This window comes from Humulus lupulus, chromosome X, assembly GCF_963169125.1.
Source record: "Humulus lupulus chromosome X, drHumLupu1.1, whole genome shotgun sequence".
Lineage (NCBI taxonomy): Eukaryota > Viridiplantae > Streptophyta > Magnoliopsida > Rosales > Cannabaceae > Humulus > Humulus lupulus.
In genome coordinates this window covers 30266853-30338941 of record NC_084802.1, presented here as the reverse complement: position 1 = coordinate 30338941, position 72089 = coordinate 30266853, and the positions used below count along the sequence as shown (strand labels likewise).

Genomic DNA, 72089 nt, shown 5'->3' with positions numbered 1-72089 from the left:
ATCCCAATGTATATAGTAAACGTTTTAGTGAAACGTTATATCTTAACCAAAAATTTTAATCCTAAACCGCTAATCATACTTAGTTACACGATTATGGAAAAATGACTCGATTAGCGAGTTTAGCACTGTTCAAATTGCACACCATAACGGTCCCTGGAGTTTAGGGTGTTACAACTTGGAATCAGAGCGAGCCAAGGTTAAGGGTTCCCGAAGACAAGCTGGGCATGTACACTCATCACAGAAGATAGCTTCACTCAGGGAATGGTAACTATTTCTGTAGTTATGTGCTTAACTACTTAAATAGAATGTAAATGCTTTACCTGCACATTGTATCAGGGAGCATGAGATTCTGATAGAGCCTGGCTCTTGACTATATGATTACCTACTCCATGAATTTATATAATTGTGATATTTGCATGCTGGAGTTGGAGGCATGGTGTGAATGTTGGAAGAGCAGGGATTATGATTGATGTATGAATGTCATTGGCATGTTTATAGCACTGCAGTGGTTTGTGATTGTAGTGTGGTAAGATTGTTCCCGTGGGAAAAGATCTTGATATGCTCATCATGTTTAATGGGTCAAGTTATTGACTGCAGATTCAATCAGCAGGTTTGTATCCAAGACGGATAATGAGGCCTGGTGGTGGTTATACAGAGGCTGGGAGTTTCAGTCAGGGGTTGAGTTCTTCATCTGCCCCTCAAAATTGCCATCTACCATAGGGGAAGAGATTAGGTGTTTGAAGCAATAGCGGAACCTGTCAGGAAACATCTCTTCCTTTGTTTTGCTAGGAGTGGCACCAGCTTTGGCTCAGCCTAGGGTTGAGAGCAGGTGGGAATTTCTCTGTGGAAAATTCCAAGAGTATTACCCTCCAATCTTTGAGGGAGGCTAGATCCATTCAGAGCTGAGCAATGGATGGGCATGATCAGTTCCATTTTGGACAGTATGGGGCTGGTAGCTCACGATAGGGTGATTTGTGCAACATATGTATTGCGGAATGATGCTCTGACGTGGTGGGAAGTAGTATCCCAGACACGAGATACAGCTGTGATGGACTGAAAGGAGTTTAGGTAGTTGTTCAATGAAAGATATTATTGTGATGCAGCCAAGACTGCTAAGATGAATGAGTTTTTGAATCTCGTTCAGGGAAATGCAACAGTAACCGAGTTCGCTTTTGACATGGTACCCACAGATGTAGCTCGAAAGAAAAAGTTTATTCAGGGATTGAATCCCGGAATAGCTCAGGGCATTAGAGTTTCCCCAGTGCATCAAATCTCTACCTACAGTCAGGTGGCAGGGAAGGCTCTTACTGTTGAGAACACAGGAAATCAGATTGGACAGGAGAGTGCTGGAGATCATGGAGCTCAAGCAGTGATGCCTCCATTTATTGGACTAAGCAAGAAGGAGGAGTGGAGGACTCGTCCAGTATGTGCTCGGTGCACGAGGCGTCATCTGGGAGAATGCCGAGCAAAGTCATGTTTCTTATGTGACATGATTGGGCATTTCAAGAAGGATTGCCCAAGCCTAAGAAATTATAAGCAATAGGGGATGGACAGCTCGACTCCAACTCGAGTGTTCGTTCCAATGCAGTCAGAGACTGAGACTAGTTCCTCAGGGGTGGCAGGTCAGCTTTCTAGTTCTGATTTTTGTGTTGTGCTGACTGGTTTTGGTATCATGTTGTTTCTTTGTTTGATGCATCTTGAGAGGGATAGAGTTGTTATGCAGATTACATGGTCATGTTATGATGGGAATGTGATACTGTATTGGTGATCTAAGAGATGAGTTGGGTTATGATAAAAAGGACTCATCAATGATTTTGATAAAGCTGGTTATGACTGGCTTTGGTATGATTCAGGATATGGATTGGTTAAGTAAGTATGGGGCAATGCTAAATTGCAAGGAAAGGATAGTAACTCTTGGGCTTAAGAGTGGGAAGCCTTGGACAGTTGACAATGTGCATGGATTTTGTAGGCCAGAGATCTACTGCAGGGGGATGCATAGAACTCTTATCTAGTGTGGTGGATACCACTTAGATTGCGCCAGTGGGATCAGGATGGACTGGATTAGTCTATGAGTTTCTGGATGTGCTTCCAGCGGACTTTCCAGGGTTTCCTTTATATGAAGAGATAGAATGGTGAGTGGATTGGTGTTAGGGATAGAATCAGGTCTAGGGCACTATTTTAAACGGCTTCAACAAAGTTGTAAGATTTAAAGGACTCAATTATTGGATAAGGTGGATCTTTGATCTGGTTAGTACCAGCTAGAGATCAGGGAGAAGAATATGCAGAAGACTATTTTTATTTTAGATAAGAGCACTTGGAGTATTGGATGATGTTCTGAGAATCTGGTTAATGCCAAGTTGTTTTATGAATTAGATGAACAGAGTATTCAAGGATTATTTGAATTGGATTTGTGATCATCTTGGACACTGGTGTTGTGATATATTCTTTGCAAAGATTTGCCAAAGTCAAGGAACACCTTAGAGGGCAAGAGTTTCCTTGGACGGGCAGGATATTATATGTGCCTTGGGAAAGAGTTCCGAGTCTTCTTGCAAATCAGGATCAATTTGCAGATTGTTATGACATCTCAGTGATAGGGAGAAGTGATTTCTTACGCAACATGTTGGTTAAAGGATCTGACCAGAACTGGAGTAGAGTTTTTGGTGGGCCAAGTGGCCAGCTGTATACTTGAGTTTACTCTTTCAGAGAGGATCAAAAGAAAAACAATTAAGTGAACCACAGATAGGAAGATTAAGTGGAAAGTCTTAGCTGAATTAGCTAAGGGCGTTGTAGTGTCAGGTATGGGCTTATTACAGTATGAGGATCGAATTTGGAATCCGATGGACACTAGATAATTGGGAGATTTTGGATGAATCTCATGCTACTCTCTTATTCTCTTCATCCAGGCATCATGGAAATGTAGCAGGATATGAAAGTTTTATAGTGGTGTCCTGGGATGGAGAGGGGTGCCTCGCGCTTGGAGGGGCCTCGCGTCAGGAGGAGCTTCGCACCAAGGGCACCTCGCGCCCAGAGGGGCTCGCACCAGAAGGAGCCTCGTGCCAAGGGCGTCTTGCTCATGTGGCGCGCCTTGTGCTTGGAATGGTCTCGCGTCAGAAGAAGCTTCACACCAAGGGTGCCTCGCGCTTGGAGGGTTCTCGCGTCAGGAGGAACTTCGCACCGAGGGCACCTCATCCCGAGAGGGGCTCGCCCCAGAAGGAGCCTCGCGCCAAGGGCGTCTCGCGCAGCAAGGGTGCCTCGCGCTTGGAGGGGCCTCACGTCAGGAGGTGCTTCGTCCAAAGGGCACCTCGTGCTTAGAGGGGCTCGCGCCAGAAGGAGCCTCGCACCAAGGGCGTCTCGCACACCAAGGGTTCCTCGCGCTTGGAGGGGCCTCGCGTCAGGAGGAGCTTCGCACCTAGAGGGGCTCGCACCAGAAGAAGCCTCGCGCCAATGGCGTCTCGCTCATGGGGACCACGAGGCAACGGTCTAGTGAAGTGAGATCCTCACCTCACGCAGGGGTATCATGTCTTAGAGCATACGCCGCATGCCTCGTTGAAAAGGCCTTATCTCCCTCCCTAAAATAAGCGCCACCAACAAGGCACCTCCTTCCATGTGGGTCTAACAAGATGCAGAGTCAAAGACCTCTTGAACATGCATTCGAGGAAGGTTAGAGAAGACCTCACAATGATTTAGTATTAATTCAAAAGAGGTGGGGACAACGAAGCATGTCATCTTTAGTACATACTAAGGACTGTCCAAGCACGCCTATGAGGTTCATGCCCGACAAGTAGTGGAGGTACGACATGGTACCATGGCAGGAGTACTTTTGCAGACCCCTAACACATACTACATCTGACCACCACTCCTCCAACACCACTACCACCTACAGCCTGGCTATGCAGCTCCTTGTCTTTTCGGGACCACAATGTACCAAGAGCCATTAGAGCTCACCTATAAATAGGACCTCACTTCATCATTGAAGGGGGTGGGAAAATTCATTGTATACTCAGGCTATTAAGCAATATACGAGTTTTTACTCCATTGTTGATCTGCATTTATCTTTCCTCAAGTCTATTCTAAATTCTTATTTAGTTATTCTCTTACTAAACTTTGAGTATTCCGACCTAACATAGTTGACGAGTTCTCACCGTCAACATTAGGTTTCTATGTTTAATGCGTGCTGTATGTTGAAACTTATCATAAAGATGTAGAAAGTTTGCATATATGTTAAGATTTATATATCCTAATAAGAATATAGATTGCTTTAGTAAAACTGCTATCACAAGGAGTGGAAGAATAATAAAAATTGTATTGATGATATAATAGAGTGGATAAATGATGAAATTAAATACCTAGATTTTTCATCTATTCAGTTATTTGTTTCTTTTGATTTTCAATTGTTAATTTAGTTATTTTGTTCTTTTTCTTTTTATTCTTGAAATCCAATTTTTAGTAACCAGATAGAACTAAGAAATTAATTCATTGGTAATTAATATTCAATCCTCGTGGGAACAATACTCTATTTATCACATTATTACTTTATTAACATTGCATGCACTTGCGTACATAATTTTCGCAACAAGTTTTTGGCGCCGTTGCCGAGGACTGTATTATTAATATCAACATAGTTAATTTTTATTCTAACTTGGTTTTTTTTTTTTATTATTATTTAACTTAAGTTTCTTTACTTTGTTTGATTTGCGAGGTAAAAAAAATGTTCCATCAAGATTACATTGCGGGTTTTTCTCAAGAACACATGGAGCCATTTTACTCCGCTTGGAGGGGATTTAATGAAACAGTGGAGGGATGCCATCACAATTTCTCAAGGGGGTGTCTTACACTTTTCTTTTACAATGAATTAGATGATACAACAAGATGTTGGGTAAACTTTGGAGCAGAGGTAACTGGTGAACCTTTATTAAGAAGATGTCATGAAGATATAATGGATTTGTTGAATGATATGGAAGATTTTGATTACCATTGGCATTGGGATCCTTCACTGCAAGGTTGGAGTCACCAATATCCTCAATCATTCCAAGATCCTAATATCATACCCCAACCATCCGATCATGAAGAGCATAAACCAGAAATTGAAGAAGTAATGGCTCAATTGAAGAACACTTTAGATTTAATGGTGCAGAATATGGAGTGGTTTAAGGACAATTACTCAAACAATCAAGGTTGTGAGAGTTATTCGAATACTGTAGAAGTACCAATGGTTGAGCCATTAGAAGAGATTGAGTGTAAAGTTGATGAACAAGAGACCCTCGAAGTTATATTCACTCAAAATTTTGCTAAGTTGGATTCTTGCTTGGTAAATAATGATTATGGTGTGGTGAATGAAGTAAATTTCATCCATGATCATGAAGTTGTTGAAGATCAAATTACAAGCATGTTTATGGATGGTCGTGTGGAGAGTGAAAAACAATCAGAAGAGTTATATGAGGAATTCACAAATGAAGATGAGAAAAATAGGACTTTGGAGGATGAGGAAGCACCTACAATAATTTATTTGAGTTCATCAATGCTTCAATCATATACATAGCCAGTGGATCCATATTTTAAATTGATGACTCCTTCACTATTCTACATCCTTTATGAGCTACCAAATTTTTCTTCCCAAGCTCATCACTCAAGGTCTTGTGTTGTTTGTGTGACGTGCCGAATATTTTCATATCTAGCCAAGCTTCAACCTTCAAGTTGTCTTGTATGGTGCTTATTATGGGCGTCGACACTCATTGATGTGTTTAGACATATAAAACACTGAGGAGGACATAGATGAGAGTTAATACAATGGAGCAATGCATTGGATTACAGAGAAGTTTTATTTTCCTTTTCTTTTATTTATATAGTGGAGACAATGTTTAGACTAAGTTTGGGGGAAGAGATTTGATTTTTATTGCTTTGCTCATTGTAGATATCTTAGTTTGTTTAAGTTTTGTTAGTTTTATATTTATTTTATGTTTCGATTAGTTTTTGTTTAGGGTGTTAGTGTGAATCAAGTTGATAATAATTTGCCAATGATAATATGTTGAATGATATATTGTATAAATTTAATGAGGGAATGAAACTATAAAAATCAGTGTGCTTGGTTCAATAGTTCTTTCCATTTTTACGTTGTCCACTTAAATAATTGAGAGCTTAATCATGATTTTTAATAAATTTTATGTGATTGAATATTATTTATGCTTGCTGAATTTTAAAATAATAATAAAATACGAAAATGTTGTTATTCTAGAACTTGTTTGCTTGTTTTTTGAGACGAAATCATCGATGATACATGCTTAGGAAGATGATTTGGGCAATTCTATGGAACTTTTAAGCATTTCAAGCTAACATTGATGTATTAAATCCTTTGTTACCCATTTTTGAGCTTAATGTAAATCTTTTTGTTATTTGACACCTATTTTGTGCCTAACTTTGTTATTTTTTCTTCCCTTTGATTTATACTATGACATGTGAAAAGTGATTGAGAAATGATTTGTAATTGGGTTTATATTTAGAAATTTGTGTCAATAGAAGAAGAAAAATTGAGAGAGGAAGAAAGAAAAAATATTGAAAATGAACTACACTCCAATACGAAGAAATAAGTTGTGGGAGTGTAGTATCATTAGAGAAAAAAAAAGAAGAAAAAATCAAGGTTTATGAATTCTCTCTCAAAGCAAGAAAAATTGAGAAATTTGGGATTGTTTTGGGTTTGCAAGTTGATACAAGATTGATTTGTTTGGTTTGTGTGCTTATGGTATATTTGAGCCTAAATGATTTTTTCATCAACCTTTACCTAAGCCCTTCAATTATAAGCTGTGAAAGTCCTATTGATTTTTGAGCATGTGTTGTCTACATTAGTGGAGATTTGTAAGTATAGCAAGCTTATGGGATAATGATTGATTATTGATTCTAATGAAATAATTTGGTGAGCATGAATTAATTCAAATGCATTTTATTTATTAATCATGATTATGAGAGCTTTTATTTTGTTTGGACCTAAGTAAGTTGGAATAATGTTTGACTGAAATTCTGGATTAGTGGTTGATTTTCCTGAAGATTATATAAGCATGTTATTCATAATATTTTGAGGCTTAAATTGTTATTGTTGGCTTGTGTTGACGCGGTTTTTTGCCAACAGTGAATTATATGAATAACTAGGATGGATTAGTGCTTAATGATAAACTGTAATAAGAAAATGATAATACTCAAGGATATTGGAAACCAACTACGAAGAGAAAAATGATCACTCCTTTTTACATGGTTCGGAGGTTAAAATCCCTCTAGTCCACAAGTCAATATTATTACTGTTTCTCTCTCTTGCTATTTTTACAGAGTATTTGCTTTACAGAAAGAATCCAACCCCTTGCACTACCCAGGATCCTGGTATTTATAGGAGAATGATCTCTGGGTAAGTATTGGGGCCATCCTATGATCTCTTGATCCTTCACATCATTTCTGCAACATTGATGATTAACATCTAAATTTTACACTGAGGTGTGGTCTAATCAATCAGATAAAAAAGGTAATGGGCCGCATGGCCTTAATCAGGCGTGTGATGTCTGATCTCGCACATTTAAATTGCGTATCTGGGAATTCGGGAATTAAACAGACACGTGATGTCTGTTATAGGCACGTTTATATTGCGTGATCAACTTTACAAAGATCCTGGGGTATGTCAGGCCTCTGATGTACCACGAGCTTAATTTAAAGCTAGCTCGTGTCTTTTGGTGCCATGTTTATACAATGGTTCCAGGTGATAAGCTGCTAAATGATTCATCAACTCAAGCTATTTGTTTAGGGGATCGTACCAAATTTCCCCAGATGAATGGTGAACACGGGGCGCATTGGTTATGGCTTTTTGTTAGTTCGCTTTCCCCGAGCTGCCTCAACAAAGTACGTGCTGATATTCAGGGGGTACATTTGCCCCCCAAGCCCCTGCTCGTGATCTATGACGTCACTTTTGACTTTCACGGTGGGGGCTTTTAAACTCCCTTTTCGATTATCCATCCCCTGCCCACCATTTGAGTACTGGACACGTGGAACGTCGTGATTGGCGCCTGCTTGGGCTTCGAGGATTGTAATAAATGGCCTGGCCACCTTTTTGTCGCTATCTCATCTTCTGAATCATGACCCTTGTATCTCGTATTTGTTTGATCGGACGGTCCTCGTTTCCTAATGTCTTTTACATATAAATAGGGTTGGCCATTTTCAGTACTCATTTCCTTTTATTTGAAATTTTTCTTCATTTCCTCTCTTCCAAGTCTCAAAAACTCTTTTTCTTCTTCTGCTTAAAATCCCAGAAATCCCTATATTCTTGTCACAAAAACCCTTCAGATGCCCAGTCTTGAGGATTTCTCCAGAACTTCTACCTCTACGCTGCTTGCAACCTTCGCTTGGAAAATATATTGTAAGTTTCCTGTTTTTCGTGTGTTTCAATTTCCTTTTTCTTTGCCATGCAAATTTACACTTCGTAGTCATAAACAGTAGGATGTTCCTGAATAACTTTGGTGCATAGGTTTTGATTTTAGGCGTATTGAGTAGATCCTAAAACATGTCTAGGATTGAGAGATTTCTAGGTAAAATTCTGGGTAGATTTCTGGGTAAACTTAGGAAATACCCACTCGGGGTATGGAAGGCGAGAGGTTTTTAGGGTAGAAAACCGAGTAGCTTAAGGGTCACGTTTCGTGGGCGGTTTTTCTTTAAAACCCTCTTCCCAAGGCAAGTAGTGGCCTGACTCGCCTGACACACGGATCCCTGAATATCAGGGGTCTGTTGGAAAACTTAGGCGCGTGGCACAGGCAATGCATGGCATCACGCGGGCTGATATTGCGTCAGCTCGTGTGTTAGGGCACCTCGCCTTTGTTTTTCTTTCCTGTTCAAAAGTTCTACGTCGCCCACTAAAAGCTCCGTCGTTTTTATTCGATAGGCGATCTGATGGCACCAAAGAAAGGAGCATCTAAGAAGACCGCAGCTGGCTCATCGTCCCAGTAGCTTCGCAAGAGGAAGGAGGTTGTCCCCGACTCCCCCCTTTCTGAGTTTGGTCCCGTGGTGGAGGCGGAGGTCACGGTTGCTCCTGACGCCTTCTTCGAGGCCGAAATGATCATCTCAAAGATAATGACCCAAGGAAGGGTCAACAAAATCCTCCTGTCCCTCAACATTGAGACTGGGAAAGGGACCTTAATCACTTAACCTCCCTATGAAGGGGAGCGGAGCTGTTCACCACTCCAGGACGACTTCGCGGCCTGGAGTGACGAACATTTGAAGGTCGGGGCCTTTCTCCCCCTCGACCAATATTTTGCGAACTTCCTCAATTATGTGAGGTTGGCGCCATTCCAGCTCCCCCCCAACTCCTACCGCCTACTGGCGTGGTTGAAATACCTGTTCTTGAAGCATGAGTGGGAGGTCCCCACTCCGACAAACATCCTTTATTTCTTCTGCCTCAAAGCCAGCCCAGACAAGAGGGAACGAGGGGATGGGTTCTATTATTTGACCCAATTTTCAAACTCGCCTGCAGTCATCGAGCTGCCCAGTCACCCCCAATGACTTCAAAGATCAATTCTTCATGTCGAACGGGTTCCGCAACTGCGAACACCGATACTTCAACCGCCCCCGTAAGTTTTCTTTTCTCAGCTCACATAAAATTCATTCCATACTTAGTCTTCCTTGTGCGTATATTGATTGGAATGTGTTCGCGCAGCCATTTTTGCGAGGATTGCCAGATCAGTGACCCTTGGGGGACAGTACGAGACTTTGGCGGGGCTTCCTCCCAATGAAAAGGACTACCGCCAGCTCATGTCTGATGACACGATGCTGGTGTGCAAGTTGATTGATTAAGGTCAGACCCTGGCCTTGAGAAGGACGCGGGCCGCTGCTCCCATAATCCGCAAGCTCCCTCCCATTCCCAAAACGAATGCTGAGGCCGATGGCGAGGATTCGAAGGAGGACGAAGTACCCCTCATGCGAAAGAGGCGAGCTCCTAAGGCCATCGGGGATCCCATTGCTGAGCGAGCCACGTCGGAGGCAGCAGCCCGCCCCTCCAGCCAAGGTAACCGATATCCTTTTAGGGATTTAGATAGGGTTGTGGCTAACCTTAGGCTAGTTAGGTTCAACCCCAACCAGCTCGTACACCGTAACTCTGACGACCCAGACCGCAATATCACCTTACTCCAGTGTGTGGACCACTTAGTTCTCTGGTATGATATGGGCCATCCTAGGGGGACCGTAGTGGTGGATAATACCTTATCCTTTAGGTCGGCCTTCTTTGAAGAGTATGGAACCAACCTTAGGTCGTGGCCATCCCTTCTCTAAGGTGTTGTAGCCCCAGGACTTAGGCAATACGTAGAGGAGTCCAGCCCTGAGGTAGAGTCTGACCCAGAGCCTCCCTTAATCCAAGAAGTGTTTGACTTAGACTCTCCTTCCCCCATTGCAGTTCCGAGGCCGGAGGTCGTGGAAATAGAATCCTCTTCTAGCTCAGAGGGTAGGATTTTTTGATACTTTGTATGTACTTTCCTTGCAAACTGATGAGTATGCACGTATATCTAACAAATTTTCCTTTCTTTTCAGTTGAGGAGATGGCACAACGAGGGGAACCCGACATTCGGTTGATGTTCCAGGAGGGGAGATCCAACGATGGCCCCCTGGTCAAGAAACTTCGACCCACGTCAAAGAAAACTCCTTCGGCCACGACTGCTTCCAAATCCCCGGCCAAAAAGACAGGAACGAGCTCGGGAGCTGTGCCTGTCGCCCCTGCGGAGAATAGGGGTCCGATCGCACCCCCTCCTCGCCTTCCCCCAGCTCCTGCTCGGGACCAGGTAGCACCAACTGGTCCCTCGGCTCCAGCGATCTTTTCCGCCTTCGTCCAGATTCCTTTCAACCCCCAGGACCTGGAGCAAATTCCAGACACTTTTCGGGGGACAGTCTATGGGATGGCGAACTACGCAGTGGAACATTTTTACAAGGCCAAGCCCAACAACCTGAGGGTGATCGAGGAGAGGAGCCCGGAGAACGTCATGGAGTCAGCCTTGGGAATGAACCTCACGGTAAGCATTTTTCCTGACCTGATTTTTTTATTATTATTATTCCCCTTGATATGCGCCTAATTGTTTCTTTGCTTCTTTGCAAGCGGCCCTGGCTCAACATCGTATCATATCTCGGGCAAGGGCTAGGAATGACGAACTCCAGGCCGAGCTGACTGCGGCCCGAGCTACTCTCGTCGCTTCTCAACAGAGCGAGCAGAATGCCAAAGCTGCCTTGGTGGCGGCCCAGGCAAGTGAACAGGCGGCGAAGGCTGCCTTAACCACTGCTCAGGAAGGCGAGCAGGCGGCGAAGGCAGCCTCAGTAGCCCTTCAGGCCGAGCTCGAGAGGGCCAAGGCAAAACAGTTGGAGGTCGAGGAGACCCTTCTGGAGGAGAAAAAGGCATTAATCTCCTCTATGGAGAGCATGCTTTACCACTGCTGGGCCTTCAATCAGGACGGCAACTTCTCCTTTATGGTCTCTGATGCATGGGGGCACTACCTCGAGAAGTTCAAGGTTCGGCTACAACAGGAGCTGCAGGCACCTACTGAGACCAGAGAGACCTCCGCTGCGGGCGAGCAGGAGACTGAGGAGGTAATGTCCTCAGAGCGGCCTGGGGGGCTTAGAATTTTTGTACTTTTTATTTTTATTTGCTTTATTTGTAAATGCTAAGCACGAGGTTATTCTCCTTGAGACAATTTGTATGTTAACTACAGTTATCCAAGTTTTACTTGTCTTCCAATCTCTCGTCCTCTATGATGTGCTAGGCAAAAACTTAGTTCGCGTTAGCTTTATCGACACCTCGTGTTTTTTTTTTAAAAAAACCCTGGTTAGTCAATTTAACCAACTTCTAAGTTTTGGAACCTGGTCGTGTCCAGGATATTTAATTTTAAAAACTTAGTTTGCGTTAGTTTTATCGACACCGTGTGTTTTTTTAGAAAAAACATCGGATAATCAATTTAACCAACTTCTAAGTTTTGGAACCTGGTCATGTCCAGGATATTTAATTTGAAAAACTTAGTTCGCGTTAGTTTTATCGACACAGTGTGTTTTTTTTAGAAAAAGCACTGGATAATCAATTTAACCAACTTCTAAGTTTTGGAACCTGGTCGTGTCCAGGATATTTAATTTTAAAAACTTAGTTCGCGTTAGTTTTATCGACACTGTGTGTTTTTAAAAAAAAAAACACTGGATAATCAATTTAACCAACTTCTAAGTTTTGGAACCTGGTCGTGTCCAGGATATTTAATTTTAAAAACTTAGTTCACGTTAGTTTTATCGACACCGTGTGTTTTTTTAGAAAAAACACTGGATAATCAATTTAATCAACTTCTAAGTTTTGGAACCTGGTCGTGTCCAGGATATTTAATTTTAAAAACTTAGTTCGCGTTTGTTTTATCGACACCATGTGTTTTTTTAGAAAAAACACTGGATAATCAATTTAACCAACTTCTAAGTTTTGGAACCTGGTCGTCGGATGATCTGCCCCCCAATTAATCAGGAAGTGGACTTGCTGGGTTACTTTGAACTAACATACAAACGAAACCGTACACAGACACAAATGAAACCATACACATCCTCATTTTTTTTTATAATTAATTGGCTTTTAAATGCAAGCCTTACATAGAGAAGAGGTTTGATTACTGATAATACTTTCTCAAATGTATAGCATTCCAGGTCTGTGGTACCATTTCTCCATTAAGCTGGGACAATTTGAAAGTACCTTCCTATACGATTTCGATGATCTGATAGGGCCCTTCCCAGCTCGGGCCTAAGGCACCATCTTTGGGGTCCTTGGCCGCTAGAAACACCCTTCGGAGTACCAGGTCTCCTAATCCAAAGACATGTTTCTTAACCTTTGAATTAAAGTAACGAGTGATTTTCTGTTGATAATGCGTGAGCCGTAGCTGTGAATCCTCTCGCTTTTCATCAATCAGGTCGAGGGACGCGCTGAGCAATTTGTCATTCTGCTCTTGGTTGAAGGTCTGGATCATGTGTGTGGCTATCTTTATTTCGACGGGAAGGACGGCCTCACTTCTAAATGTCAGGGAAAAGGTGTGCCCCGTCGAAGTTCGGTGTGAGGTCCGGTACGCCCATAGCACCTACGGGAGCTGCTCGGCCCAAACTCCCTTGGCCTCGCCCAGCCTCTTCTTAAGGCTTGCCTTGAGCGTCTTGTTCACAGCTTCGACATGCCCATTAGCCTGGGGGTAGGCCACTGAGGAAAAACTCTTAATTATGTTGTGTCTTCCACAAAATTCGGTGAAGAGGTCGCTATCAAACTGGGTTCCATTGTCTAACACGTTCTTCCTTGGCAGTCCGAACCGGCAGACAATATTCTTAACCACAAAATCGAGGACTCTCTTTGACGTTATCGTTGCCAGGGGCTCTGCTTCTGCCCACTTTGTGAAATAGTCAATGGGCACTACTTCATAGCGAACTCCTCCTTTTCCTGTGGGCAGGGCTCCAATTAAGTCAATTCCCCAGACCGCGAATGGCCATGGGGACGAGATCATCTTCAGCTCGACTGGTGGAGCTCGGGTGATCATGGCAAACCGTTGGCACTTGTCACATTTTCAGATGTAGAAAATTGAGTCCTTTGATAGAGTGGGCCAATAATATCATTGCCTCAATATCTTCAAGGCCAGGTTTTGTCCCCCAGCGTGATCTCCACAAAAGCCATCATGCACCTCCTGCAAAATAGTTTTAGCCTCCTCTGTCAGAACACATCGTAGAAGAGGCAGAGAGAGGCCACGCTGGTACAACGTTCCATCTACGACTGTATACCTTGGAGCTTGATAGAGTATCTTCCTTGCGTTATTTCGCTCATTGGGTAACTTCCCTGTTGTAAGGTACTCGACTATAGGAGTCATCCAGGTTGGCCTGGCATTGATCATCTCGATATCCCTTGTATCCTCTACCACGCTTGGTCTTTCCAAGAATTCCACCGGTATCAGGCTCAAGGTTTCAGCTTCCCTGGAGGTGGCGAGTTTTGCTAGAGCATCAGCATTGGCATTCTGCTCACGTGGGATCTGCCTGATTAGGTTGTATTCAAATTCGGACAGCTCCTTCTTCACCTTGGCCAGGTAGGCCACCATCTTGGTTCCCCGCACTTGGTATTCCCCTAATACTTGGTTTACCACGAGCTAGGAATCGCTGTAGCACTGGATGGCCCTGGCCTTCAGCTCCTTGGCCACTCTAAGCCCAGCCAATAGAGCTTCGTACTCGGCCTCATTGTTGGACGCCTCGAATTCGAACTGTAACGCAGAGTGGAAACGATGTCTCTCCAGGGATATCAAAATAATTCTAGCTCCGGACCCGTTCTCGTTAGATGAACCTTCCACAAAGACTCTCCACAAAGCCTGCACCGGTTCTTCCCCAGGTTCTCTTGGAATCCAGGGCATTCAGCCATGAAATCAGCCAGGACTTGGCTTTTGATTGCAGTCCGTGGTACGTACAGTATTTCGAATTGGCTGAGCTCGATGGCTCATTTCAAAAGACGTCCTGATGCCTCAGGTTTCTGTAGTACCTGCCTTAAAGGTTGATCGGTCATGACGTGGATTGAATGGGACTGGAAATACGGCCTAAGCTTTCTAGAGGCCGTGATAAGGTAGAAATCCATTTTTTCCTTAACGGATACCGCGATTCATCTCCAGTAATAGACTAGCTTTTGAGCCCGGTCCTCTTCCCGGACCAGCACGGCGCTAGCTGCATCTTCCGTAACAGATAAGTAAAGAAAAAGAAGCTCTCCTATCGTTGGCTTAGACAACACTGGCGGCTCAGCTAAATGTGTTTTTAGGTCAAGGAAGGCCCGCTCACATTCTTCGGTCCATTCAAACTTTTTACTCCCCCAGAGCAGGTTATAGAATGGCAAACACTTGTCGGTAGACTTGGAAATGAACTGATTAAGGGTTGCCACCCTTCCTGTCAGACTCTGGATGTCTTTTCGCGACCAAGGCGATGGCATTTCGAGTAGCAATCTGATTTTGTCAGGGTTCGCCTCTATCCCCCTAGTGTTGACTATGAAACCCAGAAACTTTCCTGACACCACCCCGAAGGTACATTTTTGGGGATTCAACCTCATAACATACTTCCTCAGGATCTCAAAACATTCCCTCAGATCGGGAACATGGTCATCGACAGTTTTCAACTTGACCAACATGTCGTCAACATACACTTCCATGTTTTTCCCGATCTGATTAGCGAACATTCTGTTGACCAATCTCTGATATGTAGCTCCCGCGTTCTTCAGTCCGAAGGGCATGACTTTGTAACAATAAACGTTGGTTGGAGTCATGAAGCTAGTATGCTCCTGGTCCGCAGGATTCATAGCAATTTGGTTATAACCAGAGTACTTATCCATGAAGAACATGAGCTCGTGCCCTGCTGTGGCGTCCACCAACTGGTCAATTCTTGGTAAGGGGAAGCAATCCTTGGGACATAATTTATTCAGGTCAGAGAAGTCGATGCAGGTCCACCATTTTCCATTAGGTTTTTGGACTAGAACAGGATTGGCGACCCAGATCGGGTATTTTGCCTCGCAGATAAAGTAGCATTTTAAAAGTTGAGCGACTTCCTCTTCCAGGGCCGCAGCTCAGGTCGTGCCCAAACGCCTCTGTTTCTGCGACTTCGCAGGCATGCTTCTGTCCAAGTTGAGGGTATGCATTATGATGCTCGGGCTGATCCCTACCATGTCTTCATGAGACCAGGAGAAAACGTCTAGATTTCCTTGTAGGAATTTCTGCAGCTCCGCCTTTTTCTCATCACCAAGGTTTTTCCCGAGCCTAACCACCCTCGAAGGGTCTTTAGGATCGATGTTTACCTCTTCAAGCTCTTCGATAGCCTGGAGCTCGGACCTATCTTCGCCAATTCTAGGGTTGATATTGTCACTCAAGGTGGTACCTATGCCGTCGGCTGGCTGAGATTCCTTTATCCCAGGGCCAGTCCTCACTTCCTAGGGTTCCTCGCTTCCGCCCTGAATGGCCATCGTATGCTGCCCGGGTTGTGATTTTCCCTTCATGGAAATGCTATAGCATTTCTTGGCAGCGAGCTGATCGCCTCGGACAGTACATATCCCCGTAGAGGAGGGGAAATGTGACTGTGAGGTGGTGGATAGAAGTTATGGCTTCAAATGCCATCAACGTAGGCTGACCTAAAATTGCATTGTACGTGGTGGGACAATCGATGACCACAAATTCGAGGAGCTTGGAGACAATTCGGGGTCCCTCTCCCAAGGTTATTACCAACTTGATTGTTCCTATCGCTGCTGACCCTTTGCCAGAAAACCCATACAACATGATGGAGGTGGCCTTCAACTCGGTTACCGACAACTCCATTTTTTCTAGCGTGGACCGAAACAACAAGTTCACTGAACTCCCATTATCAACTAGTATCCTCCTAACTCTTCGATTAGCAAGCTGGGCGGTTATGACTAGAGGATCGTTATGCAGGAACTGGACATGACTAGAATCTTCTTTGGTAAAACTGATTAGTTGTCTCTCCAATCGCTGTTGTTTATGTATGTGCTGCTCTGGGACAAACTTGACTCTGTTGTGAGACCTTTGTTGATGTATCTTTTCTAGGCACCTCTGCTCGAGCCTGCCAGATGAGGGCCTCCAGAAATGGTGGCTATCTCTCCTCCTATTATTGGAGGAGGGATGTCCTGACCCACCTGGGCTCCGGTCGGATTTGCTGGGACTTCCGGAGCTGATTGAATGTTTTGCCTGGCGGGTGGATTAGGAGTGACCCAATTCCGGGCATACTGAGCCAGGGGTCCGGCCCGGATGAGTGTCTCGATCTCATCCTTCAGATGCCTGTAATCATCGGTGTTGTGACTGATGTCGTTGTGGAATCGACAGAATTTGGAAGGGTCTCTCTTTGCCTTCTGATTTTTCAAGGGCTCTGGTTTTTTTTAGGGAAGGCGGCCAGAATTCTCTAGGAAAATGCGCTCTCTAGTGTCTGTGAGGTCGGTATAAGTCGCGTAGACCAGTTTGAACTTCTCCACGGGCTTGTTCTTCTTTGGACCGTCCTGGCCGCCCTCACCACTTCCCTTTCTCTTGCTTCCTCCCCCCTGGTTATTTTGGGGAACGGTTTGAGTCATTGTTACGACGTTCGTTTCTGCTCCAGCGGGCTGGTCAGAGACTTGGCTGGTTCCTGCAACCAATGCTCGCGCTTCTTCCAAGTTTATCCATCTCTGGGCCTTGTTCAATAATTCATCCACGGTGCTGACACGTTTCCTCTGGATTTCTTTCCACAGATCGCCCCCAACAAGGATTCCAGTTCTCATAGCCATGAGTCTGGAACTTTCGTCCACGCCTCTAACTCGGGCCGCAACGTTGGCAAACCTGCTCAGATAAGACTTTAAGGATTCTCCAGGCTGGTGCTTCACGTTTGCCAAGGAATCCGCCTTGACGTGAATTGCTTGAGAGGCTCGGAATACCCTCTTGAAATCGGCAGAGAAACTCTTCCACGAACTGATAGAATGTTTCTTATATTGCTTGAACCATTGCCTAGCTGGCCCGATCAAAATCGAAGGGAATACCAGGCATCTCAGCTCGGGTTCGATACTATGGGCCATCATCAGGGTGTTGAACATCCCCAAGTGATCCGACGAATCTCCGTCCCCATCGAATTTGGATAGATGGGGCATCCTGAAACCCGGTGGGTACACGCGTTGCTGCGATGTTGGGGGCAAAAAGCTCGAGCTCGTCCCCCGAGTCATATTCATCTTTTTCCTTCTCTGATAGGAGCCTCTTCATTAGTTCCTCCATCTGAGCCAACCTTTCGAGGGTTTGGTCTTTGATCCCTGGGTTGTTCTTGGGCTGTTCAACAGCTCCTGTCCCATTGTACGCGTTAGGCGGGTTATTGTCCCTCCAAGCTTGAGCTTGGTTTGGTGGGACATTCCCGTTGTCACGTATTTCGGAAGGACCATCCTCTCGGCGAGCATGACTTTCGTTTCTGGTCGGTTCTCCCCTCTGTGAGTTGAGGCGATCTCGAAGGTCGGTCTGCGGGGCGGGCTAGTTTGCTTTGTGCCGAACTTAGATGATTTCTCAGGTCTCCACCAGATCTGCCACTTCGGTGGCTTTCGGTCCAATAGCTCCCATTGGAAAAGCTCAGAGCCTGCTGTCGAGGGTGAGGATCTAGGACATTTCCGTGTGCTCGCAGGTGATGAGCAGGAACGGCGGGAGGAAAATTCCTCCTGCTGTTTCTGTATGCAGGAATGTCTCGAGCGAGGAAAGGAGGAGATGGATATCTTATCGACGAAGGAGGATGTCTGATCGGTGATGCGATTCTAGTTCCGTCAGGTCGGACCAAATTAGCCCGTGGTCTCTCTGCTCCAGCACCTCCAGCCCTCTGCGTCTGGCAATCTGTTCACTGTGCGGGGGGGGGGCTAGCCAGAGCAGGTTGGCCACGTGAGCTCCCCCCAGATCTCCTCCTTGAACCATCGCAGGCTCTCTTGGGTGCATTCAATGGTGGAGCCGAACTTGGGGTTGAAGTTCTGACTGATCGGCTGACTCGTTGATGGACCCTGGGAAAATCATCAAACATAGTTTCCTGATGATGGTGCAACATGGACGCAGAACTCGGGGTTGAGGTTCTAACCGATTGACTGGGCCTGGGCCGACTATCTCGGCGGGACTTGTGAGTCCTGCTCTGCCTGTTTCCGACGTTAACATCGATCGCAAGAGGGGGTAGCCAGGCCAAGACTACCTTGATTTGCTTATTTGCTTTGGCTAGATGGTTCCTCAACTACATGTTTTCCATTTCCACCGTCGTCAGGTAACCTGGGTTCGGATTTGGCAGTAGGGGTGCTGAACTCCCGGTGTCGTCATGGCCCATCGGTTGTTTCCCCGACCGTTGCTGGATCTCCAGGTCTTGTTCGTTGGATACAGCGCTATGGTGAGCCTCCTGCCCCCCATGTTGATCCGCCTCGTTACCATGTCTCGAACGAGTGACCACCATGATAATTTTTTTGTGATAGCACTAATCTAAATCCTCTCAACGATAGCACCAAACTGTTGACGCGGTTTTTCGCCAACAGTGAATTATATGAATAACTAGGATGGATTAGTGCTTAATGATAAACCGTAATAAGAAAATGATAATACTCAAGGATGTTGGAAACCAACTACGAAGAGAAAAATGATCACTCCTTTTTACGTGGTTCGGAGGTTAAAATCCCCCTAATCCACGAGTTAGTATTATTACTGTTTATCTCTCTTGCTATTTTTACAGAGTATTTGCATTATAGAAAGAATCCAACCCCTTGCACTACCCAGGATCCTGGTATTTATAGGAGAATGATCTCTGGGTAGGTATTGGGGTCATCCTGTGATCTCTTGATCCTTCACATCATTTCTGCGCCATTGATGATTAACATCTAAATTTTACACTGAGGTGTGGTCTAATCAATTAGATAAAAAAGGTAATGGGCCGCATGGCCTTAATCAGGCGTGTGATGTCTGATCTCGCACGTTTAAATTGCGTATCCGGGAATTCGGGAATTAAGCAGACACGTGATGTCTGTTACAGGCACGTTTATATTGTGTGGTCAACTTTACAAAGATCCTGGGGTATGTCAAGCCTCTGATGTACCACGAGCTTAATTTAAAGCTAGCTCATGTCTTTTGGTGCCATGTTTATACAATGGTTCCAGGTGATAATCTGCTAAATGATTCATCATCTCGAGCTATTTGTTTAGGGGATCGTACCAAATTTCCCCGGATGAATGATGAACACGTGGCGCATTGGTTATGGCTTTTTGTTAGTTCGCTTTGCCCGAGCTGCCTCAACAAAGTACGTGCGGATCTTCAGGGCGTACAGCTTGATTAATTTGTTTTGGTTGTTTAAGTTTTTAGTTTTGTTTTGTCTGTCTTTTGTGTTATTTACTCGAGGGCGAGTAAAAGTTTAGTTTGGGGGAATTTGAGAGGATAGATTTTTAATACTTTTTAGTCTTAGTTTTTTTAGTTTTATTATTATTATTTTATATTTTTAGTTCTTTTTATGTGTGGTTGTTGTATTTTTCAAGTTGTTATTTGTTAAATGAATATTTGAAATATTATCTTCAATCAAGAGAAAAACAATAGAAGATATTTATTTGAATTGACTGGAGAAGATAAAGGAGAATTCAAACTTAAATTGTTGCAAAAATATGAGATATTTTGAATCTGAGACCTTTTCAGTATTTTGATCATATCTCCTGACTCACTTATCCGATTTATGTGTTCTTAGTGGCGTTGGAAAGATTATTCAAAGACCTAAGAAATCTTATTCACAAGAAAAGTCGGATTCAGACGTTTACGTGGTGATATTCGACATACAAGATTATGCAAGCTAGAGTTACAGGATTTGAAATTCAAATAAAGATATTTTGGAGCATTATCAAGTAGCAAGTGAAAACATCTAGAAAATTCATTTCACAGCCTTATCACTATAAAAAGAATGTTTTAGATTATTTTAGATCTCTCTCTTTCTTCTTGACCTCTCTCTATTTCCTCTCTTTCTTCTCTTACTTTTTTTTTCTGTTCTTTTCCATGAACTAATTTTCTTCTCTAGGATTTTAATGTAGTCTTTTGATACTCTATTATTATTCAATGCAAGTTTTATGATTTCTTCTTCACACTTGTGATCTATTCAATTTGTGTTTAATGCTTGATCACTATTTGCATGATTTATATGATTTTAATTCAAAATCTATAAAGTGAGAGTTAAATATGTTATAGTTGTTTAGACACAAATTTTGATATTGGACGAGAGTTCCTGTATGGTTTGTGTAGTTTCTTAGGTTTCTATGCTTAATGTCTGCTGTATATTGAAACTTATTACAAAAATGTTAAAAGTTTGCATATAGGTTGAGATTTATATATCATAATAAGAATATATATTGCTTTAGTAAACCTGCTATCACAAGGAGAGGAAGAATAATAAAAATTGTATTGATGATATAATAGAGTGGATAAATGATGAATTTAAATACCTAGATTTTTCATCCATTAGCTATTTGTTTCTTTTAATTTTTAATTGTTAATTTAGTTATGTAGTTATTTTGTTCTTTTTCTTTTTATTCTTAAAATCCAATTTTTAGTAACCAAATAGAACTAAGAAATTAATTCTTTGGTAATTAATATTCAATCATCGTGGGAATGATACTCTGTTTATCACTTTATTACTTGCTTACGATTGCGTGCAACAATCTTCAAAGATAAGTCTTTTTTGTTTTTACTAAGTCTAAGATGAATCGAAAGTATAGTACAAGCCATGCCATAAAACATGACACAAAACTAGCATCAACAGGCACACAGAAACAAGCTACCATACATGGCAAAACAAATCTTAAAAGATCAAACCACCATACATGGTACAAAACTGGTCTCGAGCACAAGAGAAGCTGCAACACATGACACAACAACCTTATTAAATTACAAATTATACAGAAGAAAAATAATTAAAAACTTAATTAAATCAATTACAATAATATCGATCAAAATCTAAATGATAAAAGGTTTTGAAAACTAATCTTAAATTTGAATTTTGAAAAGAATGGTATACTAGAATTAAAAAGCTTTAAAATTGGAAAAAGTAAGCAATTTATAATGACATAGTAAATTATTCCTTTTTTATTGAATACGATTTATTTGAAGGGAAATACTATTAATTATTGACAGTTGTGGTTTATGTTAATTGAATCAATCCAAAAAAATATATAGCATATTTGACCTTTCCTTTAATAAAGGGCTAATCAAATCACAGTCATTTGTGAGAAAAATTCCATAATCACTATGCACAAAATAAGTATACGCATAATCATCAAATGTAATTGAGTAATAATTTGTTTATATTGAACCGAAAAACAAAAAACACAAATATATTGACAATTTGGCTACAAATGAATAAATACTCAACTCATCTTTTTTTTTTTTTTTTAAGACATCTCAAATTTTATTCATCTCAAATCAGCCACCAAAACAGAGAATAACTCCAAGGTAGCATCAACATCAGAAAAAATACAATCAGCAGTAAAATGAGCAGCTCTAGCTATTCGCAGATCGCTTTACAAATAACAAACTGACAAAAGATATCTACAGTAAGGGCTATTCCCATTTCAAGGGGGGCAGCAAATCCCGTAGATCTGATCTCAACCCTCTCCTGCCTAGTAATAAGCACACAATATTGAATAAATATATTTATTATTATCTTTCTCTGTAAACTTTTATTACCCAAAATTGTAAATGATAACTTTTGTTTCTCTATTTCTTATTAGAGAATATTAGATTATCCATTGAGGAAACTTCACCCACCTTCGTGGTGACTTTCTTGTGTACTTTCTAAGAGCAAATGTCGGAGATAATTTTTATATGTGAGATTAGTGTGATGTATTAATTTTATTTTTACTAAAAAATTTAAGGTGTTTGACTCTTTAATTAAAAAATAATTTTATATTTTTAAAAATTAAAAATTATTTTTTAAAAATAAGTAAGAGCTGTTTAACATTGTTTTCAAAATATAATTTTAAAAACAAAATTATAAAAAACATAAAATTTTGAGAACAATAAAACACATTATTTTTTTTAATTATTATTATCTCACATAATATATTCTCACATCACTTTTTCTCTCATTGGTTTCTCTTTCCTCACTTTCTCTCACATCACTTTCTATCTCTTATCACTTTCTCTATCCTTACATTTTCTCTTATTACTTTCTCTCTCGCCTATTTTCTATCTTCTTATTTTCTCTTTCATTATTTTTTATCTTATTATTTTCTCTCACATCACTTATTATGTCATTATTTTATCTTTCATATTTTTTCTTTCATCACTTATTATATCTTCATTTTCTCTCTCATCATTTTTTCTCTCTCAAAATTTCCTTTCTCACCACTATCTCTCTCCTCACTTATTTCTCTTCACTTTTCTTCTCATCACTTTCTCTCTCATTTTTTCTTGCATCACTTTCTCTTTTTCCAATTTCAATTTCTTCAAATTTTACCTTCTTACTTTCTCACTCCTTATTTTTTATCATTTTTTCTTTCACATTATTTTATCTCATTATTTATTACAAATTTTTTTAAAAAAATTCTCTTTGTAAATATATTTATTAGTTTTTTATTTAAAATTTAAAAAAAAATAAAACTAAAAAATTATTTTTAGAAATATTAACTAAACATCTCTTATTTTTTAAAAACTACAAAAAATCATTTTTGTTCTCATTTCAAAGTACACAACTTTAAAAACAAGAAACAGAATATAGGGCCTATTTGGTATTGTTTTCTGTTTTTTGTTCTCAAAGTTGTATTATCAGAAATGAGAACAGTAAACTGTTTTTGTAGTTTTTAAAAAACAAGATGTGTTTGGTTAATGTTTTCTAAAAATGATTTTTTTTAGTTTTATTTTTTTTAAATCTTAAATAAAATATTAACAAATATATTTACAAAGAGAAAAATATTTTAAAAGTTTGTAATAAATAATGAGATAAAATAATTTGAAAAAAATGATGAAAAATAAGAAGTGAGAAAGTAAGGAGAGAAAATTTGAAGAAATAGAAATTGAGAAAAGAGAAATTGATCCAAGAAAAAATGAGAGAGAATGTGATGAGAAAGAAAGTGAAGAGAGATAAGTGAATAGAAAGAAAGTAATGAGAGATGAAATAACAAGAGAGAAAAAATGATGAGAGAGAAAATGAAGATATATTAAGTTATGAGAGAGAAAGTGATGTGAGAGAAACTGAAGAGAGAGAAAATTATGTGACAATAAATGATGTTAAATAATAATAAATAAATAAATGATATGAGAAAAAAATAGATAAACAAATTTTGAGAACAACAGAAAACAACTTTTTGTTGTTCTCAAAATTTTCTGTTTTTTGTAACTTTATTTTTAAAAATTGTTTTTTAAAAACAACGCCAAACATCTCAACTTGTTTTCAAAAAATAGCTTTTAAAAACAAAAAATAATTTTTTAGTTAAGGTACCAAACACCTCATAGTATCTAACAGTCCCTTAGTTTTAAGTCATTTAAAAAAATATTGCTTGTAATAGTGCCGATAATTCAATTAATAAGTTCAAACATAAAAATATAATTTCTAAAAACTGCTTGTTTTTTTATCATCCAAACATGTTTTTGGTTTTTTGGTTTTTAAAAACTGTTTTTAAAAAACAATAGTCAAACACCATTATATTTTGAAAACTACAAAAATTATTTTCTATTCTCACTTTTGAAAACACAATTTTAAAAACAGAAAATATAAAACAATACCAAACATCCTCATAATTTTTTTGGGGCATATTTCTATTTTGCGTAGTGGGATTTGGCTATAACAAACATATTTATTCTGCAAAATTGCACACTGCACTCTACCATACTCTTTAGTAAAATAAATTATATTTGTAATCATTATACCTTTGACGAAAACCTTATAAGTCACCCGTAGAGAGAGAGAAAAAAGAGAGAATAAAAGTTTGTTAGGCTATTGTCGAAGCTTCGGTGGTGTGAGCCAACATTTAGCATGGGGCTCAAAGGTGTAGCTTTGTCTTCAGTCGCATACTATGTATTTGGTAGTAGTTTTGGCTATTTTGGCCTAGAAGCAACATATGTGGAGGAGCGTAGGCATGTCGGGGTTGTGTTGGTGCACGTTTTCTTGGAGGAGCAGCTTCATTCTGACAATTGTGGTGGGGCTCGGGTTTGTCACTTTTTGTTGATGCCAATTTATACTTTTTGATAATTCTTTGGTGGCGTCATAAAAAATGTTATTTTATCATTTTTACTTTTCATGACAGTTTATTAGTTAGAGTACATATTGTATTAATTTTTTGAAAATTCTAAATAATTTACAGTACTTAAATTAGAGTTTAAACAGTTAATTATACGCATAATTAATTTTTTTTTATATACGTGAAAAATAGATTGTTTGAACTCTAATTTAGACACTGTAAACTATTTGAAATTTTATAAAAATTGATGGGATGTCTGCTATAACTATAATATATATTATCATGAAAAAATAATTGAGTTGTAATTTTTCCAAATCCATAAATAAAAAATGATCCTACGATAGGGGCATTTTCTATGTCCCTACTGTAGAATTATCTTATACTTTTTAGTGTTATTGCTATTTTTGTTGGTTTCGTTATGTAATTTATTTTATTGTTGGTTTTGTTTTGATTCTTTGTTTATGGTGTTTTCTTTGGATTGTCCTCATGTGTGGGATTTGGGATTGTCATTGCTCATCAATTCTAGCCATATTGGCTTATAGAGCTATTATAATAATTTTGGTACTTGTTTCATTTGGAATCAACTCTTAAGTAATGTTTGGTTTGAGGGAAATGAATAAAATTGAATGGAATGAAATGAAATGAAATGGTTTTTTATTCTATTTCATTGTTTGATTGGTAAATTCAAATAGGAAAGAGTTTTGCAATAGAATTGTCATTACACATTTTGATGGAATTGTTATTATACTTAAAATTGGGTGGAAAAATCATTATATTCCATCATTTACATCATTATATCATTTTTATATTATTAAAAAAATATAATTCTTATAATAATTACATTATGACCCTTTATTTATTTTTACAACATTTTTATTATATTTGAAATATGTCATTCTTTCATATATGTATACTATATAATCATTTTTTTTAATAAAATGTGATAATAAAATTATACATTCAGCTTGAAATGATATTATCTTTTTTTTTCTACAAATTTTTGTGTACGTATAACTTGTGAATTTATATATTTTAAACAAGAAAAATAGTATATATATATATGTATATTTATTATATGCTCAAATTATATAAGTGCATATAATATAAATATATATATTTTTTAAGAAGTTAGGTTAAAATTTTAAATTACTTAAAATATAACATCAATTTCAAATTATTAAAATTGATATATCTTACTAGGATTTAAAATAAAATAAAATCTTATGAATTTTTTAATAAAATAAAAACTATCTTTCAATTAAGTACAATTTTTAAGTATTAATAAAATTTTATTGTACTTTTTCTACAAAATACTTTTGTTTATAAGGGTAATTTAATAAAAAATTATGATTTAGAATAAAAATAATAATTTGGTATATAATAAAAATTAATATTAAAAAATATAATAATTTAATTAAAAATTATTTATGAAAATAAATATATTTTGATCAAAATAATATATATTTTATTTTATTTTATTTCATACTATACCAAACATAATAATCATTATTCTATTACTATTACTGATTTCAAACCAATCAAAAAAAATTAAAATTCTATTACTTTCCATTCCTATTATAATTCTATTACTATTCGGATTGTCATTCAATTTTTATTTTGCAACTAAATAAAAGATAAAATAAAAAATACTTTATTTTAATAAAATAAAAATTACTTTCGACGGTTCCAAAGGTCACCACGATGAGCCGATATACGTTTACAATGCTTACAATTTTGATTTTTATTTTTCGGAAAGTGTGATTGTAAGATATTTGAAAATCAAATCATAATTAACTCCCTGCTCATCAATGAAGTAGGTAGTCTTGTCTCTCAATTTTGTTTATTTAAATTAAATAAAATTAAAAGTGAAATGTCTACTCATCATAAATGAAGTACATTGTTGTTTTTTTTTATTGTTTGCGAATTGTTATATCGGTTGAAGTACTGAGAAATGTACTGTATAATTTAAAGTATCTACTTATTAATTGTAACTTATATTGGTCAACTACTAAAGATACCGTACGTGAACAATTCATTTACTACCGTTTAAACGAAATACAGTGATAAAGATTGTATATTCATTTTAATCTTTTGTTTAGCTATTATTATTATTATTTTTTTTTTTGAAAATTTGTTTAGTTATTATTTTAACATATTAAAATAGTTCTTGTGATAAAATAATCTTTGCATTGGGAGAAAAAATTATCTAATCTACAATAACTTTAATATATAATTTTTTCTATTCATATTAAATTGTATTTTACTTTATTATTATAATTAAAAATATTATTTTAGTTCTTATATTTTTTTTGAATACGCTATCAGTTTTTTTTATTTTGTTAAATGACAATTTGGATCTTGTGTTTTACAAAATAAATCAAAATAGTATCTTATACTCGATTTTTTAAAAATATTTTCAATTATAAGATCAATTAATTCTTGGATTGTTAGAGATGAGATGAGTTCACAGCGGAGAAGATGGTCAATAAATTGATAATGAAATATTATATTTGTAAATATTTTTTACCAAAATCAGATTTAGAGTACTATTTTGATCCATTTTGAAAAAATACAGAGTCTGAATTATCAAAAATACTACCTTAAGTTTCCAAAAATATGATTTTCAAATTTTTTTTATTTACAAAAATACGATGTCAAAAAAAAAACTAAAAAACAACAATTGAATAATAACTAAACATCAACCCACTGCAACATTAAAAAACAACAATTGGACAACAACAAGACATCAACTTACTGCATACTAACACATTCAAAAACAACAATTGGACAACAACTAGAAGTCAACCCATTGCATACTAACACGTTTTTTTTTTTTTTAAAAAATCAAATATATTTGAAAACAACTAAACATAAATTAGACATCAACACAACAACAGAACAGTTATACATAAACTTAAACAACTAAAAAACAACATGAAAATAACTATACATAAACCTAAACAACTAAAAAAACTACACAAAAGACGAAAAACAAGCAAAAATGTAAAAATATAAAAATTTCCTTAAAATCGTAAAATTGAAAAGAAAAAAACTTTGTTAGTCCATAAAAATGTATTTTTTTTGCGAAATTAAATGTATTATGTAAATTTTCCAAAAACAAATTAATCAAACTAGTATTTTCCCTTATTATAGTCTCATTTAAGATAAAATACGATCTATATTGTAAAATGTTTTTTTTTATTTATATTAAATTTTATTTATTTTAATACTATGACTGTTATCATTCTCTTTTATTATTGTTATAATTACGAAATAACTAAACATAATTTAATTTCTGTATAAGTCCAATTATATTGGGGAATTTTTCAAAAATATAGCTTTTATACCATCAATGTGCAAAAATATAAGAATTATATTTTTCTTAATTTGTATGGGAAAATTTATTAAAGAAAAAATTAAAATATAGGAAACACAATTAGTGCATAGAAAAATATTTTACTTATCAAATAAGTCATTTTGCCCATTTTTGTATTTATCTTTGCTAGTGTTTGTTTGAGCCATTTTGGGGACCATGGACCTATAACATTAAACTCCAATAAATTGAAACTAAATCATTAAACTCTTTAATTATAATAGTTAATTTATTAATTATGATATTTCTCCACTATAAATTCATAATTGAACTCTTTATGTTATAGATATACTTTTACAGAAATCTTATTTTAAGTTGTCCATTGATATAACCATCTTACAATAGTTCAACCCTCTAATTAATTAGTTCATAAATTAGAATGGAAGAATTACCATTTTACTTTTCTAATTTACTTCTTATTTCTTAAGTATCATTAATTCACTAGTGAATAATTAATCTATAATCTAATTATAGATTTGAGCTCAAAATCATCCAGTTCTACAATTAACCCTTAAGGGAACTAATATACAATCCATTAGGAAATATTAGATTTCGTATTATTGATACATGTTCCCAGCCATCCATGATATTAAATCTCCAAAACAAAAGTCATTAGCCTCATTCTATGAAGAGACTTTAACGAATGAATCAAAAGATTTAATAAACATGAACAGGAGTTTATGAACACTCAGGATTTAGGTTGATCTATAAATGATCATCAGTTATGATGTGAATTACAAGTCTTTATTATTAAATGGTTTTTGGATAAATACTTTTATTTATATCGGTCCATGTCATATATAATCATATTATGTAAAGCACATTTACCAAGATGTCTTACCACATCAATAATCCGAATCTAGATTATTTGTATCAACATGATACTCAGCAAACCATACGTACAACCCCAATTAAAGAATTCCATAACTTCAATTTGTTGTTGTTGACTATTTTTATTCATTCATGTGATCTTAATTCTCTCGTACTAATACAAGATCACATATTCAATAATGAATATGGAATTTTTCTGATATTTACAAAATTATTCAAGCAATAATTTAATAATCTAAATATAACAATAATTGACCATTGTATTTATTTATTCATCGAAATAATAAATGTCTTTTACATGCTTTTAGGACATACTCCTAACAATCTCCCACTTGTACTTAAAGCAAGTAGGGCATTTCTCTCAATCCCATATTACGTACATGACTCTCGAATTTCTTTGCAGGAAGCATCTTTGTAAACGGGTCTATCGGGTTGTGTTCTGATGCGATTTTCAGAATGGACATATCTCCTCTATGTACGATTTCTCTGACTAAGTGGTATTTGCGCTCTATATGCTTTCCCCTCTTGTGGCTTCTTGGTTCTTTAGAATTAGCCACTACTCCACTGTTGTCACAGTAAAGAACAAGTGGTTTCTCCACTTCTGGAACCACTTCCAGATCCATGTAGAACTTTTTCAGCGAAACTGCTTCTTTAGCTGCTTCACAAGCTGCTATGTATTCAGCTTCCATGGATGAATCAGCTATACTGGATTGCTTAATGCTTCTTCAAACAACTGCTCCACCACCAAGAGTGAATACTGACCCAGAAGTAGATTTTCGACTATCTGTGTCTGATTAAAAATAAGAATCAGTGTAACCAGTGGGATTCAGGTCTCCACCTGAATATACAAGCATATAATCTCTAGTATTTCTAAGATACTTGAGAATATTCTTCACTGCAATCCAATGACTCAATCTAGGATTGGATTGATAACGGCTGACTATCCCTACTGCATAACAAATGCCAGGTCTCACAACATGGCGTGCATCAGACTACCTACTGCTGAGGCATAGGGATACTGTCTCATGTCTTCCTTTTCCAGAGGTGTTTTGGGACACTGCTCCTTGGAAAGGAATACTCCAGAACGAGTTGGCATATCACCCTTTTTGAAGTTTTGCTTATTAAAGCGTTCTAACACCTTATCAATATAAGTTGCTTGAGACAATGCCTAAGTTTTGTTTTGTCTATTTCTAAGAATCTTAATGCCCAGAACATACTTGGCTTCTCCCAAATCTTTCATTTGGAATTGTTCAGCTAACTAGTTCTTTACCCTTGATAATGATGTCACGTCTTATCCAACAGTAATATATCATTTACGTAAAGAACGAGGAATACTACTATATTATCTTTGATTTGTTTATAGACACAAGGTTCGTCAACATTTTTTCAAAAACCAAATGTTTTACTTGTGTCATCAAATCTAAGATTCCAAGATCTAGAAGCTTTTTTGAGTCCATGAATGGACCTAAGAAGCTCGCAAACCTTTTGCTCTTGACATTTTTAATTTGAACCCTTCTGTTTGAGACATGTAAATGGTTTTGTCAAGGTAGCCATTCAGAAAATTTGTTTTGACATCCATTTTCCAAATCTCGTAATCCATGCACGCAGCTATGGACAAGAGTATACGAATGGATTTTAGCATGGCTACAGGAGAAAATGTTTCTTCATAGTCAACCCCTTCTTTCTGTGTGTAACATTTGGCTATAGGCCTTGCTTTGAAAGTCTCTACTTTCCCATCCGCTCCTCTTTTCTTCTTGAATATCCACTTGCAACCAATGGCACTACACCAAATAATACTTTCTACAACACATTAATATAAGCTTATTTAAAAAGTATTATAATTGATAATATAAAAAAGTGGTAAAGTGAAAATTGGAAAAACAAATGGCGGGCCTTAAAAAATTATAAGCACCAAATAATACTTTTTTTTTAATTCAGATCTCTCTTTCTCTTTCTTTTCTTCTCCTTTTTCCTCATCATTCTCTCTCCTCTCTCTCGGATCTCTTTCTCCCACCAGACCTCTCTCCTTCACTCTTTCTCTCTCGCCTGTGTCTTTGTGGAGCTCGACCGCTACCTTCCCCTACACGCGCCGGCTAGAGATCTTCAGAGGCCGTCGAAGCTTCGACCAACGCGGGCCCAAGCCTTCACACGACACCAGAGGCGAACGACGACACCGGAGGCCAGCTCTTCTTCTCCTCTTCCCTGTGTGCGGCCAAGCCTTCTTCTTCCCTGCGTGAGACTAGCTAGCTCCATCTAGCCTTCTTCTTCCCTGTGTGAAGGTGAAGAAAGATTCAACCTTTTTCATTTTTTTTGTTTAATAATAATACTGTGACAACTTTGGTTTGACCCACTTTCTCTATTTTTGTTTTTTTTTTAATTAATTAAATTCAAATAATAAAAAATTAGGTTCGAGATTGGTACATGGATTCGTTCCGTGATCTGAGATCGTTTCCGGAGATAAAAGATGCAAATGACGAAAAAGATTTTACCCAAATGATAAAAGCAATTAAAGTGAGACACAACAATGTGGTTCCTATGATGGCTTCGGGTGTTCAACAGTTGAAGAAACAACTCTCTCCCACTCGCACTCCCAGCCAAAATCTTCATGAGATTCATCAATTCCTAGATCGTTTTTACATGTCAAGAATTGGGATTCGAATGCTCATTGGTATCTTCCTCTTCTTATTCTAAACATTTTGGCTCTAGAGGGTGCGTGTTTAATAGCTGCACTTGTCCAAACTATGGGAATTAGAGTTTCTATTCTCAACTTTCTCATTGGCAATTTACTAGATGATAAAGTTGTGATATATCCTATTTCATTATGTTTATACTCCCATTTTTAGGTAGATTTTTATAGCTGGATAGCTTAGTTAAGTATTAGAGGATGTTATTGGATATTAGGCGTCTCTCGTGGGTGTTAAATAAATATATTTTTCCGTACCTTAAGTTTGGAATGAGTTGATGGAAAATGGTCCAGAACTCAACTTTGATCTGCTTGGGTGAATTTGTTAATGTTGTAGTTTTAGTGCCAACCACAGAGTGTGCGATGATTTGTGCTGGTAATTGAAAACGTGGTTGTGATAGGCGTAGGAATTGATTACTATGATGCGATTATTTCTTTACAGTAATTCAAGTTTTTTGGTGAGTATGTCACTGGACGAGTCCCCATTTATTTAGGAATTAGTATCACCTGTTTGATCTACAATAATTTAGGTTTTATTGTGGAATATGTTCAGACAAGTTTGTCTAATGTGATTGATATAAATTTGAACGTTTAGGATTCCTTAGTGTATTATTGCAACACAGCCTTGGCATTTAATGATTAGTTTAGTTGTCCATTGCTTACATTGATACCATTTTGGTAATTACATTGATACCATTTTGGTAAATATGCAGGAAGGATGCTTTCGGTTCAATCTTGTGATATTTGTGATTGTAGAGTTATTTTGACTGGATTTGGGTAGTATTCTGTGCTTTGCTTCTGTTGTGTTATTAGTGTGATTGTTTCTTTTTTAAAGATCACAGGAATGTTTTTGTTCCTCCTGGTTTTTTCTTCACCCTGTTGAGGACATTTGTTTGTTTCCTTTTTTATTGCAGTTCCCATAGTATCTTTTATTTGATAATTTCTCTAGTCCAATAACCAATTTCATGAACCTTAATATTGTTGTCTTATTGGGTGTCCAGTGTATTATTATGCAGGATTCAATATTAATTTGTTACTGGATGTTCCTTGCCAATTTTATTTTCATGTTATCTTATCCTGTCTTCATTTGCAACTGAAAAGCTAGTTCGAAGATCTATATGATCAATTCTGAATTGAATTCTTTCAGTTTTGGTAAGAGCTGACTGGGTTTTTGTAGTTGATTATTATAATTCAAAATTATTTTTCATCAGCTATTGTTTTGGACTAGTCCAGGTTCTTGAATTGCTTTTTTCTCTATAAAATGGTAGCATAAATTCCTCTTTAACCCAAATCAATATCATTAATGCTCAATGCCTTAGGTATACAAATGTGTGTATATACATATATATATAAGAGAAATTTTAATTGAATTAAAATATATCAATAAGAATTTTTTTGCTGTAGATGAGAATGCTTGATTTTTTTTTACTTTTGGTAATTGGAATGATGTGGTACATTTTAAGATAATATATCAATCATAATTTTGTTGTTGTAGATGAGAATGCTTGATTTTTTTTTTTACTTTTGGTAATTGGAATGATGTGGTACATTTTAAGATGTGGCTTGCAAATGATGGAAATTATATAGAGCTTAGATGGCTTACAACGTGGAAACAAAGACAACAAATTGTTGACTTTCAATTACCATTTGAGATTTTCGGGGTTGTGCAACAAAAGTGAGCACCATTTTGTTATGACTTCATTCAATTTCTTGATGCATATGTCCAAACTTAATCTAATATGTTGAAAAAAATAATTTCTTTAAGTTCTTACTTGAAAACTTGATTATGAGATTGGATTCATAGTTGAGTTGCTCATTTTAGTTTGAAACTTTATGAAGCTAAGAATAAGTTTTATACAACAATGCTTATGGTTTAAGACAATTAAAAAAAAACTGCACTCTATATGTTTTGTGAAATGCCTTAGAGACATAACACTTGGATGAAATAATCTTTATGCATAGGAGTTTGAAAGTTAGTTGCCTAATTGTATATCTTTGCAGAAAGCTCCAATTGATCCTTTCACTCGTGAAAGTTGCAAGCCATCTGCATCTCAAGGTGTTCCACTTGGAGGCATGGGGTCTGTGGTGTACAAGCTTGTTGCTACAAATTTTTCAACTTTATTCTTTTTATTTGATCAAATTGATATGCTTGTTTGTTTATGTCTCATACAAAAGTGGCAGCATATCTAGAGGTTTTAGAGGTGAATTCAGGAAATTTCAAATTGTTCCTGGTTTACAATTTTCTGTAAAAATCTTCTCTTCATCTATACTCGGTTTTCTTTATATTTTATTTTTTAAGAAATAAAAATTTCAGTAATATCCAGTACGATATTATTGTGAGGTAGTGGGTGAATGCTGCTTTTTATGTAAAAGTAACGTGAGCATTGTGGAGTTGATGGGATTCCACTTGATTTAATTATTTTAAGTGTAAATTTTATATCAGACCAAATATTGTTGCTGAAGTTGAACGTAGATGTATTTGTTACTAACAATACTACTTTTCTTTAGAAATAACTTAAATATTTACTACTAGTGTTCTAAATGGAAGTTGTAATATGTAGCTGAGATAGGTTCACAGATTAATGGGTGCAACAATGGCGCCTGAAATGATGATCTTATAAGTCTTTCTTTATTAAAGAATATCTTAATTCTATGCTTATACTTAAATGCTTTGAACAATTGCATTTGTTATCTTTTCATAAGTAGCACATAATTGTTGGCCTATCAAATTTAATCTTTATTCTGTTTTCACGATTTACTTTATTTATGCTGTGCTACAGATTTTCATATCAAGAGATGGAGGACATAAAAATTACTCATCCGTTTTGGCTCCAGGTCAACATGAAGGAATAGGGTAGAATTCTTCATCTGTCATCTCCAGTAAAAGAAGATTGAAGGATATACATTCTTATTCTAACTGATAAAATGGCTCTTGCGTGCTTTTGCTGTTTTTACAGGAAAGTGGGTGATCAGGGTATATCTTCGTGGGACTGGAATCTTAATGGCTAGCATTCCACATATCATGCTCTATTCCCAATGGCATGGACGATATATGATGGTATTAACATACTTTTTTTTTCTTATTTTCACAGAAGTTATTTTCCCTCAAATCCTTTTTGTAAATTATGTTAGCTTGTGTTTTAGGTGAACCGGATCCAGAACTGTAAATTTCTTGTTGGCAAATATCGCCATTCATACCACATAATTATAAAGATAACAGTCTTCCTACTTCTGTTTTTGTTTATACGGTATGTTCAATCAACATATTCTTAAAGACAATTAAATGACATAAACGCTTTCAGAAAATTGTTTTGCCATGTTGAACAATTTGTAAATCGCTTAAAATTTCTGCTGAGTTGTTTATGTCAAGCATAAGTAGAGAAATGAGTATCAGGTTACTACTTGGGTATATTGTTAAATGAGTCCTTTGATTACAGTTTTTAAAAAGACGATGCTTCTTCCAGCCCTTCTTTATTATTGAAATTAATTCCCCTGCTCATGTATGTTGTTCGGTGTGATTATATGTTGAATATCATTCCTTGTATTTTCTCCGGTGTGAATTGATTTTGTTATTAATTTTTAAATTCTGTATAAGTGTAACTTAAATAAGTATATGAATATTTCAGCAAGATCTAGAATATGACATTGTAGTCATAAATTTATGAATTTGATATTGTTGTTATAAAGTTACTTAGTAGACTTTGTCTTTTTTCAGTTGGTGAAACACAGGAAAGGAAAGGGCAAAAGTCAGCCTTCTTTTTACATGGGCGGTAAGCATCTCTTTTCCTAACATAATTGTGTATAATTTCAGGTATTGGCTTGCATGAAACTTATATAAATTTTTCTTCATTTTGTTTGAGACAACTGTGACAAAGTTCAGAGTGGGGTTTTCCTGATTATCACATATATGTCTGTCATGAAACATTTAATATCTAACAATATTTGAACTAAATGTATGCTCTGAGAGCAAAACTCATATTGCAGTTCTGAGAGCAATAATTTCTAATTTGTCATCTAATCAACGTTTATTGAATGTAACTCTACCTAGTTCGATTTTCATTATTTTGCATTTCTTCCATTTTAAAGTTCTTGATCTCCAATTATGCTGGGTTAAGTTTAACTACGAGCTTAAGTTTCCTTAAACTAAATTCTAAGCTGGCTTTATCTTAAAATTTGAACAGATTATAAGCGGTGGGAAGAAGATATTGAGAAATGGCGAAGTCCCATTCTTAATGATGGCAGGCTTCCAGAATAGTAAATAGTGATTTATGATTATCCTATTATAACTTTCTTAAAAACAATTAGCTAGCTTGTTAGCGTAGAGCAACATTACTAAAGAAACCTTAAAAGTGTAATGTTGCTCTTTTACATTTGTACGTGTTTCACAATTCCAAGTGCACTGAGACATTTATGTGGTAATGGAAACTGGAAAATCTTGCTTGACGAGGCTGATCCTTGTATTCTTACCAATATATAAAAATCTGTAGGCCCCTGATATTTTCTACTGCATTTTATTAAATTAGTTTGAAGGGCCCATCGATTTTAGCATTAAGTTGCCATTTTCATATCGTGTTTGATGGGAGCACTTTTATAAGGCATCTGCTTACTACTTTGTTGTTTATTTGCATGTAGAACTAATCAACACATATATCAGCGTCCTTCCAGGATTTACAATTTCAGAAGTCCTCTGCTTATACACTAGAGCAAGTTATTTCACTGATCTAGTGATCCCGGGCTTGTACTAGAGTTTTGGGTCTCTGCTCTCATCTTTCCTCCAATGATGTTTTTGTTCTAAATTGTAACGCCCCAACTCCAGGGACCGCTACAGTGCACATTGTAAACAGTGCTAAACTCGCTAATCGAGTCGTTTGGCCATAACGCGTATCTAAGTGTGATTAGCGGTTTAGGGATTAAAAACTTTGGTTAAGATATAACGTTTCACTAAAACGTTTACCGTATACATTGGGATCCCAAAAATATAATTTCAGAGTTTATTACAAGAAAGTGTTTACAACAGGCCGTTCTAAGCGGCAAAACAGGGTTCAACCCTAGTTCCACTTTCAAACCTCGCCCAAGTATTGGTCGAGCAGCTGCATATGTACACGTCATCACCTAAGCTCTCCAACTCAAGGATGGTCCAGCTTCCTCTTTCCTTTACTTGCACCACAAAGCACCCGTGAGCCGAAGCCCAGCAAGAAAACTCATATGCTCATAAACAGTCATATCATGATACCAAATCATATCTGGCATGCCTAGCATTCATAGCTCTGTTCAGCATGCAAATGAATTCAAACAGATGCTGGAGTATCCAAGACAAGAAGTCCTGGCCTTCTGATTGGAGGACTATCAAGTCAATCCTAATCAGATGAGTAACATAACACTAGAGGTTCCGATAAACCATGCTGAGTGACCAACAAGCAAGTCACTAGGGGCCTCAGTGCCCAAGCCATGCATATGATGATCAAAATGATCATACAGAGCTCATAGCCCTGATCAGACGAGTGAATATCACTTGAGGTTCTAGTAAACCATATTGAGTGACTGACAACCAAGTCACTCGGGGCCCAGTGCCCATTTCCTGGAATGGCTCTACATGACTAGCCATTGGCTAGATAAATGCTTGTTTATATTCATCGAACTTGAGGTCGGTCCTGCATTAATGCTCTTTGAGTCATTCAATGCAGAGGGTCGATTAGATCCAATCGACAAAGCTTGCGCTACACACTAGGGTTGTCATGACTAGTGAGTTAGCACAGTGTGACCAGTGCCCAGTACCTCTGCCGAACCTGACTAATGAGTCACGGCTTCACAGCTGATACTAACACCTTTGCCAATTCTGACTAGTGAGTCAGCCCTGTGTGACCAGTGCCCAGTACCACTGCCGAACCTGACTAATGAGTCACGGCTTCACAGTTGATACTAGCACCTTTGCCAAATCTGACTAATTAGTCAGTACCATGCACAGGTAAGCAATACTATCAATGTGTATCATATGCCAATCATCCAAGAGTAGGGCATTCAGCATGCTTACTAAACAGTTGCTAGCATAATTATGATCATGCACAAACACAGAGACTCAAGCTCTGACCAATCTCATATTCATCATTCATGGCATGCCCTAATCACATGTTTCTCGTGCATCACATGCATCGCACTTAATCATCCAGCATGCCTCAACAATAATCATATGCAGATGGGCAAGACTGCCAAGCATTCATTATGCTATCCATGTTTACATTTAAACATCCAACATGCATCAATCATAGCCGTGCATGTCACATATGGGGTGCAGTCTTCTTACCTTGGGTTCGAGCGAGAATTAATAAAAGAAACGACTTTTGAGAACGATCAGCTTTTAGTCCTTTAGCGGTCACCTAGTCATAACCAAACATATAGGATACCATTAATAAAAATGACCAACATAGGTTCTCAAACCAATATCTAGCCTCTGGGACATCAATCCCCACTTAACCGGGTACTAGGATCAACCCCGAGGCCTATGGCAAGCATCCCTAAGTCAAAAACCCTATTCTGGCCAAATTTGCCTTGATGGGCCGCGGCTCACCATAGCCATGCCGCGGCTCATCCCCCTGACAGAGGCATAATTGCCTCAGAAACACACTTAGGCCGCGGCACGCCAAAGCCAGGCCGCGGCACATTACCCTGATCAGCCCAAAAACCAGCAACGCACCAGCAAACTCCCCTACATTTTTCCCTTGGAACCAGCCCTTCAAACCAACCCAAAACACCAACCTAACACCCAATTCAACCCCTAAACATCATCAACATCTCACCCTCATCAAAACCCAAGTTTCCAAACTCAAGAACTCCCATTAATTCACAACTAACACATCAAAATCCTCAATTGAAAACTTAATAGAAAAACAGGGTATACCATGAAACTCATGGCTGGAACTTACCTCAAACTTGATTTTGAATCCCCTTCCATGGCTGAATCAAGTTCCTAAGCTCCCACCTTTAATCTCCTAGCTTAACTCCTCAATTTGGCCTCTCAAAATTCAAAGGGAAATGAAGGGAGAGAAGAAAAAAGGGATGAGGATGGCTCTGTTTCTGTTATGTTTCCACATCTTTCTAAACCCCAAAGCTGATATAAATCCTTAAGGTCAAAAGACCATAATGCCCCTAGGCCAATTTAAAGCTTCTAAACACTCCCAAGGGTAAATTCGTCATTTCCAACCTATACCGTTAATTATAATTAACGCTCTCCAATTCCCGCTATTCTCAACATTCTCAAATGCCAATAAATCACATCCCATTACCCTTTAATTCCCGGTAATGCTTTAATCATCAAAATGACCCCGAGACTCACCCCGAGCCCCGAACCAAATCTCGTTATGACTAGACCGAAAACTTGCATTCCCATGATCATCTCATGTCGAATGGCTCGAACCAATCCACATATAATGTGGTAAAATTATAATTCACCCATATGCATAAAATTACACAATCACGCCCCCAACGGCCAAATTACCAAAATGCCCTTGCAATTAAAATATGAGTCCATATGCATGCATTCACCATCATATTATAATATAATTCACATAAACATGCATATAATCATTAAATACCATAATAAATCAATTATGGCCCTCCCGGCCTCCTAATCAAGGTCCTAAACCTTATTAGGAAATTTGGGGCATTACATAAATTGTTTTCTATCAAAATCAATGTGTAAGCTTCCATTGATGGCTGTAGGTTCAAGTTTACATTATTTAATGAGCTTTACTTCTTGGTTGCCAGTGGAACAATTTGGATTGGTATTCTCTTGCAATCCCGACTTCGTACTTTTAGTATTCTGATTTCTTATTTGTTTTAGTGCTATATTATCATATGTTTTTATTATTCTGTTAACAAGTAGCATTAACTATTACTTTCTGATCTTGTACAGATTCTTCCTTGTCAGCTAACGTAAGAAACAATCAGCAATAGTTAACAAACGTTGAAGCAGCAGACTGCAGAGCAGTTAATAAGCATGCATCAACTACTAGTTGTTATAGTACTGCTGCTAATTTTGGTTTGGAAAGCGATAGTAAAGAATATTCATGCAACGGTTATGACGAAGATGTTGGTAAGTTTTTGTATTTGGAAGGTGTGGAATATATTAACCGATATGCAATCCAAGATTATGATAGCATTATTGACTATTTTAGATTAATGATATGATATTTCATGACCTCATTAGTTTTTCTTGTATGTTTTATTTACCAGATTCAACAAGTCAAGTGCAAAAGAAAATCTGATTTGGAAGGCTTTGGTGTGCTGACATTTGGAAGATCATGAATTCCTACCTTTACTTTTGAATATGCAACTGTTTAAGACTATTTTGTTGACTATTGTGAGAATGTTTTGTGTATGTTAATTAGGCAGTGTTGAATATCTTATGACTTCTGTATTATTTTTTATATAATCTTGAATGTATTTTGACACAATTATTTGGTTATATGTGTTATGAACCATATAATTAGTACTCAAAAATATATTTGTACAATGTTAAGGGTGTCTTAAGTATATTAAATGAAGCGGGTTTGAATTAAAGAAATAAAAAATAATTATAATGTACATGTTTATATAATAATAATTCAAGCTTATCCAAATATTAGAATAATACAATAAATGTGTTATTGTATCTTTTACAATAACACTGGTTTATAAACATAAACTTTTGTTATGCAAACTATTTTCTATAATGCAGAAAGTGTGTTATTATAAAGTGTATCATAACACTACTTTATAAGTACAAAAAAATGTTTTATAATCTACTTATAAATAGCATAATGAAATACTTATCTAACTATTAAAATAACACAACAAAAGTGTTATCGTAGGCTATACCATAACACATGTCTGTAACTATAGAAAAATGTTATGCAAAGTGCTCCGACCTACTATAACACCGCTTTCCTTAACACATCAACAAGTGTTATTGTATATATTTGATAATACTTTTTCAGTCTTATTGAAAGTATTTTTTCTTGTAGTGTGTGTTTGATATTCTCAGGTGGATCTTCAAGAACCCAAACAGAATTGGAATACATCGATTCCATTTCTTGGTTCATGGCTTCTTGCCATTTTTCCTTGTCAGAATCATTCATTGCATCTTTAAATGTCAATGGATCATTTTTGTTTGTGTCAGACACAAGCATTTGAACTTCGTGTTCATAGCGTGTGGGTTGCTTACTAACCCTCCCACTACGACGAGGTTCTCTACTATTCTGACTAGAACTAGAAGTTTCCTCTTGCCGTTTCTCATTGGTTGTTGCTGGTGACTTTGCAACTTCATTCGAGATCATCTCTTCCAGAACAGCCTTTCTGCGAGGTTTATGGTTATTAACATAGTCATATTCAAGAAAAGTTGCATTTGTCAATACAAATGTTTTATCTTCTTTTGGACTATAGAAAAATCTACCTCTAGTCTCTTTGGAATATCCCACAAACATGCACACTTCATAGCATGATTACAACTTCTCGGTCTTTCCTTTAAGCACACGTGCAGGACACTCCTAAATTTGAAAATGGTGTAAATTATTTTTACAAACATTCCATAATTCTATGGGTGTCTTTTGGATAGACTTAGATGAAACAACATTCAATATGTATAGAGCACATTGAATCGTATAGCCCTAGAATGACAATGGTAATGATGAGAAACTCATCATTGATCTAACCATATCTAATAATGTTCTATTCCAACTTTCTGAAACACCATTTTGCTGTGGCGCTCCAGGTGCAGTGAGTTGGGATTGAATGCCATGCTCACGCATATGGTCCTCAAATTCAAAATCCAAGTACTCCCATCCTCGACCAGATCGAAGTGCTTTTAGTGATTTACCTAATTGCTTTTCTGTCTCTGCTTGAAATTCTTTGAACTTTCCAAAAGTTTCAGATTTTCTTTACATCAAGTATAGGTAACCATATCTTGAATAATCGTCAATGAGAGTGACAAAATATTCATAACCTCCTCTTGCTTGTACATTAAGTGGACCGCAAACATCTGTATGTACTAGCTGAAGTGGTTCTGTGGCTCTTGAAACTTTAGTAGAGAAAGGTCTCTTGGTCATTTTGCCTTCTAGACAGGATTCACAAACAGGGAGAGATCCAATAGATAATTCTCTTAAAGGACCATCCTTTACAGGCCTATTTATTCTGTCTAGACCAATATGGCTCAATCTCAAGTGCCACAGATATGTTTCACTATCAGAATCAGTTTAATAGATCTAGGATTAGCTGTTTTAAATAATTTAGAATTATAAAAAATTTGTCATTCATTGTAAGTATGCAAATTTTGTTTATCCCAAAGCATTTGCATAACAAGTAAATAAACAATTTCTTCAAATAATAACTAGTTTATTAATAAAAGAAATAAATGTTATGCAAAAGATAGAAATAAGTTTCCAAACATTAATAATCAAAATTACTAACAATAAACTAAATTTCTAGACTGTAGTTTTCTTTGTTTAATGAAATCTAAAATTTCTAAAACAAAATAAAGAAATTTAAACTGTTCAACTAACAATAAAATTACTAAATAAAAACTACTCTCCAACTCCTCCAGCTCTTTACTCGCTATCAAAATCCTCATCAGTCTCTTCCTCCTTTTCAGGGTTTTGATTATGCGAAAGGAAAAACAAAAGAAAAATAGATTAGTGGCATATATTTTTGAATCTACTATCGAAAAATTTGAATATGATATTCATAGTATTTGAATCTATTATTCAAAGCTGAAAAATATATGTAAATATTATTTACCTTTTTCGTTTGATATAAACGATGACACTCAGCAAAGACTTCCTCTCTCATTGCTCGCCACATCTCATGTGCTGATAAATAGTGTATATATTTTTCCTTTGTTTCGTCAGTCATGGTTGAAAGCATGCAAGAACGTGCCAAGCGATCGGATTTCATCCAATTTGCATATTTTTCTTCTGCTTCATAGCTAGTAGCCAGAGGTGGTTCTATTGGAGGTTTTTCACAGACGGTTGACATCATCTTTTTATAAGAAAAAATGGTCAACATGCCTCGAAACCAGTGTTGCATATTTTCATGTTCAAAAACCAAGGATTTGAGAAAAGCATCGGTGTGTAATTCACCAATAGCCATTTTTTCTGGGAATAAATAAATAAATATAAATATTATTATATTTAGAAAAATAAATATCAAAGTTTCAGAAATCAAACGTGATGCATGAGCACAATTAAAACACATAAAATAAAGTTTAATTTCCACGATAAAACTTTCTAACAATTAAAGTGCCGCCTTAGGATCGGTCAAATTAATCTTAGAGAATTTATAAGACATTCTTATATTTATTGTTTAAAACTTAAAATAACTCATTATTTTCTCTTTTAAACAATAAAGTACCGCTTAGTTTGGTCAAGTTATGATTATCCACTGCAAAAGCTTAATCAAAACTTTGTGAGTGTAACCCATTATTTTGGAGTTCATGACTTAACTTAGGACATGCCGCCTTAGGGTCGGTCAAACCTAAAATACATCATTAGTTCCTATCTTGGTAAGAAATATAACCTTGCTATTGACATGTCTAGACACCTTCCTTAGGGGGACGAAAACAAAGCCGTCGCGATGCACTATTCATATCTCACGGTGTTATATTAATAATGGAGACCACGGATTATTTTGAGTTATCAACCCTCTCCCACTCACTATTTTGAAATAAGTGTTTTTAACCTATTTAATTCCAAATTAATTATAGATTCTTTAAACTTTATGAACATAATTAAAATTGGTAAGAAAGCAAGTTTCTAGGTCCATATCCAATTTTAAATTACCAATTATGTTCATCTAAACTTTACTAAAAAACAATTTTAAAATAAAGTTGGTTTAAAGAAATTAAGTCATAAAGAATTAAAACCGATGTGATATTTTACCAAGTTTTTAAAGAATAAAACTAAGTAATTTATATGCAATGTGTTTCGCAAAACAACTCATATAAACATATAGGACAATCCTAATAATCATGTTTCTACCAATGAGATGCATGATTATGACTGTGTGGGTTTTTTATGTATGGCACAAAATGCATGAATAGTTATCAATCACATGAAAACAATTATTTAAATAAATAAATAAACAATAAATGTTGAACTGGGTGCTTTTGGGTATTTCTAATTTTACAACCTCTTTATAAAATTAAAATAAAATAAAATAATACCGCATTGATCTCCATCGGGCTTCTTTACTTTACTTTCGATAGGATATGTGTCGTTGGTCCATAATAATAATAATAATAATAATAAAACAATTTTCTAATTATCTTGATTAATTAAAACAAAACTTTTAAATAATCATTATTTTATTTTCCTTCTAATTAAAACAAGTTTTAATTCAAAAACAGAAATGAATTTAATTAAAATCTATTATTTTTTTTAAAAATTTTAAATAATATATTAAAAAAATTTTGTTAGGATAACAAAATTATCTCATTATTTAAATATCAAATTTCTAATAAATAGGATATTTAACATTTTAAAATTTTTAAAAAATAACAGATTAATTTCATAAAAATAAAAAAAATTCTAGACCAGCAAGATGGGGACACGTGGCACCAAAAGGTGCTACTGGGGCCCACTTGTATCGAATCGTACGGATCTGTACCCGTCTGTACAGTCCCCGGCAGCGGCTCGGAGGGTGGCCTCGGAGGAACGGTGGCTGAATTCTGAATCCTGGGCTCCGTTTTGACTTTGTGTGATCGGAATTACAATTTTATGGTGTCAAAAACCAAATAGAACATAAATCCTATGCCCTTCAATGGCTTACACAATGATCTAATCATAAACAAATCCTAACCCAAAAACACCATACAATTAACGATTCAACATTCTCATGCATTCAATCATATTAAGTCATCCATTCATTCATCATAAATAAATAAATGCATAAATTAAACCCACACAGATTCAATATATATATGTGTGTGAAGATGGCTTTGATACCATTTGTTGGTTTTTATAGATCAAATCAGAGATTATACGCAGAGGAACAACAATCAAAATTGTTAATTTAAACCCACAAGATTTCTAGATCTACTTCTTCACATACATATATATATATTGAATCAAAGATATGAATAGAAAATGACCTCAAGTCCTTCATTGCTGCTATCTTTTTGTACAACAAAAATCCTTAAGATCTCACACCAGGATCTTCCAAAATGTTCTCAACACTCAAAGAACGAGTGTGGGCTCGCTATACAAAACAATAGGCAAAATCTATTTATCAGATGTTCTCAACACATGAGATCTGATAAAGTTTGGACCTAAGTTTGTGAAGAACAATGACCTATGCTTGTATCACTGTTCTCTTTCTCTCAGGGAGATTTCACGATTTATTTTCTATCACTGAAAAGTATCGCTCTGAAAAACGGATCTCCTATATTTAATATATCCAATATATTAAAATAAAATATTAGTTATTTAAAATAATTTAAAAATAACTAATCAGTTATCAGATTTTGTTTAAATAATAATATTTTAATCATATTACAATATCTCATTATTTATTTAATATTTAAATAACTAAAATTGTGGAACAAAGAAACTTCTAGAAGCTTCTTGTGTGTGTAGCACAGTGACTGTGCACTGTGCTACACGTGTACCAACATGCCAAGGAAGGCATGTGATTTTTCCCATATTTTCTTATTATTTAAATACCAAAATTCCAAAAATAAATTAATTCAAAATTAATTATATTTTTGTTAAATCAAATAATTAATTATTTTTCAATTAATTAATTACACATCATTAAACAATAATTATTTTTAGTGCATAGAAAAATATTTTACTTATCAAATAAGTCATTTTGCCCATTTTTGTATTTATCTTTGTCCGTGTTTGTTTGAGCTATTTCGGGGACCATGGACCTATAACATTAAGCTCCAATAAATTGAAACTAAATAATTAAACTCTTTAATTATAATAGTTAATTTATTAATTCTGATATTTCTCCACTATAAATTCAGAATTGAACTCTTTATGTTATAGATATACTTTTATAGAAATCTTATTTTAAGCTGTCCATTGATATAACCATCTTACAATAGTTCAACCCTCTAATTAATTAGTTCATAAATTAGAATGGAAGAATTACCATTTTACCTTTCTACTTTACTTCTTATTCCTTAAGTACCATTAATTCATTAGTGAATAATTAATCTATAATCTAATTAGAGATTTGAGCTCAAAATCATTCAGTTCCAGAATTAACCCTTAAGGGAACTAATATACGATCTGTTAGGAAAGATTAGATTCTGTATTGTTGATACATGTTCCCAGCTGTTATCCCCATTTCCTGGAAGGGCTTTGGGCCTTCACCCTGGCCCACGGTCAGAGGACCGACTCGGCATTTGGGCCTGGCCCAAGGTCCCTTGGTTTGAATATCACCCAAGGGGACTGGTACGGACAGGGACTATAGACTGGGCTCGTTTGGAGGGGTCCGGGACGTCCCTCCGGATTCATCTTTAGCTTGAACGGTCCCGGCGATGTCCAGAGCGCCCGGGCCGTCGCGGCCCGCACATTCCTGTCCCGGAGCCTGGTATGGTCCGGGCCCGAGGTAAATGGAGTGGGCCAAAGGTAAACAGACCTGGGTCACCTCCTCCCCAATTGAAGGGCCAGGCGTCCAGGATCCTGAAACTGCCTCATTTCGCGTGGGCATTGTCCCCCACTTTTCGCCTGCAGAAAAGGACGCCTCGGGATTGCCCACTGGTGTGTCAGGACTGCGCAACCAAGTACTCTGACCGGTCTTGTCTCCTGAATCAGCCTCGTGACTCGAAGTGGTCAGAGCCAAAGCGCCGTTTTGTCGAGCAAAGGCTTGTGTCTCAGGTCAACCAACTGGGCCTTAACTGGTCTGAATTTTGTGTATTGTATACCTTTTTGTATTGGGCCTCCACTAGAAAGGCCCCTTGTACTCATTTCTCTTATGGGCCCGGGTCGAATCCGGCCCAGACCCGGGGTTCCCCTCAGCTTATAAATATAAGCTGCAGAACAATGTACCAAAGAGAAAAAAAAGAAAAGAAAAGGTAGAAACTCTGTTGAGATATAGTTAGAAAACTCCATTGTAAAAGCTTCTTATAGCTCTAATATACAGACTCGTGGACTAAGGCTAGTTAACGCCCCAACCACGTAAAAGCCTCGTGTCGATCTTCTACGTTCATTATTAGTATCAGTAAATATATCGTTCATTAATATAGTTGCCGAAAATCTCGGTTAACAGTTTGGTGCTTTCATTGAGAGTTGAAGGAAGCTAGCGCCAACATCAGGCCTTTACTACGATGGTGAACACGCGTCACACCACCTTCGACCCTACCAACCCAGAGCAAGGTAACGGAGACCCGCTGCCTTCTCAGCACATTCCTCAAGACCTGCCTGAAGACGTGCCTCCTCAGACGTCTCACCAAGATGAGTCGCAAGACTACGAGGGTGAGGCAGAATACGAAGTAGAAAACGAAGGAGAGTACTACGAGGAGGAGAACGAGGGGGAGTATCACGATGAAGCCGCGGACCCCGGGATCCCTCGCGACGATCAGCAAGACTCGGAGGTGATTAGACTAAGGCAGCAGATCCTGGATCAGGAAGCCAGGATGGCTGAATAGGCGGAGGCACACCGCCGGGTGCAAGAGTCTCTGCGAGCCCTACAAGCACTGATGGCCGCGCGGGGCCTGGCAGCCAACCCCACGGCTGGCCCGCAACCAGAAACGCAACAACCCGCTCCCTAAGAGCAAGCCAGGGGCCCCAGGGGTGCTAGTCCGATCCGTCCCCCAGAGCATTTTCCCGACGCAGCATAGAGAGTCCCGGACAATGAGCGACGGAGGATCTGGCAGAAGACCACCCCCGTCGAGAAAGCCGGGGCACGTTCTCGGCCGTTACCTAGGAAAGAGAAGGTGCGCCCCGTCCCAGGACGAAGCCACCCAATCGATCTGCAAGGAGCACGGCCACAGAACGGGCAGCCCCGGCACCCCCCAGGGCCAAGCGGGCGGGAAAGGTCTTTGCACCCGAGTGCTTCGGTCAACAAAAACCGCCGGGACCGATCTCGCCGCGAGGATCGTCACGTTCTCAGCTTTGGGGACGACACTTCCCGGGTAGATTTACGTAACGGACTGAATGCCCGAAAAGAGCGGGCCCGCAAGGAGAAAATCCTCCCACGAGACAGCGACCTCAGGAACGACATCAACGACAGGAGGAACGAGAGAATCCCCCTGGAGGATAGCACGGCCAAACAGCTCATGGAGCAAATGGCCGCATTAAAAAAGGTCACTGATCGCTTGGTCCGCAAGCAGGAATGCGCGGACACTGACTCTGACGAAGAGGATAAAGAGCCGTGCGCAAGGCACATCCTAGACGCCGTACTGCCCAAGGGGTTCAAGATGCCAAGCCTCACCGCCTACACTGGAAACACAGATCCTAGGGATCATCTGTCCCGGTACAACCGACTCATGACCGTGGCTCACGTCAGCGACGACGACAAATGCCTCTGCTTCTCCATCACGTTGGGCGGTCCCGCCGAAGAGTGGTGGAAAAGGCTTAAACCGGGGTCCATCCAAACATGGTCCGGGCTACAGTCGGCGTTCCGGAAACAATTCGTGGCCGCCATGAGGATGGACATGCAAATCAGCGCCCTCGCCAATATTAAGCAACTCCCCGCGGAGACATTGAGAGCCTATATCTAGCGCTTCACTAAAGAAGCCTCCAAGACCAAGGTCGATGACGGGCAACGCCTGGTGGCTCTGCAGTCTAGGATCCGGGCCGGGTCCCCACTCTGGGACGACATGCAGCGCAGTAAAGCCGCCACTTTGGAAGAATTCATCAGAAGGGCCCAAGGATTCATCAACTGGGAGGAGGCTCAGATCCAGGCCTTCGGATGGCCCCCGACTCCTCACCCCATCCCTCAGACGATTCCGGGAGGTGTGGGACAGTTCCCTGCACAGTCCTACGCAACACCCCCCATAGTCCCGGGGGCGGCCGTCGCGCCCGGCATCAGTTACACGCCTACAGTATACGGCCATGCCGCTTCGGGGTACGCCCTGGCCCAATCAACGCACTTCTCTGGTTATGGTGTCGCGCCGGCGGGGCACAGTATGGCCCCCGTCGTAGCCCAGCAATCGCAGACCGGAGTAACCGAGGCAAGCGTGAATCCTTCCCGGGGGAAGCGTTCCGGCAAAGGCCAGAGCCGGCCGGAGCTGGCCAAAAAAGGGAAGAGGGGCTACGAGCCCCAATATTCAGAATACACCAACTTGGTGGACACCCGGGAAAACATCTACCTGGCTACAGAAAGAGCGGTCCACTACCGGAGGCCTAGCCCCATGTTTAAGGGGGGAAGGAATCCCAGAGATACCAGCAAACGGTGCGCCTATCACAAGGATGTGGGCCACACCACCGACGAATGTCGGCAGCTCAAAGATGAGATTGAAAACCTCATCAAGCTGGGGCACCTCCATCAGTGGGTAAGAATGCCCGTGGGAGTCCCGGGCATGTCAGCATGCCCCGGACAATCCACGACGCCGGTGACGACTCGTGCATACCCGCCCCAAGGAGGGTATGCACAAGGACCCCCAGCGCAGGCCCCTCAGGGGACCATCGCCGCGCAGGCTCCCGGCCCTGGAATGCTCTATCCTTCCGGGGCAGCACCCCCTCGAGTGGACGGGCACGTGGCGACCATATCGGGCGGACCCCACCTAGGAGGACCTTCGAAGAATGACCAAAAGCGCTACCTGAGCGAGCTGGACCACGACCAAGAAGTTTGCTGTAACGACCCCAAATTTGCTATTAAGGCTTAAGGGCCTGGAGTAGTGTGTCTGGAGGGCGTAGTGGGATTCTGTGTGTGACTTTTATGAGTTTAATGCATGATTATGATTTAATGCACGTTATATGACTATTTGATTATTTGTGATGCATGACTACGTGAATTAGTATGCATGTAGACCTGATTGCCTTAAAAAAAGCATAATAGTAATCTGGCCATTTTGGGCATGTTTTGTGTTGATATCGGTGATCCATGACTCGAGACGATCCTAGAGTGAGCGGGTTAGCGGAAAAGTCAAAGCGGGAATCTATACCCGGCTTGGGTTAAGCCTGGGGAGTTTTAATGAGAATTTGGAAATATATTGAGGTTAATCTTGATGATGAGGAATGTATATTTAATGATTAATCAGGTATTGGGTAGCGAGCGGGAATTATTAGGAACACTTGAGGAATTAGTGGAATTTGGGTAATATGACTAAAATGCCCCTTTACGGACATAAAGGTTTAGAATTAGTAAGGGAGGGCATTTTGGTCTTTAGGCTTGTAAGAGATGAATTAAAGGAGGGCTTTTTACTTAGTGGATTTAGTAGAGAAAAAGTTATAGGCTGAAAAGAAAGAAAGAAAGAAGAGAAAAGAAAAGTGAGGAAAAGCTGAAGGGTTTTGTCCAAGATCGGTTTGTGGCTCTCCCAACCAAATTCCTTCATTTTTCTTGGAGTCAAGCTCAGTGGAGAGCTAGGGTAGGCTGAGCATCAAGGATCCTAAGCTAGGTTTGAGGATTGGCAAGGGGTTAGCAAGATCACATCAGAAATTGAGGTAAGTTCTTGGGGATTTCTGTTTTAGGGCTTGACTGGTTTGGATTGTGTTTTTGAGCTAAATGAATGGGGTTTTTGGGGAAAACAGGTCAAGGTTATGAAGGTGCAAGCCAAGGAGGTCTAGGGTTCGATTCAAGGTCGAAATTCCACCCACGGTATGATTTCTAAGACCCTATTCTTGTTGTTTGAGTGGCTTTTCTGGTTTTTGGGTTCATTGTGTTAGATTTTGAGTTTTGGGTTGCTTGAGCTTGGGATTGAGTTCATGGGATGCTTGGGATGAGTGTGAGGTGTGTATAAGTGTGTTTTTGGGTTTGGAAAAGGTTTGGGCAAGTTTGGAGTTGAAATGGGAGAAGAAAATCGCAAGATGCGATTTTTGGTTTTGGCCAGGCTGCAACTAGCGCTAGTCAGGGGGCGCTGTAGCGCTAGCTCCTGTTTCTGATGGGGTGGTTCTGCTTGTAGCGCTACAGCGCCCTCTTTTGAGCGCTGTAGCGCTGCACTGTTCACAGAGGGGATTTTTGGGCTTTTGTGAAGGGATTTTGACCTAGGGTTCGGGGCTCGTTTCCGCCACTTTGTTTTGGGGGTCTAGGACTTTCCGGGGGCTCGGGATTAGTCCCGAGGCTAGGTTTTGTACTTGAGGTTGGTGATGACTTTGACTTGTGGATTTTGCTTAGGTAAGCGCTAGGGCTCGGGTAGGATCGTGCTCAAGGAGTCAGGTGATCAAGGCTACCGAATCTAAAGGTAAGAAAACCGTAACACCCGAGAATAGGGCATGGGCCCACTGTGTGATTTCAGGGCACGACCCTAGATTGTATTGTGTGCGAACGTGTAATCTTAGATGAACTATTGTATGTTTGAATGGTTATTTCATAATGTATTATATGTGTGTGATTATAATGGAATGAACGGCAACGCCGAGAGCGGCGAAGGCCGGGTACGGCCGTGGGGCCGGAAGTAACGCTCAGCACATGGGACGCTATAGCCAGGGTGGGACCCAAGGGATACATGAGTTATCCTACGGTGAGGACCGAGACCCCAAGCTTTGGTAAGGCCTCTAGGGCAGCATGGCCGTGCTTGTTTAATCAAATGGTTTTCCTATTTATCAGTGAATTATGCCAGCTATATTATTTGCATATGTTATGCACTATTTGGGTTTTCTTGCTGGGCTTCGGCTCACGGGTGCTCCGTGTGGCAGGTAAAAGCAAGGAGCCAGTCAACCGGCCATGAGTATGGAGAGCGTGGGGGCGGCGCGTACATGTTCGGCCTGCCCGACTGCTTTGGTTGGGGGCATTTTGTAAATGGCTGTATTAATCCATTCTTTTGATAGTTAACCTGGTGTAAATCTATTTTTTGAGTTGTAAATATTTTGTAAACCTTATTTTGGGATCCCAGATGTCTTATACTTACGTTTTCAATGAAGTTAAACATTTTAAAAGAGTACAGCCTTAAATTCTGATTTATCCACACTTTTGGTTTTAGAAACCACTTAGAGTCAGTCAAAAGCACGATTTCTATTTTAAACTCACTTAGTAACGACTCTAAGGTAGTAGGGCGTTACATTTGCGCCCTTGTCCAGGTCCCTGCTCAGTGCCCTAAACTGATGAACCTCCCCATCACGTTCACGGAGGACGACGCCCGCAACGTCCATTTCCCGCACCACGACCCGCTGGTCGTAGATGCTCAAATTGCCAACAAGTTGGTATCCCGCGTGTTGGTGGATGACGGAAGCTCCGTCAACTTGTTGTTCAAACCCGCCTTTGCCGCCATTGGCCTGACGGAGACTGATCTGGTGTCCTGCCCGACCCAAATCTACGGCTTCAACGGAGATGCGCTTCTCCCCATGGGAAAGGTCCAGCTGCCGGTGACGCTGGGGGGTGAGTTGCAGCACTCATTCAAGTTCTGCACCTTTGTTGTGGTGGACTGCCCAACCGCTTACAACGTCATCTTTGGCCGGCCCGCCCTGGTCGAGTTCGGGGCCATCACCTCCATCCGCCATCTATGCATGAAGTTCCCGTGCAGCAACGGAGGAATAGGGACTGTCCGGGGAGACCAAAAAAGCGCTAGAAAGTGTTACCATGTCTCTGCCCGTCCCGTATACATGGTCCGGGAAGAGCTCGTCGAGCTGACCCTCCGCCCAGTTGAGCAAGTAGTCCAGGAAGAGGACGATCTGATCCTGCGAATAGGAGACGAGCGCGTCCTGGAGACAATGGACAAAATAGAAGAGGTATGCATCAGCGAAACCGACCCGACCAGGGTCATCCAAGTGGGAAAGAGCCTGCCGGCGGACATTCGGGCCGCCATTATCGCCCGAGTCCAGGAAAACCAGGATCTTCTGGCATGGTCTCACTCTGATATGACCGGGATCGACCGCAATATCATCTGCCACGCGTTAAGTATTGACCCAAACGCGACCCCGGTCCGCCAGAAACGCAGACCTTTGGGGACGGAAAGAGCCGAGGCCCTCAAGCTGAAGGTGGAGAAGTTGTCTTCCATCAATTTCATCCGCGAAGCGGTATACCCCGTATGGCTGGCCAACCCGGTCTTGGTGCCGAAACCTAACGGGACCTGGAGGACTTGCATCGACTTCACGGACCTCAACAAAGCGTGCCCGAAGGACTGTTTCTCGCTCCCCCGAGTAGACCAAATGGTGGATGCTACGTCCGGTTATGAGATCTTGAGTTTCATGGACGCCTACTCTGGCTACAACCAGATCTCCATGCACGTGGCGGATCAGGAGCACACCAGTTTCCAAACCGACAGGGGCATCTATTGCTATATAGTCATGCCTTTCGGACTCAAAAATGCCGGAGCAACTTACCAGAGGCTTGTCAATCGAATGTTTCGGACCCAGCTAGGGTGAAACATGGAAGTATACATCGATGATATGTTGGTTAAGTCCAAGACGTCGCAGGACCATTCGGACGATTTGGCAGAGGCTTTCGCAGTTATCCGAAAGTACGGGATGAAGCTGAACCCTAAGAAGTGCACTTTCGGCATAGCTTCCGGGAAGTTCCTGGGCTTCATAGCGAGCTTCCGAGGAATCGAAGCCGACCCAGAGAAGATCAAGGCGCTGATCGACATGGCCTCTCCCCAGAAGCACAAGGACGTCCAAAGCCTAACGGGGCGAGTGGCCGCCCTGGGCCGTTTCGTTTCTAAGGCCACGGACAAGTGCGTCCCTTTTTTCAACGCCCTTCGGGGAAGCTAGCGGTTCGAGTGGTCACCCAAGTGCGAAGAAGCCTTCCAGAAGCTGAAAGAGCATCTGGCCAAGGCCCCCATCCTGGAGAAGCCAGTCGACGGAGAGCCTTTGTATCTATACCTGGCCGTGACTGAGCATGCCATCAGCGCCGCGTTGGTCCGAGAAGAGGAAAGGACACAACTCCCGCTATACTACGTGAGCAAGCGGTTACTAGACGCCGAATCTAGGTACCCGCTGATCGAAAAGCTGACTTTCGGCCTGTTGATGGCATCCCGGAAGCTTCGACCCTACTTCCAGGCTCACGCCATAAAGGTCTTAACCAACCATCCCCTGCGGCAGGTGTTGCAGAAACCTGAGTCGTCGGGGAGACTCCTGAAGTGGGCAATGGAGCTGAGCTAGTTTGATATATCTTACGTGCCCCGGGTGTCCATTAAGGGACAGGCCCTGGCCAATTTCATCGTCAAATGCTCCGGGATCCCCCCAGAAGAGAGTGTCCCCGCGGCCCCCGCGGTGCCCGTTTGGAAAGTCTTCGTGGACGGAGCCTCGAACGAGAACGGGGCCGGAGCCGGGATCATCTTGGTGTCACTGCAGGGACACCAGCTACAAAATGCCCTTCGTTTCCAGTTCAAATCCTCGAACAACGAGGCGGAGCATGAAGCTGTCCTAGCCGGCCTACGTCTGGCCCGGGAAGTAGGGGCAACGAACCTCGAAATTTACAGTGATTCTCAGCTGGTAGTCAGACAGATTTCGGGGGAGTATCAAACCAAGGGAGAACGAATGGCGGCATACGTGACTCAAACGAGGGAGATGCTCCAAACGTTCGCGGCGCATTCCATCCGCCAGATTCCCCGGGAGAAGAACGTGTTCGTGGATACATTAGCAAAGCTGTCCACCGACGCAGAAGCAGAACTAGCCGGACTGGTTCCCGTCAACCATCTCCCCATCCCAAGCATCAGGGCTCCCACTGTCAATACGGTCGACCACTCCACTTCCTGGATGGGGCCGCTGATCCGATACCTGTCCACCGGGGAGGTTCCGAACGATCGAGCCGCGGCCAGGAAACTCCTATACCAGGCCCACCGGTACGTCATGATGGACGGGAAACTCTATCACCGAGGTCTGTCTATGCCTTACCTCAGATGCGTGTCTGGGACTGAGCTGGGGGCCATCATGCATGAGGTCCACGAAGGCTTTTGCGGAGATCACACGGCCGGGCCCAGTTTGTCCAAGAAGATTCTGCGCCAAGGATACTTCTGGCCCACCATGAAGAAAGACTGCATAGACTACGTCCGTAAGTGCGAGCAGTGCCAGAGGTACGCGAAGATCCCTCGGGCCCCCCCGACAGAGATAACCTTGATGAACAGCCCCTGGCCCTTTGCAGTGTGGGGAGTCAATCTCGTGGGATCTCTCTCGACCGGGAAGGGAGGGGTAAAGTATGCCATTGTGGCTGTAGACTATTTCACGAAATGGGTCGAGGCGGAGCCCATGAGCACGATCACGTCCAATAAGGCCTTAGATTTCGTCGTCAACAGCATAGTGTGTCGATATGGCCTCCCCTACAAAATCGTGTCCGACAACGGGAAGCAGTTTGACAGCTTCCACTTCACGGATTTTTGCGAAAGACACGGTATAGTGAAGAGTTTCTCGGCCGTCGCTAGACCGCAAGCGAACGGGCAGGCCGAAGCCGTGAACAAAATCCTAAAAGGGACGCTGAAGAAAAAGCTCCAGGCTTGTAAGGGAAAATGGCCCGAGGAACTCCCTCGCGTACTGTGGGCCTACCGGACAACCGAGAGGACGTCAACCGGGCACACCCCTTACTCAATGGTTTATGGATGCGAAGCCGTCATCCCAATTGAAACGACCGTCCCGTCCCATCGACGTGACACATATGATCCTACCCAGAATCACGCCTTGCTCCAGGAATCGCTGGATCTTATCGAGGAGATCCGGGAAGAGTCGCAAGTGCAGTTGAAGATGTACCAGGGCAAGATCGCGCGGCATTTCAACTCCAAAGTCAAGAGCCGCAAGTTTGAAACCGGCGATCTAGTCCTGCGGAGGGTCTTCCCTGCCACTCAGGATCCGGGAGTTGGGGTTCTGGGCCCTAATTGGGAAGGGCCGTATGAGATCCAGCACGAGGTCTGCCCCGGAACGTACCGCTTGAAATGGCTCGATGGTTCCGAGGTTCCGTGAGCCTGGAATGCGGAGCATCTCCGCAAATACTGCCAGTAGTCCTAGAACTCGTCCCAGTTTAGTATTTACGTTGTAAGCAATGTACGCCTCAGGGCTAATTCCCTTTTGAACAATGAAAACGACGTGTAAAATGTCGTAAAGGGCTATTGTCACCAAGAAAATGTACGCCTCAGGGCGAATTCCTTTCGAATTTCGTTCCCAAGTGACCCCAGACCCGTCTCCGCTCACTTGCGGGGGGTGTCATCCCAGGCACATGCGAAAAAGAGGACCGAGCCCAAGGCTCGTCCCGCCCCGGACGAAACGATGTCCGGGGGTATATTAAAAAAAGGGACCAAGCCCAAGGCCGGTCCCACCACGAACGAACGATGTCCAGGGGTATATTAAGAAAGAGGACCGAGCCCAAGGCCGGTCCCACCCCGGACGAACGATGTCCGGGGCTATATAATAAAAGGGACCGAGCCCAAGGCCGGTCCCACCCCAGACAAACGATGTCTGGGGGTATATAATAAAGGGACCGAGCCCAAGGCCGGTCCCACCCCGGACAAACGGTGTCCGGGGGTACATAATAAAAGGGACCAAGCCCAAGGCTCGTCCCGCCCCGAACGAAATGAGGTCCGGGGGTATATTAAAAAAGAGGACCGAGCCCAAGGCCAGTCCCACCCCAGACGAACGATGTCCGGGGGTATATAAAAAAGGGACCAAGCCCAAGGCTCGTCTCGCCCCGGACGAAACGAGGTTTGGGGGTATATTAAAAAAGAGGACCGAGCCCAAGGCCGGTCCCACCCCGGACGAACGATGTCCGGGGGTATATTAAAAAAGGGACCAAGCCTAAGGCTCGTCCCACCCCGGACGAAACGATGTCCGGGGGTATATTAAAAAAGGGACCAAGCCCAAGGCTCGTCCCGCCCCGGACGAAACGATGTCCGGGGGTATATTAAAAAAGGTGACCGAGCCCAAGGCCGGTCCCACCCCAGACGAACGATGTCCGGGGGTATATAATAAAATGGACCAAGCCCAAGGCTCGTCCCGCCCCGGACGAAACGATGTTCGGGGGTATATTAAAAAAAAAAGAGGACCGAGCCCAAGGCCGGTCCCACCCCGGACAAACGGTGTCCGGGGGTACATAATAAAAGGGACCAAGCCCAAGGCTCGTCCTGTCCCCGACGAAACGATGTCCAGGGGTATATTAAGAAAGAGGACCGAGCCCAAGGCCGGTCCCACCCCGGACGAACGATGTCCGGGGGTATATTAAAAAAGAGGACCGAGCCCAAGGCCGGTCCCACCCCGGACGAACGATGTCCGGGGGTATATAATAAAAGGGACCGAACCCAAGGCCGGTCCCACCCCGGACGAACGATGTTCGGGGGTATATAATAAAGGGACCGAGCCCAAGGCCGGTCCCACCCCGGACAAACGGTGTCCGGGGTTACATAATAAAAGGGACCAAGCCCAAGGCTCGTCCCGCCCCGGACGAAACGATGTCCGGGGGTATATTAAAAAAGGGACCAAGCCCAAGGCTCGTCCCGCCCGGGTGTTGTCCGGGGAGATAAAGATATCCGGTTTACCCCGGGTTAAGGCCGGGGGCCTAAAACTGAAAAGGACGAAATGCCCGGTTGAGCCGAGCCCCGGGAGCCCTGGACTGAGTGCCAAGGCTAGTCCTGGCCGTTGGAACCAGGACTAAAACCCCTGCAATCAGTTAGTCGCGGCAACAAATTGAAACCTCCACTGAGCAATGGAAGGAAGCGTTCTTAAAAAATAAAAGAAAGTAGCAAGGAGCAAGGTTTTAAGTTAATTACAAGCCAAAAACAATAACAAAAGTACAAGGCCAGGACACGGGCCTACAACGCATCCTCCCGGAGGTCCGCATCCTCCCTCTCTTTGGCCTCGTATTCGGCACGCTTCGATTGTGGATCAGGGAAGACGAGGAGGTTCATGTTCTTATCCTTGCACTAGGCCATGTAGATGGCCTCGTCGAAGGTGACATCGACCAAGTTATCGGCCTCCTCCTTCTCCTGACGGGTCGTCTCATGCGCCGCCTTCTCCTGAAGCAGGGAGTCGCCCAGTTCGCAGACTCGGGCTTTCAGGGCCAGGATCTCCTCCTTGTCCAGGGCCGACTGTGCCGCGGCCGTCTCCAAGAGCGTCGCCCTTTCATCAGCGACTTTTGTCTTCCGGGACAGCTCCTCTTCCAACCCAGCCTTGGCGCGGCCAATCTCCTCGCGCTGCGCCTTCAGGCGGGCCACTTCTTCCTGGAGATGGGTCGTTTCCCGGCTGAGGGTCTCCTTGACAGCCTCCCTCTGGTTCACGGCCGCCTCCAGCTCCAGCTTGGCCGTCTCCATCTTTATGGAAAGCTCGGCTACTAGATCGGCACTCCTCTAGGACAGTAAATCAACCTGGAGCAAAGAAAAGTTAGATAATAAAACCACCAACAAATGACGAAAGGAATATAAGTGAGGTGAACATTACCGCGGTGGCCTGGTGGCGGAGAGCCTGAGAGATGAACAAAACGTCCGGGTTGGCTATCGTGGCGTACCTCTTCAGCTGAAGGTCGGACATAGTACTCCCAACCTGATCCAGCAAATCAGCAGCCATGGGGGCGATGTCCTGGCCCAGCTTGAGGCGGAAGCCCGCCTTGGCAGCTAGCCGGTCCACGATCGGCTGAGAAGCGCTGAACTCGGCAGGACGGTCTGAGAACTCGACCTGACGACGGATTGTCAGGGCCTTGTAAGCATCGTCCCTCCAGCACCGGCCATTTTCCCAAGTCCGGTTGATCAGCCGGGACTGTTCGTCCCTCAGGGTGGACTCCCCCTCCTCGAGGAGAGTTGGGCGGAGGTGAAGGGCAGGCGCAGCCGGGATCTCTTTCGCGGTTAGTCGACTCTCCCCATGAGACTCCGCAGCTGTTTCCGACCGCGTCATCCGGGGCCTCTTCCCAAGGTTGCCTTCTCTGGCGTCAACTTCCGGGCCCCTCTTGCCTGAGCTCCGGCTTACGGCTTCGCCCGCTTCCATATCAATGACCGGGGGCTGGTTCGACGGGACGCTTGCGGCTGGCTCCACGGCCTGGAAGGGAACCACGGCCAGAGCCTCGCCTGGACCGGGCGCTATCCCGGGTGTTTCACTGGCGGGGAGGGGCTCCGTGCCCGCCACAACGTTTGGCCTCCTGGCCGCCTTCTTGGCCGACCTCTCCTTGATGAGCCTCCTCATCTCGTTGGCCGGGTTAGACATATCGGAATCCTCTGCAAAAGTACAGGAGAAAGAAGTAAGTATGATAAGCCAGACAGGAAAACGCATCAGTAAAAAAGAATAACCCGGGACGAACCCTCATCTAAGCCCCGGGCGAGACTCAATTCCCTTAAAGCGAATGAGTGTATCTGGTCTCCTACGTCATCTGGGGTTAGAAACCCCCCATACTGGAGGAACCTGGACATGAACATTAGGATCCCTGATCCTACAGGGACGGGAGATGAAGGCCTCATCTCCCCATCAGCCCCAAACGCGGGACCCGGCGGCTCTAGCCTATCCCTAGCTAAGTCCCCGACTTGGGGAGCATAATTTAAGATTAAAGGGGAGTTAGCTCGCCCCGATACACTAACCCCGGGAGTCCCGGCGTTTGGTAGGGCATCTTCGAAAAGCTCCTCCAGCTCTTCCGAGGTGGCCTCTTCCGCCGGAAGTTGATTCTTCTTACGCTGGGCTACGGTGACCCGCGCCGCTCTCACCACCTCGGCGATGTGGTCGAGGGCCAGCTGCTCCCGGACCTCGGCGTCTTTCTCGCACGGGATGCCCCGGAAGCTCAGAACGACAATGGTTTGGGTGGCCGCAAGCAACCCTATTAGCCGGAGGTTGCCATCGTTGACATAGCCCCCAACGTCCAACTCCTCCGCGGTCAGCTTGGCATAGAACCTCCTCCTTTCTAGGAGAAGCTCGGTAAGGGGGGTTTGAATGAAGGGACCTGCGACCCGGAAGATACGATCAGAGGCGGAAGCAAAAGATGAATAAAAAGAGAGGGTCCGAAGGAATACTTACCCACTCGCTGGAAGTCCAGCAGCAGTGTGGGGTTCTTGTCAATAAGGAACCCGGATGTCATGAACCAGTAATGCCGGACATCCGGGGGGTGCTTCCAGGTGCTGGTGGGAGCAGGGTAGCCACTCCGCGGCTGCAGCCTGTAAAAGTCGTCCAAGCTTTTGTCCTTAACATTGACTTGCGGAACCAACTTGTAGAAGTACAAGACTTCCGCCGGAGTAGGCTCCGCGATCTCCTTCGCGACACAGAACACCTTCCACCCAGCAAGCAGGCGGTACGCTTGCGGCAGCAGTTGGAAAGGTGCAATCCCCACATATGTCAGGAACCGCACGAAGTAGTCATGAAGCGGGAGCGTAGCTCCCGTGCTAATATTTCCAGTGCTCCATGCCCCGAATCCATCCACGGACGTATGCGCCCGTTCCTCTAGCCTAGCCATGCGATTGTGGAAGAGGCCCGGAGTCGATTCGATGCCCAACTTCGTCTCCAGGAGCAGCATCATCCGGTAGTTCCGGAATGAGTTGGTCGTTACGTCCATTTCCCACCTGTTGCCTATGGGCGTCTTGGATCCGAGAGCGACTACAGGGGCCCTATTGACCTCTTCTTCGGAATGGAGTGTAACGCCCGTGGCCATAACTGACGATCTGGGAACAAAGAAAGAAAAAACCAAGCAATCAGTACCTAAACCCAAAAGAGTCGGTCAAGGTACAAGGAGTTTCCTAAGGACTGCTTGGAGTCCCGTCGGATCAGGCCCGGGACCCCGACGAGCCCCGGGACCCTGATCGGGAGAGAAAACTACTAAGGTCCATCCCTTGCCCGGGAAGCATCCCAGTACGGTGCAACCCAAACCAGGCAGCCTTCCTAGCGAATTCTAACGCACAGAGCCTAGACGCATGCATCTAGAGAGCATAAATTCACAAAGTTGGTAACAGATATAAAAAAAAAGGGAGACTTACTGCGTGGTGTCGACCGCTGAGGCTGGTGGCTGTCCGACCGTAAGGATGGCAGAACCTCGTTCTTGAAGTGGCACAGCCGGTGCAGTAGTTCTTCGATGGGAAAGACCCAAGAAGCGCTGTCAGGTTGAAGGACGAAGGCTGAGGCTCTGGGAAACAGGCGGTGGCGCAGAACTAGCAAGCGGCGGAGTATTTCGTCGGCGAGGTCGGACATGCAAAGCTCTAACAAGCGTTCGGGTTTTTTCTTAAGCTGGTTTGAAAATGGAAAAGTGCCGAATGTTGTTCTCTGGGAGTCTTTATATCAGCCCCCAAATTCGGGCCCACGATCCAACGGTCAGGTGCCTCTTCATCTGACGATCAAGAATCACGCAGGGGGCATTTATGGGTCCTTTTGGTCTGGATTCTCGACGTCTCAAATCCAACAGCCCAGGAGTGGCGGATGCCAAAGGACGCCCCATCCTACGGTCCACCTCGTTCCAGGGACATTAATGATGACTCCCCCCGTGCGGAAGTGACGCCTCGGGACGTGTGCTAACACCCTAGTCTAGGCCTAGCGGCCTTTGGGAGGCCTAGGCAACTCTTCGAGGCCCTTGCAGCAATTGCATGGCGACATGTGTGTCGTTTGTCTTAAAGCGGGCCAAGGGTAAACGTCCCCGGATCACGGTAAACGATCCGGGCTAAGCAACCTGCCACTGCCACGGCCTTTCAGCCAGGCCTCCTAGCTCGAGCAGGAACTGGGGAGGCAACTTGGCGAGCGCCGCGAGGGTGGTGCAACCCTCCTCCCGGCAAGCCCGAGTGAAGGCTTGGGGGGTAAATGTTATCCCCATTTCCTGGAAGGGCTTTGGGCCTTCGCCCTGGCCCACGTTCAGAGGACCGACTCGGCATTTGGGCCTGGCCCAAGGCCCCTTGGTTTGAATATCACCCAAGGGGACTGGTACGGACAGGGACTATAGACTGGGCCCGTTTGGAGGGGTCCGGGACGTCCCTCCGGATTCATCTTCAGCTTGAACGGTCCCGGCGATGTCCAGAGCGCCCGGGCCGTCGCGGCCCGCACATTCCTGTCCCGGAGCCTGGTATGGTCCGGGCCCGAGGTAAATGGAGCGGGCCAAAGGTAAACAGACCTGGGTCACCTCCTCCCCAATTGAAGGGCCAGGCATCCAGGATCCTGAAACCGCCTCATTTCGCGTGGGCATTGTCCCCCACTTTTCGCCTGCAGAAAAGGTCGCCTCGGGATTGCCCACTGGTGTGTCAGGACTGCGCAACCAAGTACTCTGACCGGTCTTGTCTCCTGAATCAGCCTCGTGACTCGAAGTGGTCAGAGCCAAAGCGTCATTTTGTCGAGCGAAGGCTTGTGTCTCAGGTCAACCAACTGGGCCTTAGCTGGTCTGAATTTTGTGTATTGTATACCTTTTTGTATTGGGCCTCCACTAGAAAGGCCCCTTGTACTCATTTCTCTGATGGGCCCGGGTCGGATCCGGCCCAGACCCGGGGTTCCCCTCAGCTTATAATTATAAGTTGTAGAACAACGTACCAAAGAGAAAAAAAAGAAAAGAAAAGGTAGAAACTCTGTTGAGATATAGTTAGAAAACTCCATTGTAAAAGCTTCTTATAGCTTTAATATACAGACTCGTGGACTAAGGCTAGTTAACGCCCCAACCACGTAAAAGCCTCGTGTCGATCTTCTACGTTCATTATTAGTATCAGTAAATATATCGTTCATTAATATAGTTGCCGAAAATCTCGGTTAACACCAGCCATCCATGATATTAAATCTCCAAAACAAAAGTCATTAGTCTCATTCTATGAAGAGACCTTAACGAATGAATCAAAAGATTTAATAAATATGAACAGGAGTTCATGAACACTCAGGATTTAGGTTGATCTATATAAATGAACATCAGTTATGATATGAATTACAAGTCTTTATTATTAAATGGTTTCTGGATAAAGACTTTTATTCATATCGGTCCATGTCATATATAATCATAGCATATCGGTCCACCTCGTGATCACCGAGCCTCTCAACCCGAGAGAGACGTTAGCTTTAGAAGTGGGAGCTCAGACTACACTCGGTCTGTAAGTACATATAATACCGAGCCAAGGAATACTGGGATTGAGGCAATCATCCTGACCTTCAAGATCACCTGAACCATAACCGTGGGCAAGCCAATCCTACAAACCCTTATTTGCGCAACCAATTGAACAGTCGAAAATAGCCGACATATGGAAACCAGTATAAGCCTATACCGGGACAAGGAACTGGAGTTCTTATAAACAATAACCAGCTCCCCCCAAGTACAAGTTCAGCCTCTAGTGGACTTGGTCCAAGAGAGGATTAACCAGCTCGAAAGGGCGTTCAGGCTCCTCTAGGATGAAAGGAACAAGGATAAGGCCAAAGACTCTAATGAGGAGCTCAAGCCTTTTGCCCCACATATCTCCAACATTCCATTCCCACAGGGGTTTAGGATACCCCATGTAGCACCATTTGATGGAAACTCAGACCCATACAGTCATTTGAGCACATTCAATACCATCATGTGATCTAGTAATGTTGGTTATAAGCTCTGATGTATGCTATTCCTAGCTACTCTGACAGGACTAGCAAAAAACTGGCTCAAAAAGTTTAGAAGACATTCGATCTCATCCTGGGATCAGTTAGCAAGGGAGTTTAAGAAGCAGTTCAAAGCCATGGTAGGCGTCAAGCCTGAAGCCTCAGCTTTGACCAATGTTGAACAACAACAAGGAGAGTCATTGAAGAGTTACCTTACAAGGTTTAATATAGAAGTGGCTCGAGCCCGCAATGTTGATGACAGTGGCCACCTTATGCTTGTGAGAGCGTGTATATTACTAGGGAGTCCCCTTTTGGAGGATATGCAAAGAAAACCCATAAGGTCATTAACCGAGTTCAACATGAGGGCCTAGAGATTTGTCAATGTAGAAGAGGCGAGGTCATCCTTAAATCTGACCTTTCATCCCGTAACTACAACGACAAATGTTAACTCAGCCTCGACCTCGGCTACCCCATCGACGTCAAGACCCTATGGGGATAACCCTTCAAAAAGAAAGAAAAATGAAGAGAATAACCCCGAGGTGGACGAAGGGAAAAAGAAGAAGGGAGACAAGTATTTCTCCATTTACATCGTATATACTGAGCTCAATGAGACTCGGGAAAATATCCTCCTTGCCAATAAGAATCAGGTCTCGTTTAGATGACCTGACCCAATGCAGAATCAAAAGGCGAAGAGGGAATCCAATAAGTATTGCAGATTCCATAGGGACGTCGGACATACCACTGATGAGTGCCGACAACTAAAGGATGAGATCGAAGGCTTGATCTCGATAGGATATTTCGAACAATATGTGAGAAACCGGAATCCCAATCAAGCCTCGACAGGACAGAGGGCAGCATCTGTGCAACCTGCCCAACAGAACAACTCCCGAGCACGGGAGGATGATCGACCTCCCCCTATAGATTGGGAGGATGTGGCAACCATCTCCGAGGGACCACATCTCGTAGGATCGGGTAGAAATTCCCAAAAAAGATATGTAAACAAGCTCAAAACTGGGGATGGTTCTCCTTACAAGCCCAAACCATGAGCTCCGAAGCAGCACAAGGTTGAAACTTAACCCATCACTTTTACAAAAGAGGATGCATCACACGTCCAGTTCCCTCACAATGACCCCCTGGTCATCACACTTCAGCTCGTGAACAGGAGGGTACGCAAGGTCCTGATTGATAACGGGAGCTCTGCTAATATCTTTTACAAATGCACTCTAGAAAAGATGGGACTCACGCTTCGAGATTTGAAAGCTTGTGCAGTTGTATGGATTTTTAGGAGAAGGGATTATTTGTACAGGATCCATTAACAACATTTTTTTAGTCGTACTTGAAGCCACACACAACTATATGCGTAACATACTTTGACCATTGTTTTAGGTTTTTGAACTTGTCCGATTACCGTAAATAAAAATATCATAATGAACTACATTAAAATAATGAAATAAATACTCCCCTATCTTATGATGGACAGATAAAATAGTTTTTTTTTTTAAGGAAAGTTATATTCACATTTTTTTTAAGGAATTATAGTATTATATTGACATTACTTTACTTTTTTTGCGAATACAAAAACTTCAACTTGTGCAATTATAAATTTATTTTCAAAAAACAAATTAAAAAATTTAACAAATGTTTAATTTTGTTGTTTCTATTTTTGAAGGATTTTTATAATTAATTAAAGGGATATTTGCGGCAATAATGCCTATGTAGTTCATTTTTTTGCACTTAAATGCTTATGTAAAAATTTTGGCGGCAATAATGCCTACCGTTACGAATTTAGAGCAGACGTTGGTCCTTGGCCGTTAAGTTTAAACAAGGGCCAACGTGGCGACACCTGATTGGCCCAATCATTTTTTTAAATAGTTTAAAAATTAATTAAAAAACTAAAATCTAATTAAAAAATATTCTAATTTTTAAATAAATTAAAATAAAATATAAACATCAGATTTAAAAATTATTAAATATAAGCAATAAATCTTTTCACTTTTAACTAATTAAAATTCAAACATCTAAGAAAAAAAAACCAAAACACGAACAAAAACCAAAACTAAATAAAAAAAACACCAACAATATCAAAATATTCATAAACACCAAATTGAACACTTAAGCTACTCCCGACTGTTCATCCCGAAAAGAAAATGTTCATCATAAGCTCTCCAAAACCCAAAAATCCAATCTAACAAATCGTCAAAAATAAAAAATTAAAACCCAAAAATCAAACACAAATCATTAACACCCATAAAATTTGTAAACCCATTAGCCAGTAGCATCCAAACAAAAAATGCCTATACACATTAACTTGTAAAACCATCCACTAAGCAAAATGCAAATCATCCGTTGTTGGAAGTCGAATTTGTCGTCGAGATCTGCCCAAAAGTCGAAGTCTTCCGTCCCTCAAAGCTCCACCTAGAAGACGTTGAGATCTGCCCAGAAGTCGAAGTCGTCGTCCCTCAAAGCTCCACCTAGAAGTCGTCGAGATCTGCCCAGAAGTCGAAGTCGTCGTCCCTCAAAGCTCCACCCAGAAGTCGTCGAGATATGCCCAGTAGTCAAAGATGTTGTCGAGATTTGCCCATATGTTGAAGTCGCCATCGAGATCTGCCCAGAGGTCTTCGTCCTTCAAAGCTCCGCTTAGAAGTCGAACTCGTCTGCCATAGGCCTTTCCGTCGAGATCTGCTGCTGCTGAAGAAAAAGAAAGACAGGGGGAAGAAGAAGGATGGGATCTTTGCACGGTTGGGGGGAGAGAGAAAGCAAGAGGTTGAAGATGAACCCTTTTTTTTTTTTTCTTTTCAGATTTAGTTTTTAAGAATTTTTTAGTTAAAATTTCAGATTTTAAATTTTTTATTAGTTATTAAAATTTATGTTTTTACTTTTCTAATAGATTTATTTTATTTTATTGAATTTATTTATTATTGTAAATTAATTAGATTTTTAAAAATAATTTTTAATATATTTAGTAAATAAAAAAAATGGGCCAATCAGGTGTCGCCACATGGCTGCCACGTTGGTCGTTGTTCAAACTTAACGATCAAGGACCAACGTCTGCTATAAATTCGTAATGGTAGGCATTATTGCCGCCAAAATTTTTACATAAGCATTTAAGTGCAACAAAATGAACTACATAGTCATTATTGCTGCAAATATCCCTTAATTAAACCATATACTTGTATATATAATTGACTATGATATCTTCGTGATGAGTAGATGACTGCTTCGTGGCATTGTAGCATCAGTTGTCAGTTTATCACCATTACTGCAAAACTTTGACAATTTATTTAATCTTCTTTCTATGCATAGACGTAGTTGTCAATCCCCTTTCAAAAAAATAAAGTGTTCGTCCAATCTAATATTTTAAAAAATGTTGCTCGCTTGAACGGATCTCACGAACCACAAAGATAGCCCTACAAAGATAGCTACTACACGGGGCTGTTGGATTGATCAGTAGCCCTACAAAGATAGCTCCTAGGTGGCCAATTAATTCCGCAGCCTCACGAACGTCTTATATCGATCGATCGCGAGCTGCTCGTTCTCCTGATGACTAATATTGTTCAATATTTTTATTTTTATCAAATATTATAAAATAATTCATTAAAAAATTCAATAACTAATAATGATTTTTTTTTAGGTAAATACTTATTTATTTCAATATTTCTCTATAAATTAATATTTATATAAAGCTACTAAATCTTTATTAAATAATTGAGATAATTTTTTTTAAAAATATTTCAAATAGAGCAAGTAATTTCCATAAAAGATACGTGTACAAGGATGAACTTAGGTTAGGTGCATGCCTATGGCCTACTTTAAGGAAAGGTTTTGTGATGATGACAACATGTGTTTACCTACTGTTGTTAAGAAGAAGCATGTTATTGTGAGGAAGTCGGTTTTTGAGCCAAATATAAGGATCCATCTACTTATGATGATAGGGTGGGAAAATTACAAAAATATAAGATAATTTCAATATTATTTATTTTAATATATTATAAATATGAGTTTAACGAAAATTGTTGATTTTAAATTTAATATTTTTTTAATATTTTCTAATACCATTAATTTTAAATTTATCTAAATAAGATAAATAAATTTTAAAAAATGAAATTCATCTAAATAAAATAAATATATTGAAAATAAAAATAAAAATTAATAAATGAGCTATAATAATTTTTCATTACATATTTTAAAATTTCATATTAAAGTATTTAAATTATTCTATTAATTATGTTTTCAAAATTATACTTGAAATTTAAATTTATTATTTTATTTATTTTATTAATTATTTATTATCATTTAATGTATTTTATTTATCCATATATATATATAATAGTAGCATAAGATATAAATATATATTTTTCATTTTGTCGCTTAGTTTTTTTAATGAAAAATTATTTATTTTAATTGCTCTAGCCATTAATTAAATGATAAAAAATATTTATATATAACTTTTTGTTGATTTTAATTTTTTTAATTAAATAAACTTTTTAAATTCATAGTTTTAATTTATAATTTTTGAATATTTTATTATATTGAATATTTTTTCTAAAATAAAATATTTAATTTTAAAACTATAATCATATGTAATATTTAAATTAAAACATAAAAAATACCAAAATTTATATTATAATGAACACTAAATTTCAAACTAATAAATAACATCAAATAATTTACTTAAAACTAGATAACCCCATATATTTATATGTAAAAAGTGTGTATCTAATAGATTCTTGGTTTAACGATATTTAAAAAAAAATCATATTATTTATATTTTATTTTAAACTATAAACAATATTTTGGCTTTATTTTTTTTAATAAATTTATGTCATTCTTTTTATAATATATAATATTATTTATTTATTTAAAATTTAAATGACAATTAAAAATAATAATAAAAGTAAATCAATACATTTTCTAAATAAAACTAAACTAACTTATTTATTTTTAACTATTATATATATATATATACATTCAACTTTTACCACAAAATATAGGAATTTACCGTTAAATTATACATTAAAATGGTTTTTTAATTAAAAAACTCTGTAGAAAACCACCTTTTAGATCTTTTAGCTCACAATGGATGCTTGACGGAGTTTTCCCTCACTGAATCTAACTCCACGTCATCATTTACTGTAACCACCATACTGATCCAGTAGCTTCAATCAATGCCACCACCGTCGACACAATTTTTTGTCAACAATTGATTTGTTGGAATGATTATCAAGATTTGTGTTTGACAAGAAGAAAAAATAGAATTGAAGTGGTTCAATCCGAAAAAAATGACATACTTTCACTGGCATCTTTTTATTGGTTATCTCTTTGAAAAAAAGTGTTTGCGGCATTTTTGCTTACAAAATCTCCCTCTAAATAGTTTAATAGCCTCTGTTTATAGAACATAGAGTTGTTTCATTTGAATCTAATGTTGCAAAAATGTAAATTGCATCAGTGGAAATAGTAAACATCCCTTACAACTCTAAGCAAAATAGTACAAATAAATAAAAATTGTTTAAATAAGATTACAACTCTATAACAAAAGATACATGTAAATATGGAAAATAGTAGAAGAAGATAGTAATAGAAAATACAACTCTATGACAAAATGATACAAATAAACTAGGAGTAGTAGAAAAAAAGATATAGAAGAGATTATAACTCTAAAATAAAAGATACAAGTAAAATAGTAAATAGACAAAATGAGAAGAAAATGAAAGCAATAGTATAAAAGAAAAAGAACAAGAATAATGAACTCTCACTCACACAGCCAAAGTGAAGAGCAATGATGATCACCAACTTGACCAAAGTTTAAAACTTTTTTACAAAAGCTTATTTCCCCTATCTCAAGCACTAAGGGAACTCTCACAATTTGAAAATAGCTATGTGGAATTATTAAGCCTCTAGGTGTTTTCCAGTCAAGTGCTCTAGTGGATCAAAAAATTGTGTCTTACAAGTGAGCAATAGACCCCTATTTATAGAGTTTAGAGGCACCCTTTGAATTTCAAATTCCACCAACCCCCATGGATGTCACTAATATTTAATTTGATGTTTTATGAAATTAAAATAGAGATTTAGAAGTTACTTGGTTGTTGGAAACGTTCAAAATCGGATAAAAATAAAATTTGGAAAATGCTGTCAGCCATTCTGGCCACGGCCTGCGATAAGCCTGGTCGCGGCCACTAGCTTCTGTCCCCCAGGCTGCGGCCTGGGAGAAGCACTAGACGCGACCACCACGTGTTTTCAACTACCAACTTTCCAAACTTTTCCAAAACGTTCCAAATTCATTCCCACTTGATTTTGTAACTTCCATACACATTATGATAGTTAAAATCACATCTCCAACAGCCATATCTCTTATGGATTTGAGAAATTCAAATCAAAATTGTGTAACAACAAATCTACACAATGATGGGCAATATTTGGAAGTCAAAAATTTGTTACTGAAATTGTAACTCTCAAATATGTTACACATTTGTATTACACACTATACAAAATATTGTAACTCGATTTTGTATGTTACAACATGTGACATTCTTTGTCACATATATTTAATCTAAAACATTATATTATAAAGTAATATAACATTCCCCCACTATATTAAATAGTTATCTATTGTAATACTTATTTAATCAATCAACATTATATATTAAAAATATAATATATCCCCCACTTGATTAAATAATAACTCTATCTTATAGAAGCCATTACATTGGGGCATAAAGTAAAGTGTTCTTCAACTTGAACTTTACTATAGTGTAATTATCACAAAATTTGTTGAAAATTTGGTTGCACTAGGCATTGAACCATCTTTCCATGATAACAAATCGGTGATAACACACACACCTTTGCCATGTTCACTTGAGACCTCTATGTCTCGCTTTGCACCGTTAATGGCCATGTGCACTTTTCATTCATGGACGTTCTTGAGAATACTCACAATTCTCATGAGAGGCAGTACTACCCCTAGGTCCATATAGGTAGAACTCTTATAATTTTTGTTACCAAAAATACTTGTCTTCACAAGACTGAATTCTATTAAAAAAACCTCTGGGCTTTAACCCTCAATTTGGTAACTCACAAGTACTCAACTTCTCAAATGGGACTATTTTGAGTACAACTAATATTCACTTGATTGACTTGTTATTACCTATTGAACCTAACACTAGTTAAGTAACTAGTGTTAAGATAGGTTACCATCAATTGTGAATCTCTTTAGGGAGTTTAAGTCCCATCCCTCGAGATGATGTAGCCACTAAATTTCTCGTTAGTGACTTTGTGAAAGGATCTGCCAAGTTTTCACTTGTTCTCACATAGGATATTGAGATGACTCCTCTTTGAATCAATTCTCTTACATATCCATGTCTTAGACTAATGTGTCAAGACTTTCCATTATACACTCCGCTGTATGCTCTAGCCAATGTTGCTTGACTATCATAATGTATCGATATAGTGGATACATTCTCTTTGATTAGGAGTATCTCCATCAAAAGATCCATTAACCATTCGACCTCTTTGCCGATAGCAGCTAGAGCTATGAACTCTGCTTCCATAGTGGAATGAGATATACATGTTTGTTTCTTGGAACCCCAAGAAATTGCACCCCCACCAAGTGTAAATACCCAACCAGTGGTGGACAAATTGTCCCCAAGATTTGATATCCAGCTTGCATCTGTATATCCTTCTGAGATTGAAGGAAATTTGGAGTAGTGAAGGCTTATTCCTTTGGTTTTCTTGAGATAACCTAGGACTCTCCCAATAGTCTTCCAATGTGTAATGACCCCACTACTCTAGACTTTTGACCATTAATGAAAACTACACATAGACCCTAATCCTTAATAGAACTTACAAGTGAAAAGATCATATCTTTATTAAAAACTTGTAAAAATAAAGGTTAAACCTACACAAAATTTAAGTTAGGATATGAGATCCCATTGTTTTAAAATCAAAACATAACATAATTATAATTAAAAGAGCTTACATAAATAAGTGCGGAAAAATACACATAAAAACATAAGTAAAGATTTCATCCTCGAATTGAAACTCTCGGCTCTTTGAATCCATTCCGCCTCAATACACATTCCCCAAGCTACCAAGAACCTTTCCCACCACTAAAGCTATTTTCCTGCACATATAAACAAAAAGGAGTGAGCCTAATGCCCAGCAAGGAAAATCTAACATATAACCATATACATAAAATTCATAATGTAACATAAAACATATCATAACACTTATGTCACATACATACTATAATGACCATTATTACTTGGGGTCCCATAAACTAAACAAGTCATATGCCCATTAGATTAGTGGGGTCTTGCTAGCTAAGCAAGTCATATGCCCATAATATATTTGGGGCTTGTTAGTTGTATAGGTCATATGCCTAAGTCTACAAGCATACTTAACATAGCATTTTTCATAACACATATTCATAAGATAACATATAAAATCGTATAACACATAAATCCTATCCTATTTTCCTTACCAAAATAACCGGGATATGAGAACTGATTTGGGACCTTGGAACACTCCTAAAAACCATTTATAATAGGGTGAGTATATTGAAGAAAATGGATGAAAGTGATGAAGGAACTATACTATCAAAATATACTTACCAAAAACCTTGTGCTCAAGAACTTAGATTTCCTAACCAAGAATAGGAATAAGGTTAGAATATTGAGTAGAAGACGAACTTTAAAGAAAATAATACAGAAATGGACTAGAGTTTGGGATACCTTGAGTACTTCTATGACCAATCTAAACCTTGAACCGAAATGTGAATAGAACCTTACTTCCCAAGTGTTTGGTAAGCTTATAGTGATCAAGCTTATAATTCCCAACCCAAGTGTTTACACTCTCACACTAACCTAGCAATTTGCAGCCTCTAAACTTAGCTTAATAGATGAATAAATGGCTGGGTACTAGGTCCTATTTATAGAGTTTAGGAATGAAAATATCTTCATTTAACTTGAATAAAAAAAATGGCTTTTTAAATGAAAATCATTTGAATTATCGTTCAGCAGAGGCTGA

The 72089-nt window shown here is 40.1% G+C and overlaps 1 long non-coding RNA gene across 7 annotated transcripts; it reads left to right on the top strand.

The window, feature by feature from the left end:
* The first annotated feature begins 30801 nt into the window (after positions 1-30801).
* On the top strand, positions 30802-40102 carry LOC133807356 (uncharacterized). 7 transcript variants are annotated; one of them, XR_009879282.1, is made up of 10 exons: positions 30802-31183; positions 31311-33262; positions 33589-33665; positions 34368-34441; positions 34545-34645; positions 34732-34835; positions 35303-35357; positions 35769-39365; positions 39497-39676; positions 39817-40102. It is a non-coding gene; the product is annotated as an uncharacterized LOC133807356 (long non-coding RNA). The 7 variants fall into 7 exon arrangements; XR_009879279.1 differs by having other exon boundaries at positions 31311-31572; positions 32301-34441; XR_009879281.1 differs by having other exon boundaries at positions 31311-32364; positions 33589-34441.
* The last annotated feature ends 31987 nt before the right edge of the window (positions 40103-72089 follow it).